The sequence below is a fragment of the Nelumbo nucifera genome, chromosome 1 (assembly GCF_055504915.1).
Source record: "Nelumbo nucifera cultivar China Antique chromosome 1, China Antique-T2T, whole genome shotgun sequence".
Lineage (NCBI taxonomy): Eukaryota > Viridiplantae > Streptophyta > Magnoliopsida > Proteales > Nelumbonaceae > Nelumbo > Nelumbo nucifera.
The window spans coordinates 78,325,846-78,397,934 of NC_142649.1; the positions used below are offsets into that span (position 1 = coordinate 78,325,846).

The window sequence follows — 72,089 nt, forward strand, 5'->3', positions numbered from 1 at the left end:
TCTCTTTTTATTTTTGTGATTCTTCGCATTTTGTATTTTTTTAAATTTTATTATTTGACTATGAATAATTTCATTTCTAGGTTGATTTTAAATTTGGAATTTCATTTTCATCATTAATAAAAATACTTCTTATGTTTTTACTTATTTTTGTTTAGTATAATGAATATACAATATTAGAGAGATGTCCAATTCTTTTTTTTGTATTATATATTTTAAAAAAGCATTTATTTTAATTTCTCATTGTTTAACTATGGCATTATTTATTAACCCATTTGACCCCAAATGGTTGAATTTCTTACCCACCACCAGGAGGTAAGAAAATGGTTTTGTTTTCAAATTATTTTTCAAAATATTTATTTTTATACTATTTAAATTAATGTTGTGGCTTTAATTAGTAGAATTTAATAATGAATTTAATGTTGTGGCTTTTATCATACTTATTATTGTCTAATATGTCAAATATGTGATGCTAAAATGTTCCTAATTTTTATATATTTTTTGCATTCTATCTATTTTTATTTTATTATTTAATTTGGAAACATGGGTTGGCCCATTTGACACAAAATGGTTTAATTTCTTACCACCACCTAAATGAAAACATTAATTTTCCATTAGATTTTAAAGGTATAAGTTTTTATGTTATTGAAATTATTAATTTTATTATGAATGGATTTATTTAATAGAACTTAATGATGAAAAGAAACAAAAATGTTTTAAATATATGATTCAATGAAGGTGAATGTAAGTTAATTCCTTAAATATTGGATTTAATGAGAGAATTAAATGCATTTAATGTCTTAACATTACCTCTTTTCAACTCATTTAATATCAATAACCGATTACCCTAGTTGCCCTCATTTTTATCAATAAATTTAAATATGGAGGGGTAACTTTTATCCTTAAAAAATTCTATGAAATATTCTTGAAGCTATTCATGCTTTTTAAAGTAGTATCTAACTATATTCTTATAACGACTAGGGTGCTTAGGAATGACTTCCTTTTCGACACATGTTGCGTTTGAATCACAATATGTGTCCCTTCCATTAGATTTTCCCCTTTTTGTCTTATCCCTGTCTTCCTTCTCTTTCTATTCACCTATCTCAAGGAGAAGCTTTATTTATAGATTGATTAGGATGGTGCAACGCATCTAGATAGACGGTGCATGGTGTATTTGAGTGAGGCTCGAAAGCCTAAAAAATATAGCCTGGCTCGATAGGTCTGACTTACTACGCACATCATGCCACATGTCGAATTGAGATGTTCTCCATTCTCAAGGTTCGTCTGAACTCCTCAATCCATTCTGCCATTGTAAAAATGACATGGCTTCTTCTTTCTCCTTTTTTTCTCCCCTCTCCTACAAATCTGGTGAGTCATTGCCCGTAGTTGGTCAAATGTGTCCATGACCAAGATGGAGCTTCTTCCTTTCTTTTATTTGCAACTCCCCCTTGTAAGCTTCGGTGCAGGTTTGTATAGAACCTGGTATAATGGAAGTTTAGTCTATTGGGCTGCGGGATTGAACCCCTATTTCCGTGGTGGTCAATGTCCCTTGTGTAGAGATCAAGTCCATCACCATCCCTACTTCCAATTCCCGACCAGGTGTACTATGACAGGTGGTTAGTACCTGTCTCCATTCCAATTTCAACTAGGTTTGGTACGAACTACTACGTGCATGACTTTTACCAGTGGTTTGTAGGCTAGTAGATATGTAAAATAAAATAACATTTATTATTATTGTCGAAAGGCAATTCAAATACATATTAAATATTTATGTTTAACAACTCCAACTAAGAAGTAAAAATAATAATATTCAAAATTAGAATTTTATAAAAAGATGGAATAAATAATATATCAAATCCATATTTGTTTCAAAAGATTATTTCAATTTCAAGAAATTTGTATAAATATAATATTAATAATAGAATAAATATTTTAATACTTAAAATTTATAAATTTGCACATGACTTAGTCTACTAATATACATCTGTATCAAAAAAAGATTTTTAACTTTATAAAAATTATAGAAATAAAAATATTAATAATAGAATAATTATTTTAGTACTTAAAATTTATAAATTTGCACAGAATATGTATTTTAAAACTTTATATAATTTTAAAATTATTAATTAATATTTTAATTTATATTAAATTACAATATATTTATTATTTACAAAAATAAAAATTGTTTACAAAATATTAAAGAATATAATATTAAATTGAATCCATCAAATCTACTAATCTACATTTATATAAAAAATATTTTTAATTTTAAAAATTTATAGAAATAAAAATATTAATAATGGAATAATCATTTTAGTAGTTAAAAATTGTGAATTTGCATATTATATGTATCTTAAAAATTTTAATATATTTGATATAATTTAGGTTGAGATTATATATTTTATAAATTATTAATTGATATTTTAATTTACATTTGATAATTTAATATTCAATTGACTTCTTTGTTAATGTAAAAATGTAAAAATAGTAAATTAGAGAATAATCGATATAATAATTAAAATATAATAGGAGCATATGTTTTGCATTTTGGATTTTTGGTTGATACATTATCAATAAAATTGTTTGGTATCTATGCATCCTATTATATTAATTGTAATATATTCTTTCATATATACATTATTTTGTTGTTATTTCACCTTAAATTTAATATTATTAATATATATATATATATATATGAAATTTGTTTTATGTTTTCCTATCGTATCCATGGTTTCCTATCGTATCCAAGTTGTCTGATATGATACCAAATACTAATACTTTAATCCTTGGGTACAATGAGCTAAAATGAATAACGACTTTGGAAATCTCCCCTCCTCCCCCCTCCCCCCCCCCCCCCCCCCCAAAAAAAAAAAGACGTCTTTATTAAGCTTTAAAGTAGGATTAAATTTAAACAATTCTAAACTGTTTATTAAGAATATTTTCTTGACACACTTAACAGTTCCTCTCAGCTCTACAAGTTTTAGCTCCAAATTCATTGAATTGAACATCCAATTGGCATGATTTGGTGACTAGCAGCTTTTGAACATCCAACTGGCATGATTTGGTGATTAGCAGCTTTTGAACATCCAACTGGCATGATTTGGTGACTAACAACTTTTATAAATTAGGTTCTTGGCTTTCTTTGTGCTTTTGAAGTGAGACAAAAAATAAACTAAATTGGTAAGACTGCATTTGGATGCGATGTAAAATTTACATAGGTTTGGTAAGACTGCGTTTGGAAACACAACCTAAATAGTAAAAAAGCACAAATATTTTGGATAGAGGGTGTAATTATTATCAATGTAAAATGATCACTTTCATGGTTTAGTGTAAAATGTCATCAGTGTATTTTTACATTGATGACATTTTACACTGATTCCAAACACAACCTAAATAGTAAAAAAACATGAAATGATGGAAATAATGACCCTTGGAGTTTTGAGCTTCTCAAAAAATATTTTGGATAATGAAAATTTCAAAACTGAAGTGAATTCAAGAGTTACATCAACTAAGGATGACAAGTTCATTAGATCAATAAATTCTCTACACCTAGAGATGTTCAATGACATAATCCATAAGCAAGGTTTTTTTTTATCAACAATCCACAAGTGAGATATTTGCAACCCTAACTTCAATCAATTATGGGCACATACAAAGATGTTTATTGGAAGAATGGGATTATTATTACATGACTAGAGGCTCTTGGGAAATTAAACAAAGGAAATATTTAGTCAATACCAGTAGGGGTGGCAATTTTTCACCCAACCCGTTGAACCCACCCAACCCACCCATTTATTTGGTGGGTTGTGTGATCAACCCGTCACCCAACCCGCCCATTTAAATGGGTTGGGTTAGGTTGGGTTGTGGATAACCGTTGGGTTAACCATTACAGATGTTAGTATTAATTCCTTAGCCCTTTTTTTATTTTCTTCATTTGAATTAAACAATTTATAATTAATGCATTAATTTTCTATTAATACACACTTCACCCAACATAAATCCAAATCAATTTGACCCAAGTCTGGACCAATTCAATGCGGTTTGACCTGATCCGGGTCGACCCGAATCTGAAATAGACCTAGGGTGGGATGGCTCGGTACCACTTGCTTGGCTCAGTTTGGGTCGCCCGGTCCAACTAGTTTCCACACAGCCCGGCTCGACCTAGTACAAGCCGATCTGGGTTGACCTGAATCCGAAACGGATCGGACTGGGTGGGGTCTGAACCCTAAACCACCCCGCTTGCTTTGCCCGGTGTGGATTGTCCAGTTTGGTCCATATCCATGCAACCCAACCCGAATCCGATCGGGTCCAATTTACTTCTTTTGACCCACTTCGAGCCAATTGGTTTGGCCCCAAACCTGTGCACAAACCTGATATGAGCCAACCCAAGTCAATCCATCATTGACTGAACTGGTTGGATTGGGGTCTGGTCCAATTGGACTGAATCCGATCCAATCGAGTTTTGTCCGACTGGATTGAACCGGTTTGGGTGGGGTATTGTCCAACCAAACTGATCTGGATCTAAACGGTTCAACCACTCTTGAACTTGATGTAATTACCTCGAAGACAATCCAATTAGATAGTTCAAATTGGTCTAACCGGTTTGAACCTATGTGGTTTGTCAAATCCGAAACCCGAACATAGTTAAATGGCTTTGCTACTTGTATAAAAATAACATGTATGTAATGTGATTTGAACCTTCACCACTTCTGTAAATAGCAACAACTATTACCACTAAGCTATGACTAATTTATTTGTTAAAAAGAATTAGTTTTTTGTTTTAAGTACATAAATATAAGATTAATGGGTTTGGGCGGGTTGGATTGGGTTAAAGTGAGTTTGGGTTGAACCCAACCCATTTAATTTTATATAACTGGGTCATTAACAGGTTGACGGGTTAAATGGATTGAATTAAAACTCAACCCAAACCCAACCCAACCCAACCCAACCCGCCCAATTGCCACCACTAAATACCAGCAAATTATCTGATATTCTGATTGCAAATGATCTAACTAGATTGTTTATTCACTTGAATGGATATGGACCTAACCTTTGCCATTTTTTTTCACAAAGTGGTCACTCTTTAAACTCAAATCTGCATTCTCACACTTGTCAGCCCGAGATAGTACCATTGCACCAATCAATAGCCTCTAACCAATCTTCTCTATTATAATAATAAACTTACTCTCTCTACGGGGTTGAAATCAAGTAGTCCACTCTCCTAAATCATTTAATCCAAGTCAATGTCCATCCATCTGAAGTCCAAATATTCATTATTACATATCACACCAGATAATCTAATGGCTAAAAGAAACCTAGGAACAGATGCGATATCATGGATTTTACAAACCCATGTTAGATGCAATCTATGAAGTCAAGGCATTGCCTAGTTGTTTTTTTAAACCCTCAACTATGCCATGAGCTAGGAGAACAATGCACCAAGACAGTTTCCCTGGGATGATTAGCTGCGACCTAACAACAAGGCAAATAGGTCATCAAGGCAGCCTGGACTTATCGAGAAGTGGTGAAGAAGATCAAATGGTTATTAAGGAGAATGACAGTAACCTTTGCAGTGGGTTCCAAGGGATGCTAATGGGCTTGCAGATACTTTAGCAAGGCAAGAGGTAAATAGGGAGCAGTTTTATACTTGTATTGGGTTCATTTGTAATGTCTGTATTTTAGGCTCAGTTAGTTTGAAAGGAGTACAAATACAAATATGTAAAGTGTAAATTCTTATATTTTGTATTATTTTGTATATATTTGTATTGCACATATTTGTATTTGTATTCCTTCCAAACTAAGCCTTAGGGTATTTTTATCCCTTTTTTATCCTTGTTGTAAATTATTGTTTATATTAATGAAATGATTCCCTGTTAATTATCCAAAAAAAAAACAATAGGTCATCGGAACAGAACACCTGTTTGGTTATGCTTTACTTTTTCTTTTTGTGTTAAACACACACTATTACACTTGTAAATTAAATTAATAATAGATTACTGCAATAAAATAATTGTTTTCCAGGAACAAGATGTAACAGGGGATTAGCTAGTGTTAAAAAAAGAGAAAAGGAAAGGAAAAGCAAATAGCATTTAGGTGGCAAAGGCTTTAAGAAGATAAAAGATAGACTAGAAAAGAGAAAGCAATTATCATTATCATGCATGGTAAAGTGATACTTCGTGCATCTTATTAGATGCCTCTCTCATGTCCTGAATATTCTTTTTATATAGGTATTAGGATATGGATTATCTTTCAAATCTAGATTTCTCATCCCCTAGATATGGCCTAAGCAGTCCAAGATGCCTAGTTGTTCCTATCCCTTAGGCTATGTTTGGTTTGAGGGAAAATGAAGGGAAAGGTAGAAAAACCTTTACAACCCTTATATTGGTTTTCTTGTCTTTCCCTACCTTTTCCTTCAAACTAAACATAACCTTAGTCACCATTACCACACTAGGACATCTATATGCATATGGTCGCAGAAGCTTGTAGTGTTCCTGGGGAAGACATGTGACCACCATCATCTTGAGTATTGCACCCTCCCAGTTGGATGATGGATAATGTCAAATTTCAACTCCCCTACAATGAATACCTTAGAAAATTTGGAGGGGAGGGGCGGGGGGAATGACAAGAAGGAAAATGAGATTGTCCTGTTACAGTCTCACCATAGACCAAAGAACACCCAATTGATACTTTGATGCGACTCTGTTACTTAGATGGGCTAACCAAGTGAAAAGTTGAATTGGCAAGTAAATGATGGAATTTGGCACCTAGTTAACATTGTCTTGGTATCTCTTCCATCACTCTGTTCCTTAAACCTCAACTTCTATTTTTTATCTATACTAAGACATACATTTCCCTCAACAATATCCAACTTCCATCTCTATTCCTAATTGACCAAATTCCTGAACTGTTTTCATTGGTCAAGAGAGCAGCCATAATTTGCAGTCCCTAAACTCTGTACCATTTAGCCACTTTCCTTTCTGTTGCATAGTTTGCCCTATGTATGTGGGTTGAAAATTGTAAAAACTTCCAATCTACAAAGGGCACAAGGTATTGACAATAACACTAAGGCAATAGAAGAAAGAGAAAGCAAAGTGAACAGGACAATGCTTGGTTCAATTTTCTTTCTTTCTCATTCTTACCCAAGATGAGATTTTAAAATGGACAAAAATAGATAAAAATAGGCAAAATGAGAAAATGTTGCTATGAACCAAACACTTCTTTTTAAAAATTAATTCTTTCCAAATTGACATGTGTCCTATGTTGCTCATTTTTATTCTTCAAAAAAAAAAAAATTGTGCCGGTATTTATAAACCGCCAACCTAGGTCTCCAATAGCCAATGTTTACTAGTTGACGTAGATGTTTTGTAAAAGTGCTTTTATAATAAATTGCTTTCATAAAAGTACTTCCATAAAAGTGCTTTTATAAAAGTACTTTCTGATACAGTTTAGAGGCAACAGCTCATGCCACTTTATGGGTTTTGTAACATGTATCCTGTGTTTCTTAATTAAATTCTTTATTTCCTATAAAAAAAAAGTACTTTCATATAAGTGTTTTTTATAAAAGTACTTCCATAAAAGTGCTTTTATAAAAGTACATTCACAAATGTGCTTTTATAAAAATACTTTTGTAAAAGTGCTTTCGTAAAATCACTTTTGTAAAAGTGCTTTCGTAAAAGAACTTTTGTAAATGTACTTTTGTATAAGTGCTTTTATAAAAGTGCTTTCATAAAAGTACTTTCGTAAAAGTAATTTAGTAAAGTACTTTTGTAAAAGTATTTTTATGTAAAAGTACTTTTATAAAAAATGTTTTCATAAAAGTACTTTTGTAAAAGTTCTTTCGCAAAAATAAATATCTATGGCAACAATTTTGTAGGTGGAGTTTCCTCAAAGAATGAAAATAAGCAAGATGGCAACAGTTTTGTAAAAGTGCTACTCAACTTTTGTGCTATGGGGCTGATTTTTTATTCTAAAAAGAATGTGGCCTATGGCAAGAATTTTGTAACCAAACACTCTAATGCCATTCATTCTTGCTCATTCTTGCATAGAATGAGCAAAAATTAAAAGAACGAAGCCTAGAACAATGAACCAAACATGGCCTGAATGTATCAAGTGCATCATGTAAAATTGTAAAGTTTTTCAAGAAGCATTCTAAACCAAGGTTCAAAATATCGATACGCCGGTAGGGGCATATCGGGCGAATTGATACCTTTTTTTCTTACTTTTTTTTTCAAACCGATTCAAGGAGGCCGGTTTAGACCTCCCTCACCCCCTGAACCGGTCAGACCCCCGATACCCCCACTGTAAGGGCGTATTGGAGGGGTCCCGGAAGGAAGAGTTCTAGAAATAAAATGCCCATCAAACACATTCTTGCAACCATCTGATCAATCTTTTACCTGATAAAATCTTAATGTGGGGTTCCATGAAAAATGTGGGTATTAATCACTAGATGTCCATGAACATATATACCCATAGACAATAAGTGAAACTCATACAAAATATAGAAGAGCCAAAGACTGATACAACTACTACATTACAAAAACAATTTGTTGAAGAGCCAACCATTGCTTTTAATTGTGAGAATGAAACAACTAAAATAGAGAGGAAATTATAACAAAGCATCAAAGAAATTAACCAAATATAGCAATAATACTGTTTAACCAAATCTCTTGGAAACTTGCAATTTTTTAGTAAATTGCATCAATAATTTACTGAAAAAAAGACCTGGCTTCAGTTGTCATTAGCTGTGGCTATAGAAAAAAGCTCTCGAGTCTTTGATGAAGCAAAAGTTTCTTTCAATCAAGAAGCAAGAAAGGAAAACACAAAGCCATTAAATCTGCAACAGAACACCGTGGTGTTGCAGTAATGCTTTCAGTGGAATCTTTTTTTTTGTTAATTAAGTTTGTATTTAGTTGCAATGCAAATATACTCTCTTTTCGGTTCAAAAATGCAAAGTATAACCCATTTTTTGTATTCTTTCTATTTATTTGAAATCGGTGCAAAACGTGGACCCCATGATTAAATGTTTTAAATTTTTATTCAGCTTTTATATCACAAATAAACGCAATCTAAGGCACAGTATTGAATTTAAAGGGAACTGCGATGGCGCGTGTGGGTGGGATAAAGCTGGTCTGTGCGTAATTATCAGAGATGGGAGAGGTTCATATATTTCCTCCCGAGCAAAGGCCGTTACCTATCTGCTCTCCAATCGAAGCTGAACAGATGGCCTTCAGATAAAGGACTTCTCTTTGCACTTACTTGAATCTCAGAAAAGTTACTCTCGAAGGAAACTCTCTGAACGTTGTTCAATGACTTCAATCTCTGTTGATGACCTCTCAATCTTCAGTCTTCACATTGAAGTATTGCTTCAATTCTAGCCAATTGCAGGGAACTCCTTCCAAGTTTTGAATATTTCTCTATTTGCTACGTATTCTATTGGAGTTGGAGGAGAGTTTATTATAACTTGACCCAATTGATCAGTCACTTAAATAATAAATTATAAAAAAATATATATTTTTTTTCTAAAAAATGTATATATTTCTAACATTATATATTCATCATATATAATAAAATTTAATGTAACAAATAAGAGTTGTTTTTATTAATGATAAGAATAGTTAAAATTATTAAAAAAATTCAACAATTTTATTAATAATAAAAATAGTTACATTTCAACTAACCGGATTATGGGTCATTGACTACTTAAACAATTTTTTTTGCAAGTGGTTCAATGGTAAAATGGACCCAAAATTTTGGCTAGATGATCGATGGATCAAGCAGTCCAACCAACTGGTTTGACTGGAAGTTAAAAATAGTGAAACAAACAGGATTTTTTCTTTTTTCTTTTTTTTTTTTTTTGCTTTTAATTTCATCTCAAATGCTGGCATAAAACTTCATAAAATGGCAAGAACAAATTATGGAGGGTGGCCATATTAATATATTATGTATTGTACGGGCCAAAAATCAGCTCCCAGATTTCCTGCAAATATGTTTCCCAAATGTACAATTTGATTCCAATGCTTTTACAGCATGCACAGGAACTACCATCGCAAAAAAAAAAAAAAAAAGTCTGAGTTGTCCTAAGTTATTCATCGGAAGTCAATTCCTATTCTTATTTTTTTTTTACTCCAAGGGACTATACAACGGGGATAGCCCAATCCAACCCAGGTACAGACGGGATTCGGTCCAAATCTGCCTATTCTAAAGAGTAAAACTTGCATTAAACTCTTTCCATGTCTTTTTAAGCTTTAGGTGGGTGAGAGACATATGCTCGTACTTGTATCCACCTACCAGCGGGTTGGGATGAGCTGAAGACAAGTTACAATGTGCGGGATGGGCACCCAATCGCCTTGTAACACGTATTAGTTTTTTTAATTCATTTAAAAATAATGGGAAATGGTATCATTGTATGAATAATCACATTACACAAGAGAATTATTTCAATCAGAAAAAATAAATGTGTGGGATTAATCATTGATGTCTTAGGTAAAAGCAGGCAGTTTTTATTGATCAAAATAATTCAAACTTTTTACGTAGAAAAATTATTTCTGCATAAATCAACCCAAACGTTTCGAGTAAAAACCACAATGGTAACAAGCCCAGATCCGAGAGTTCAATTCACTCCACTCCATGCCACATTTATCCGGTTTTGATCATTTGGAACAATCCAATTCTTAAACAAGAAGAACCATAAGGACCACAACAGTCTTATTAGTTTGTTTTGGGGGAAAAAAATTTTAAAACTCTCGTGATGATTTTGATAAATACTAAATCACCCCCTTTCTTTTTCAAAAAGGACCAATGCCTCCCTTGTTAAAGTTATGTCTAATGGAATCATCAAAAATCTTTTTTTACCCTTGCTAATTCTTTCTAAACAGTGAATCTCCCTCGTCAGAAAAGCGACTTATACACTTCATAATTAATTCCACCAAAATATTTTCATTTATTTCATATTATTATTTTTTTTTTGGGATAGACCTCTTTCTATTTATAGTCTTATATACTTGACTGAGATAGATAAAAAAAAAAAAAAAAAAATCAAATGCTTTGTTAAAAAAACTTATCGTCGCATGACCATCACAAATTCACATCTGCGCCCCACAATACATTACAACCATCTATTGAGAGAATGTCCCAATGGCAACTATGAAAAATGTTTCCAATACATATTTGGGATGTGCTGTGGGGGCACTTGTGGGACACCCTCTGTGGGGTGCAGATCTGAATTCGATCATCACTGCCCACACTATTTATGTCTCGACGGACTTGGTTTCAATAATAAAAAGAAAAGTATGGATATACATATTCTTTTCATGCTTGCCAAAGGGACCATACAAAGGGCAAAATTTCTTTTTTGAATTTCTAAAAAGCAACAGCCATATGAAATATCACATGCAAAGGAATCTTGACAAATTAATAATGGAGTGAAGTTCAATAACTCATACAAAGGCAATTCGGATTTCTGCTAACTTTATCTGCCCCTCTACTAACCCAATTAAACTATACCACCTATTCCAAACCATGTGCCATAACATTCTAATAACCCAACAAATGTTAGTCTCCGTTACCTATTATTTTTTCAAAATAAAATTACTTTTTATGCAAAAGGTGATGTTCAGTGGTGTGGAAGCACCATGAGATATTGCGTTTTTAAATACGCTACCCCAAAATTATTAATTCGGTTGCATCATGATATAGATCAAACATACTATATCATGGATTGGTCTACACCACAAGGTAAAAATATCATCCACGGTTATTTCTCATGAACAGTCTATTGCTACCGTAGACATTTACTCCAATTTATTCTATACTTTTTGCACTACTCTATTGTGTTTCTTTCGATACTTCGCACTATTCTCAACAGATTACCATTGCATTTAGGTTCATCAATATGAAACCCGTGTCTACTACCTCTCTATCTCATGTCAGGCACTATTGCTACTTCGAACACCACCGCATCATTGGACCATCAGATATAAGCATGGTTTCCAAAACTAAACTGGACCGGCCAGTCAAACCGGAAAATCAGGAACCGGTCAAGTGATCGGTTTCGTTTTTCCCCAAAAAAACATTGATTTGGTTAGCAAACCGCTAACCCGGGTGGTTGAACCATTCGAACTGTTCAACAGTTTTGACCGTTTTTATTTTTTTTTATTTTTTATTTTTTTGTCAAAATGGTCAGAACGTTCGACCTGGGAACTGGATCCCTAACCAGTTCGTTATTTGGGTTGATTTTAAAAACCTTGGATGTAAGTAATTCAACTCTATTTTCCACTGTTATTTTGTTTTTATTTTTTTTTGTGCAATATTTCCCTCTTACCATTTGGTTTCATTGGTCATTACAAGGCTTGCTATTGCTAATCCGTTGCTACGTAGAAGCTCGCCATTGTTCACAATTTCCATCGTTAAGGGTGTAAACGAATCAAATCGAATTCGAATCAAGGTATATCCGAATCCGATACGAAATTGTTCATTGCAAATTCAATCCGATCGAATATGATAGGCAAGGATTTGAATTCAAATATGATCAGGAAGTCGAATATTCAGATCTAATCTGATCCAATTTGTTTTCTTTAAAAAATAATAAATTATTAAAAAAATAAAATATTCCAATTTAAATAAAGAAAAACAAAAAATACAAGTATTTTTTAATTATTTTCATCATATATATATATACATTTTTTGTAAAAAATAAATATTATAAAAATTTTACAAAAATACAACATAAATACTATATTTATAAATAAATAAATAACATATATGTATGTATTATATATTTATATAAAAAATATATAACATATATATTGACCGGATCTTCTCGGATTAGATAGGGGTGATCCGAATCCGATCCGATTTCTGATCAGATCCTATTATTCGACTTGAAGATCCAAACAAGGGTGATCCAAATTCGACCAAATATGACCAGATCTCGAATCAAATCAGATTATGATATCCGATCCATTTGCACCCCTACCCTCATTATCTGTCGCTACAACAACTATCGTCACCACTGATAAGAATTTATGCACCTGCTATTGTAAAATTAGCTAAATTTTGCGAGAAGCATTCTTAATTTCCCATGTCATATTGTGTGTTAACCCATGTTGTAACTGAGATGTATGGAATCATGACACAAAGTGTGGACTGAAATGCAACAAACCTTGTAGAACTCTGGTGTGATTCAACTCACACATTTTTTTCTCACGGTGTGGAACAACTACCTACGGTGTGGATGAAAACACTCCACCCAATTTGTCATCTATCCTATAGAACACCCCTTAAATCTTTTGTGAAAAATCAACCCCTATTTTTTAGTTTCCACCATTAATTTTCATTACCACCATTGTCAAGACAAGAGTTTCACCACAAAAATCAAAGGCTTCGTTTACCCCGCCAATATTCAACCAAACCAGATCCAATACTATCACAATGAAGGAGCTTTGATAAATAAAATATCCAATTTAAAGCAAAACAAAAGAATAATACCAGTAGCAAATCAGGGAAATGGAAGAAGAAGCTTAGTGTCTTGATATACACCTCAAATTTAGATCATAATAACAGAAAAACAGAACCAATAATCATTAATGGTGGCGAACGAAGGTTTTTGTATAAAAAATTTTAAACCAGATGAATTCAATAAACAAGAACAAGAAAGCAGATCTAACAAAGCATGTTTTCTCTATAGAGGGATTACATCCACCTCTGAATGACAAAGATTAATCCTGATTTGATAGGCCACCCACTTTGAACCGGCGTTATTTGATTCACTGTTCAGAGTCAGCGGTACATGTGTGTGTAGTAGGGTTCTCACTTTTGGGAATCAGGTTGGCATGAGAATAACCCACAACCATTTTCTTGGGCAGAATTGTAGATTTTTTGGTATCATATCTTTCCATTCTTCCCTAGCTAGGGTTTCACCAATAACAATTAAGGATTCTAACACATGAAAAAATGGAAAGGATAAATTGATGAAACCTCTCCTAAAGTTGTTTTTTTATTATTTTCAGTAATAAAATCTTTTCTAAAGTTTGGTGATAACAATTACATATCACCTCCCCTAAACTTTGTAACACACTTGCAAGTAGATTTCCTTTATTAAAATCCTCTAACAAGAGGCATGAAAATGTTTAAAATATAGTTACTATTGAGGTTGGTTAATATAGATGTGTAAATTGGGTCGTGTCACCCACAGCCATATATATATTTTATATATAATTTTATTTTCAATTTTATTATATTATTCATTTTATTATTGCATATATAAACAATTGTATACATTAAAATTCATAAAATAAAATTTTAAGATCTTTTTTTTTTAATTTTTTTCTATTTTTCTAATTTATGTGAAAATTTTCATTACTTTTTTAAATTTTTAAAAAACATGGCTTGGTCCGGCCCAGCCCAGGACTCGGCTAGTGGACCAGCCTGTCCTATGCGGGCTCAAGCCGTGGATCATGCTGGGCCAACCCCTCAAAGTATCCCAAGGGAGGGAAGCACAGCCTGACTCAGCTTGCAGGCTGGCATGAAACAACCCGCATTTTACACAAACCGCATACGGGGCCGTATTATGCCAGCCCAACATGACCCGATTTACACCTCTAGTTAGTTTTAAAAAATTGACCCAAAAACAAAACTGCTTTAGCTACCAGTTTTCGAGTTAAATGGTTCAAACGTCCAGTCTGAACCCCAATCAAACGGTTTAAGGGTTCAAAGCTAAATTCGAAATCGTGATTGATCCCGGGTCAACCAGTCTAACCATTTGTTCCGGTCTGCTTTTCATAACCTTGGTTTAAAGTTGCAACTTTACATTTAAGAGATTGATACGATATGAAAAGCGATTTTGAAAAGTAGATCAATTTCGAAAAAGTGATTAAAAGGATTTGAAGTAGCCATAGATATAAAAAGAGAAAATGTGAAAACATAAACATTTTGGTAAAAAAAATTAACTTCATAAATATTTTGGACATCTTGATGCCGAGAGAGAGAGAGAGAGAGGAAGAACTTGCAGTCCAGGAGAGCTGATAGCTGATTGCAATTTATTCAAAAGGAAAAAGGAAATAATGGAGAGCGAAGTGAGTGATTTATCACGTGCTTATTTTATCCATCCCACGTACATCGCGTGATAGAAAGAGAATCTTGGAACCCTAACTCAACCCTATTTTTTCTTTTTCTTTGGTATTACATTTTTCTTCTTTTTTTAAATTAAAGAGTCAAAGACGAGACAAACTCCTCGTGGGAACTTGGAATGATATTATAAAGTAGGAGGGGAGGTGGTGGGTAAGTAGTCGGCTCGTCCCCCGTAACCCCGTTGGTTTTTGTATGGAGTAGTAGGTAGATGGAAGAAAACTAATCAAGAAGATGACGAGTCCATCTGGTTCAATGGCAAAGTGGCAGCAGCTGGTGGATGAGAAATCAGACGACAGTTGGGTGCTGGACGTCTCGAACAAACTCACCTTCGGCTTTACTCCTCCCACCATCGCCTTTGTCCTTGTGTCTGTCGTTGTTTGCATATTCATCATGGCAACAACAAGGCGGCAGCCAAGCCCAAGCGAGGTGGGAGTTGAGCGAAAGCCGTCTACGATGGTGATGAAGCTTTGGAAGCATCGGAAATCGCACCTTCTCACTCACTTGCATATCTTCCGTTCCCGCCTCTTGAATAGCATTTTGGGTTTTCAGAAGTGACCAATAATATTATTATAATAGTATTCTACGTATAAACCTCCTTTGTTGCCTCCGAATTTCCTTTTTCTCTCTCTCTCTCCATGTTCTTGCTTTTCAATAGTCCTAGAGCACTCATCAAGACAAGCACTTTCAGAGACGAGCCGGAGAGCTGTGTATGTGACGTTCGGGTTATCTGAATGGCTCTAAAAGATTTCTAACAAGGAAGTACATTTATATATCTTGGCCTGTAAATATAGCTAATTAATATATCTGCATCAAAGCATATATGCATTTGTGTGAGAGAGAGAGAGAGTGTGTGGTAACGCCATTGTTATTAATTAGTTATAAATCAAAATGGGGTATCGGAACACTAGTTAGGCACATTTAAATTATGAGCTAATTCTTATATATAAATTCCTTACTTCTTATAATTATTTTACTATATGCCATTATTTTCATTCCATACATGAATCTCAATACACGTAAAGATAACCTATACCGATTTTAATCCATCAAACTAATCAACTGATCAGTTAGTCGGGTTGTTGAGGTTGGACCTTTGGCTGAGTTTAGAAGGAGTATAAATGCAAATATGTAGTATATAAAACCTTATATTTTGTATTATTTTATATGTATTTACGCTCTACATATTTGCATTTATACTCTTTCTAAACTGAGCCTTTATGATTATAAACAAAACAATAAATTTGAATTTGTTGATATAATAAATTTTAATCGCATTGCAACAACATATTTTGTGAAATGAGATTTCAGCTGCATGCCAAATCTTGTGGCGAATCTCCTGATTTGATGATTTCTCTGTAACGGGATTTTCGGCCCACTCTCTATCCGTCCTAAATTGCAACCACACATTATATCACTGTCATAAATATTAGCAACAAATGATTCAGACCTTGCTAATTAAGGTTGTGTTTAAAGATTTAAGGTTGTATTTGATATCATTGCAATTTCTGTTTTAGGGTTGATCAATAGAAAATAATGAAAAATATGAATTGTCATGTTGCACAAGGGAGTCGCATAAACTGAAAAATTGCATGTGGTGATTGATGATTTATGTAACATCAAATTTGATGTTTTGAATAACAACCAACAATTTGTATTGATCAATGATGTGACATGACAATTCATATTAATTTTAATATTAATTTCTATTGATCAACCCCAAATGGTTTATAAAGAAACAATAATGATATCAAATGCAACCTAAGTCTTCCCTAAAATTAGTTAGATATCTAATTATTATTGGGGCTTACTAGGATTGTGTTAGTTACTATTGCAATTTCTACTTACAACATTTTACGTTGGTCAATATAATATTTTTAAAATTTATCTTGTCACATCACACCAAATTACCATTTTCACTAAATAAACATCAATAGGGATGCAAATGGATCGAATCGAATTCGAATCATAATATATCTAAATTAGATATAAAGAAAATATAATAAATTAAATAAAAAACAAAAAATTAAAGTATTATTTCAACTGTTTTCATCATATATATACATGTTTCTTATACAAAAATAAACAATATAAAAATTTATAAAAATGCAATATAAATAACATATTTATATCAGATTGGGTCCTTCCGAATTGGATAAAGGTGATTCAATTATCTGATCCGATCTGAAAATCCAAAATAGGATACTTGAATCTAACAAAACTCGGACTTCAGATCGGATAAGATCATGATGTGATCTATTAGCACCCTTAAATATATGCATTGGATTAGGTGTTGGCATTTATAATAGAAAAACCAAATTTGGCTTAAGAAATATCAATGGTACCAAATATTGTATTTATAACTCAAATCATTTGTGGTAGAAAAAAATATATATTTTCTTAAAATCTCTATTTACTAACCTAAAATATTGCAAGTAGAAGTGGCAATGGCATCAAACACAACCTAGGGCCATTAGAAACGTAAATTGATTAGTGATTGGGATGGTCATTTTCAGCCTGACCTAGGCTATATAGGTGCTAAGCTAGAGGTGTAAATCGAGCCATGTCACCCATAGCCCAGCATGACGAAACGTGGGTCGTACAGGGCCTGAGATATTGTATACATCAAAATTCATATAAAATAAAATTTTAAGACTTTTTTTTATTTTTTTGTCTATTGTGTTAATTTACTTTAAATTTTTATTTTTTCATTTTTTAAAAAAATATATTTCTCATGGCTTGGCCGATCCACAACCCGGCCTGGCCCAAGACTCGACCTGTAGCACAACATGGGCCCACATGAGCTCGAACCATGGGCCATGCTGGACTGACTCCCAAAAATTCCCAAAGGAAAGAAAGCACGGCCCAACTCGGCCCACGGACCAGCACGACACAACCCACCAAAAGTATGGGCCACCAATGAGTCATGCCGTGCCGGCCCAGCAAGTCCCTATTTACACCTCTATGCTCCGGATCTGGCGTATGATCAATTGATTAGCCCTAACTTTACAAGTCGCAAATGGCCTTAATTTGGCTGGTGAGAAAGGAAAATAAAACCATGGAGCAGATTTATAAACCACTAGACTACTGACTTTCAGTTTCAGGTGCTGCAAACGATTTCCCAGGGAAATGGAATGACAGAAATAGATTAACTTTGTTCTTTCTATAAAATAATTCTTTTACAGGAAAAATCTACTGTTAGTTTCCTAATGGAAGTAGAACAAAGCAAAAAAAAAAAAAAAAAATGCAGGACCGACCATTGAGTCTTGGTACGAATGAAAGAACAAAAGAAAAAGAAAGTACAAATTAACAGATGTATAGATAAAAAACAGACTTCTCGTGGGCTAAACATCTGTTAATTTGTACAAATTAATATCTTAGTATTTATCATTAATTTATGAATATTTTATTAATATATCATTATTTTATTATTATTATTATTATATAAATAATATCTTTGTTTTTACTATTAATATATTATATGTTATTATGGTATTATTATTTTATGAATATTTACTAATATTTTGTTATTATTTCAATTATTCATATACTCTTATATTATTATTATTATTATTATTATTATTATTATTATTATTATTATTATTATTATCTTACTATTAGTTTCATAATATTTTATTGTTTAATTATTAATGTCTTATTATTATTATTTATATTAATTTAATTATTTTCTAGTAATATTTATTTATTATTTATTATTATTAAATTTAATAACTAATATTGTTTGTTATTATTAATTTATTAATATTTTATTATAGTACTATTGTTTTATTACTATTTTGCTAATATTTTTTAATAATTTAATATTTTATTATTAATATATTATTTTTTTATTATTAAGATAAATCTCTTAAACTACCCCTACTATTCACAAAATTTCCAAATTGTACCCTTACTATTTACCTATTGTCTTAAGCTACCCTTAAGTTTTCTAACAATTGACACACCGGTAAACACTAACAAAAAAAATGAAATATCTAATTTTCACCTTCACTATTCATCAAATTTTCAAAATAAAACCCAACTGGTGAACAAATAAACCCAAAATCATATCATGGGGGCAGCAATATTTCCCGACCAAAAGTGGATTCCCTTTGCTGTGGACTTCATGCATCTCCAGTTCACAGCATCATCAGCACTGAAGTCATACCCGATTGGAGGATAAAATCAATGTTCAGACGACAGCACAACTGCAAGAATGTAGAGCTAGAAGTGAAAGTGAGGCAAGTGATGATCAAGAATCAGATCTGGTTCATTCTTGCTAGGATAGAGCCAAAACATGTACTTTCTAAACTGGTTGGCAATAGACCTTCGTCTGTTCAAGAGTAACAGGCCTGGCCATTAGTCTGGACAAAGGATCGAATACAGAGGACGGTTTGGTTCACAGAAGTAGAATATCTGAATCCAAGGTGGTTTCAAGGTTTGGTTCGCGGATTCAATCTCCAAGTCTCACTTCACGATGGGGATACCACGTCTTAGATAATCAACGATGTATAGCAGCGATGTACGGCTGACAACGAAGTAGCTATGGAAGCCTGGGAGAATACAAACATTTGCAGAGATCCAATAGCCACTTTCTTGCTCATGGTGCTTTGTTTGATTGCTGCCATTGGGTTCTACACCGTGCCATTTCATGTGGTGTTGGCTTTGTGGGGTTGTATGCTTTGATGCAACCCAAGTTCAGGAGTAAGCTGCCCTCTCTAGCACTCTATCCTTCCCCGACCCTCCTTCAAAACCCAAAATGGTGTGTGATTTAATTTCTTATCATAGTACCCTGTATTTTTTTCAAATGGAATTCTCCACCAATTCACGGTGATACAAAAGAACAATGGCACTCCTTGCGTCTCTAAATTATGTTGCCCTGTTTTGTTTTGCAACAAAATTTATTCGAGGCTTGATCTAAAGGTGGAGATGATGGCTTCATTGTTCTCAGTGAGATTGAACCAGATTCACAAGATAAAGCCAAAACATGTACTTTCTGAACTGGTTGGCAAAAGACAAATCTTGTAAAGGCATTCTTGCTCTGTACGACCTTTGTCTTGTAAAGGAATTCTTGCTCTAGTTCTTGCCCTCGCTCCTCACTACACATGGACAACCTTCAAACACGATGGACAAGGGTCCTTGAATCCGTCCGATTTGTTGTGGTGAATGGGTGGGTATTGATCAATGTTGTGTGATCACCAAACTTTTGTTGTTCGTAAGTTGTAGTGGTCGCCGTCACTTGCGACAATGATACCAAAATCATCGCCACCACTGCAACTTTCGACAATGGCGGTGAACAATAAGGGTATTTTAGGAATTTTAAAATAATTACCACTCATGTGATGTCACATGTGAACGGAGTGTGACGAAAAGTTAACGGCAAGGGAGGTTTTAGACAATTGTCAAAAAACTTAAGGGTACTTTAAGACAATATGTAAACAGTAAGGGTATAGTTTGTCAATTTCGTGAACAGTAGGGGTAGTTTAAGAGATTTACCCTTATTTTTAACTTATTGTTAATTTAATAAGATTTTATTATTTTTATTAATATTAGGATTTGGGGGCTTTTTGTCATGAGTTATTTAGGCCCCATTTGGTTCGTGGGAATAGGGTGTCTGGAATCAGAATCTGAATGGGCTATTTCGATTCCAATTGTTTGGTTGGGCGAAATCGGAATCCCATTTTCATTCTTGGTGGAATGGCATTCCCCCTCCCTTGGGAATGAAATCTTCATTCCTGTTGATTCCAATTTTCATTTTTATTCCTGTCTAAGCCAAACAGATTATGGGAATAGACCATTCCGATTCGAAGTCAGAAAGATTTCGATTATAATTCCAATTCTGACTGTAAACCAAACGGATCCTTAATTCCAGACACTTATTCCTAGAATTAATTTAGATTTATTCTAATCCAAACCTGATCCATTGAACACTTGTATATCTTACCGGATATTGGTTCAGTCTGACCCAATCCAATATAAATATATTATAGATGGACGGACCAGATCCTTTCCAATCCAATAAAGACTTGGGACATTAAATCTGAACCGATCCAATTCAATATGTCTTATTGGTCCGTCCATTCCATCCAAATTGATTTTGGACCCAAAATCGGTCCATTGACAGCATTAGTCACAAGTTCATATCACACATACATATCATATAGAAGATCAGTACTCCACATGCTAGCATTTGTCTTTTATTTATTTATTTATTTATTTATTTTATCTATTCGTTGAAAGTTGATTGTGGCACCTCTTTGAGGCTCAATCCTCGGAACTCAGTTCGTTAATGGACTCCATCTCTAAAAAAAGGCAATTTCTGTGGTACCAGAAATTTAGTGTCGTCGACCTATTGATCAAACATTCAATTATGGTCAAGGTCATGTTCACGATGGAACAGTTTATCTATGAAGTATGAACCCATTTGCTAGATGTTTTAATCACTGTAACTCTGTAAGTTATTAAACAATGACAATTTCTGGTTCTAGAGACAGGACAAAACGTGTGGATAGAAGGATGTGAGTTGGAGATACTTCAAATCCTTCAAAGCCTTGCTATTGGCTGATTGAAACCTCGAAAACCCCCTAATATTACTAGCCACCCGTTCTGATTCTCCCTCTCTACACAATACATGCTTCTTCCTTCACTCTCTCAGACTGCAATTAAATTCTCAGAGCTATCACAACCCCTCGTACAGTCCCATCTGAAATAACTGCTTCCCAGAAACTTTCCGGTCTCTTTCCGGCAACCCATACAACCCGAAAGGTGATAGAGATGGTGGCCACACTCATGGCAGCATCCGCCAGCTCCACGACTGTCCTTAGACCAACCCCGTTCTTGGGTCAGAGAGGATCCAACGCAAACCCACTTAGAAATGTTGTTTCTATGGGAACCGGCAAGTTCACTATGGTAAGGCCGCGTTAGGTAACATTCCAAATGAACGTTTCTGGTTTTGCAGGGAACTCGGGAATATCAGAAACATTCCAGAGGAGTGCTACCAAACCTAAGCTCCCAAGTTTTATTAATGGCTTCCACATCTTCTGTATATCTTCCTTTTATACCTTCTTGATTTATTGGAGTATTACTAAGCAAAAATTTTTTTCTCTTCACTTCGGCTTTATAATTTGAACAGGGGAACGAATTATGGTATGGACCGGACCGTGTTAAGTACCTGGGGCCCTTCTCTGCTCAAACACCTTCGTATCTCACCGGAGAATTTCCCGGAGACTACGGCTGGGACACTGCCGGTTTATCAGCTGACCCAGAGGCCTTCGCTAGGAACAGGGCTCTTGAGGTAATCGGTAATCCATCAGCTTCCATTTACTAGTGCCTAGTGGTCGATTAAATCGAGTTGGCTCGAGAGAGAGAGATGGCAGTGTTTTCTGGTTATATTTTCTGGTTTTTTGAAATAAATATGACAGCTTTATCAGAACAATAATTACAGTAATGGTTTTATGCTTGAAATATGTCAGGTGATCCACGGCCGATGGGCTATGCTGGGCGCACTCGGGTGCATCACCCCCGAAGTTCTTGAGAAGTGGGTTAGAGTGGACTTCAAGGAACCAGTTTGGTTCAAAGCTGGAGCTCAGATCTTTTCTGAAGGAGGGCTTGACTATCTGGGCAACCCAAACCTCGTCCATGCTCAGAGCATTCTGGCAGTTCTAGGCTTCCAAGTCATCCTTATGGGACTGGTAGAAGGATTCCGCATCAATGGCCTCCCAGGAGTGGGCGAGGGGAACAACCTCTACCCTGGTGGAACCTACTTTGACCCCCTGGGCCTTGCTGATGACCCTGTAACCTTTGCTGAGCTCAAGGTGAAGGAGATCAAGAATGGCCGCCTCGCCATGTTCTCCATGTTCGGATTCTTCGTCCAGGCTATTGTCACCGGCAAGGGCCCTCTCGAGAATCTCTTGGACCACCTTGACAACCCTGTCGCCAACAATGCTTGGGTCTATGCCACCAAATTCGTGCCAGGATCTTAAAATTCATGTACTTGTTCCCATATTTTATATTTGTGAAAATGTATTGAAATGGCAAATGTTTCTGTAGATTATCTTAGTACAGTAATAGGATTTGGAGAGTGGAACTCATTTATATCAGTCAGATAGAATGAATATCCTTTGATAATGCTGGTGTTAATGCTATTCACAATTCTAAAAATTATAAGGAATTAAAGAGTTGAACGAAGGTTAATGGAGGGGAGAATCATAATTTACTCGTTTTCTTTCAGTTCCTAGCAATTAAAAATTATAAAAACAATTGTGTATTTATTTTCTTCCATTATAGTAACAAACTAAAGTCTTGGAGTCATGGACTGTAAATATCAGATGACTTTCTTTTTTTTTTTTTGAAAAAAATATCAGATGACTGATCCATTACCCTTTTACTTCCCTCGTATGTGTATCATCATTTCTCCTCACAAAGGAAGTGATTACACTTTGAAGCTTATGGTTAATGGACCTAGTGGCCCTGATGCCTCGCTCCATGACTTGATCTTTTCTAACATTGGGTTAAAAGTAGAATGATGGTAAAACGGAATTAGATGGATCAAAATGAGCTGTATTAATCCATTGAATAGTTCCATGAAGCAGTTAGAGACATGGAAGATAGCATCTTCCCTGACATTCTTCGTTCCAGATGCTATGAACTGTGTTTACATCAATGACAACAGAATATACATAAATATTCCCTACCTGCTTGAGGGGAAAATCCATTCGCATGCTTCTTAGCCATTATCCAATTCCTCCAGCACGTAACAAAAATGAGACATACAACTTGCGTCTCCTTTCCCTCTGCCTCTCCTTTCTCCAACCCAACCACACTCAGACCATAAATACTGGCAGACGCACAGCCAGGAATGGGGAGGACGGGAACTGCACCATAGATGCTGAGAAATTCGCCTTTCCTTTGCTTAAAGTTCTCTTCAGTTGTTGCAGTACACAATCCCGCTCTCTATGCTTGCTATATGTACCCCCGCTCTGTAAGCATGTGAAGCAATGGCAACCTCAAGGCCAAATAGCTTAGAAAGAGCCAGTAAAATAGGAGAATAAGTTTAAAAATCCATATTGCTACGTTCCTCTTGTACTCTTCTTCCCCCACCATCTTCTACGAGTCTTCTCTACTTCTGAGTTACCAAGTCTATGGAGTGTGGACTTTGTCTCCCGTAATTTTAGCTTGTATTCTTTCTTCCAAGTCTCGAATCTTAGCTTTAGCTTCCGGAGTTCATCTCGAGGGTTCGCACTAGAAGCAGAATGTCCTGATTTGACCTCAACAAGAAATCCAGCATCTTCTTCAAAGACCTGTTTCCGCTTCTCAAATTCCTTTACCAGGTGACTAACTGCATTAAGACCAGCATCAGATGCTTGTCCAAATCCATTATCAGGTGTAAGATTAGATAATTTCTCTGGGGTGGTAACATCAGGGGTGTGGGCTCCTGGAGACGTGATATCCTCAGAATCATAACAGTGAAGCACTGGCAAAGCATCAGGCCTTCCAGGTTCGCCTGCATTGTCATCAGCAGCAAGACTCCTCTTTACTATAGCTAGGCTCCTCTGCATCATTCCAAACTTAGAAATGATTAGCATCTATAAATGATCAGATGCATTAGACAACAAATATATCAAAATAATAATGTTTATTTTAACACAACCAGAAATTTTCATCTTATATGCAGGGGCAGGGTGGATCCAAAATTTTGCTTCATAAAGAGGTTTCTTGAAATTAATCAGAGGCCAAAAGCACCAACAAAAAATATCAGCATTCAAGCTAAACAGAAAGTAAAAAAACAAAAAAAAGAAAAAAAAAGCTTTTGCCTACAGAAAATCAATTAGTTTCATCCCATTTCCTCGGAACTAAATGGTGCATCTGAAACAATAGATGCTTCCATCTTTCCTCTATCAAAACCGAAAGAAAGGGCAAACATCAAAAAATTACCTGCAATGACGTCATTTCCTTTTGCCACATCTCCTCCATGGATTTCATCTTTGCCTCATAATCTGACCATCTTTTCTCAAATTGCTGAAGTTGTTCCTGAAGTGCAGCATTTTCCTCTTCCTTTCGCACCAATGCTGCTTCTGCCATCAGAACCCTTCGCTGGAGCTCTTCCAAAACAGAAGATTGAACCTGTGTATGCTCCTGTTCCAAATCCTAACAGAGTTAAATTTCTTCACCTTTCCAATTGTAAATTCATAAATGAATCCCTTAAAAAGTAGAACTTGTAAATATTTTCCTTTTCATTGCAATATAGGCAATTTCTATGATGCCAGATGGGTTTCATGCCAGAAGAACTTTGACAAATCAGACCACCCCCCTGGTGAAGTTTGATGAATACCAGTTAATTTGTTTCCACTTTTATGAAACCAGTTGGTTGGTTATCAGTTTTTTCCAATATCAAAGATGGACTCTTGCATATAATATCCTTCTATCTTTTATCAAAATAAAAGGTACAATCCAGGTTTCATTTTAATTCATCTCGCAATTAATGTTGGAAAACATAACAGAAGAATACATGGAATTCCTGAAGATTTCAAGGATTTGGCCTTATAGATCAACAAACTGATCATTTGTTCATGGAAGTAATAAATACAGATCTTCACAAATATGAAGAAATGCCAAGTCATGACAAATGCAACATGTTGAGAGATAGGCCATCTAATTGTTTATAGAACTTATTTTCTTTTCTTTTCTTTTTTTTTTTTTTTGGTATTGCATAGATCACATTTAGAGAGGGCAGAGCAAGGTACATGTGGGGCCTACTGATCATACCACAGAGAGCATGCAGTTCCACGGGTTTAATATCACAACTCCTATTTTGCAGGAATGCTGACTGACCATCTCAACTACTGAGTCATCAGCTTCTTTAGTTGGTAATGCAAAATCTTTATTGGGCTTTTACTGTTAGTGGACCTTCACGAATATTTTATTTTTTCTTGCTGCCACATAAACAGGCTTAGCTTTGTAACTATTCCTGATAATACACAGTGATTAGTATAAAAGATAATGGGAAAACAGTAATGCCCCACAAATTGTTGTTTTCTCCCCATATTTTCTTCTTCTCTTATCTCCTCTCTTTTTCTCTAATTCACATCTGTTTTCTTTTCCTTTTTTTTTTGCATTAGATTAATCAAATTAATTAACATTTGATTGCTGAATTGATTACTACTCAAGAAAGTCAAGTGTATCTGGAATAGGGGTGCAAGTCAGGCCAGGTCAGATCTGGTTGAGATCAACCCTAATGCAACCTGAGTTGTTGAGCCCCCAACCCAATGATCTTCGGTTGGGTTGGTACCAGATTGTGCTCAGGTTGGTTTAGGTTAGCCCAATTTCTTAAACTTAGGATTGTCCAATAAAGGTTACTACATAGTACATACAGGAACAAAGTCATTGTACTTTAGGTGTACCATATTTATATTACACTAAAAAATTTTCGCCTTTAAACTTAAAACTGTTGACACAAATGCATGTATGCATGCATACTATATGCACCAATACATATTTATATGATATTATATATGAAAATATGAAAACATTTTGGGTTCAGGTTGGATCAGGTTACCCAGACCTCAACCCTAATCTTAAACCAAACCTAACTCAACACTACTTTTTTCAGGTTGGTTCAGATTGGGATAGGGTTAACCCAGCCCAGTAGGTAAAGATTTTCTCTCATAATGAAAGTAGGAAGAAAGAAACATTTTCTCTCATAATGAAAGGTGAAACACAATGAAATACCTTTCTTTCTAGAATCTTTGCAGCTTGCTTCGCTATAGGTTTTGTGTTACTGAAATTCGATTTTACCAAATTCTCCATATCATTTAAGTGCCTTCTAACCAACCAACCACGGGTTACTGCAGCAAAGTACGAAACTTTAAAACATAACCAAAATAAGATTATAAGAAAGTGAAACAAGTACACAGGATATTAGGTCATTTAAAAGCCTACCAGACTGCAGAAGTATGACAGCCCTCTTCCTATCATTTTGTGTTCTCCAAGTAATTTGTTTCCTCATATGCCTTTGTATGAGAGCAACTGCTTTCTGCCTCTTTACCAAATCCTGATATTCCTTTCTTGCATTTTCACCCCTAATATCTGAATGGGAATGTAACTTCTAATTAGAGACCCCTCATTACTACCAAAAAAAGGAAAAAGAAAAAAAAAATGAAAAAAAAAGAAAGATAGAAGTACATATGCAGCGAAGGAGGAAAAGTAAAATGGAAGCCATTGCATTAGAATGGGTGAAAATACATTACATGATTGCAAATTAGTGATTCCTTTCTTGATTTTCTGGAAATAGCAACGAGCTTGATGACCACGGAACCATTTTTGAACACAAAGTATCCCTTGCAGTGTTTTCTTTCTTGCATCTTCCAATATACCAATCTAGAAACCACCAAACATATAGCAGAATGATGAAGACATGATAAAAGAAATACAAATTTGAAACAAAATAGTATATTGTTAAATTTTTGGTGAAGCCAATTACGGAAGCAAAAATACATTCACATAGTTGGCCATAACCAGCAGCAGAAATATTTTCGCATCCATTTAGCAATGTTTTGTGTACCACCAACCACATCAATATATAAAATGTAGAAAAACACATAAAACTAATAATTTATAGCTTGTTCTCCCTTCTGTCTCACAATATTCCAGTATATAGCTAGAGGTGTAAATCGGGCTGTGCCGCCCGCGGCCCTGCACGACGGTACACTGGCCATGCCAAGCACGGCACGATTGTGCGGGCCGTGCTTAGATAGATAGATAGATAGATAGATAGATAGATAGATAGATAGATAGATAGATAGGATTGTGCGGGCCGTGCTAGACCAGGGGTTTCAGGTCTGTGGGCCAACACGGCATGGCACGACTGTGCCGCCCACGGCCTAGCCCACACACACACACACACACACACACACATATATATATATATAGAGATAGATAGACAGACAGACAGACAGACAGACAGACAGATAGACAGATAGACAGATAGATAGATAGATAGATAGATATATAGATAGATAGATAGATAGATAGATAGATAGATAGACAATTGTTTTCAATTTCATTATACTATTTTATTTAATTATTGTATATATAAACAATTACAAATATATCAAAATTCATATAAAATAAAAATTTTAAGATTTTTTTTCAATTTTTTTAAATTAACCTTTCATAGCTTTGGCCCGGTCCATAGCACAGCATGGCACGGGCCCGTGTAGGCTTGGGCCGACTCCCCAAAATATCCCAGGGGAGGGAGGCATGGCTCCAGATGGCCCATGGGCTGGCATGCTGGCCCAACATAGCCCGTTTTACAGCTCTCTATATATAGCACAAGTCTACTACTGAAATCGCCAAGGAAAGAAAGAAAATGATAAAAGCATATAGTTGATATGGAAAAATGTTCCATATTCTCCTCACACACACACACGCACACACACACACACACACATACAATCAATGCCATTTTTGGAGAACTTTCTGAGCTGAAAAATTGAAACCATCGATAGCTAATGTTATTGAGGGAAACCTCCAATAAATGATGTTAGGGAAAATGAGTTCTGGAGGACACAATATTATGGCCAATCCATATGTTTCCCTTACCTGACGGATGATCCATACCAATGTTTTAAATCCTTTGTTAACCCAAACAGTTGGATCAGTCAACCCGCCACAAGGACAAGATTCCAGTTCCGTTTAGCCTATAAACTGCTATGTCCTAAAATCCTGATAGTTCAATGACCGATAGACCTTTAAACAGTATCCAAAACTCTGAATTTGAATTTGGGATTCAATGTAATCGAATCAAATTCGAATATAACATGATTAATCCAATATTTATCTGAACCATTTATTTATTTATATCATATATTAATATACACTACTATATAATATGAGAACTTATATTCTTCTTCAAGCTCTTCAAGGTGGCTGGATGGGAGCCAATGGACACTTCTGAAATTTTTGGTTGCTGACCAAGAGTTCATGGAAGCTCTAAAGCTAGAATTATCTGGAGCTGTATTCCCTTTGCTATCTGCTGGGAAGTATGGAAGGAGAGAAACAAGAGAGGATCTTTGAGGCGAAGATGAAAAGCATGGAAGAAGTTGGGGCAGCAATCAGTTTGTTGATTGTTGGCTGGTTGCTGGTTCTTCCAAAATTTGAAGGCCTCAAGAAAGAAGATTTTGGAGCTGACTTTTGGCACACTTCGAATGACTAATTAGGATTTCTTTCTTGGTTATGTTTTCTTTCTTGTATTAGTAAGACTATCTTTTTAATCTTATATGCTGTTTGTTGGGGTGACTCCTTGTCACCTGTGTTAGTTCTATTTACTTTTATTTAGTAATAAAACTTTCTTCTTTATTTATCTTCAAAAAGAATAATAATAATAACTTATAGAATGAAATTACATGAATGATTCTCTTATTTCCATTAATATTGTTATGTAACATAGGGTATAATAGTAAAATAACTATTAACCCTAAATCCCCAATCAATTCAATCATTTAATTTTCCATTCCATTCCAAGAGCACTGACATAACCCTAAGGCTGTGTTTGGTTTGAAAGAAAAGGTAGGGAAAGGAAGGAAAGATATTGATCAAAAAAAGAAAGGGAAAGATAGGGAAACCCGTACAGGTTTCCCAACCTTTCCCCACCATTTCTTTAGACCAAACACAACCTAAAGGACTCATTCCCACTTCTCAGACCCCAATCCCTTTGGCATTTGATTGGTTGAGCATCAACATTGATTCAGCTATACCTTCGAGCATTGACATGCAACCATAAATGGTAAGTCCCCATCTTGTTCTCAATCTTCAACCTGATAGCCCTAAGTCAATTCACATCCACAGATGTGCATCTTCTGCTTTTCGGTTTTGGTGGCCTTTCCCTTATGCATTTGCATTTCTATGCAATTAGCAAGGAATAGGAGCTCAGAATCGGATATTCACATCAGTGGTTAGGTGGAACCTGGGACTTCAAATCTCCAACAAGAAACAGATATGCATCTCCACTATGCCACTGGTTAGGCAACTAGCAAGGAGCTTGGATATTCACTAGTAGGACTTGGAATCTACGATTCTCCATGAAAGACAATTTCAAATTCAAATCAAATCTGATATTCAATTATTTAAACAAAATCATATTCAGTTATTGATTTTGTATATTCGGCGGATATTGAATCGAATCCGAATGAGTATTTATCTAATCAAATTCAAATTCAAATATGCACTGATTTGATTTGAATTCACTCCATTTACAGGCCCAATAACAGGTCACAATGACCAGAGCCACTTGACCTCTGGCAGTTGGACACATCGGTGGTTAGCAATGAAGATTGAAGCACAACCCAGCAATAACAATCAAAGTTTAATCTCAAATCTTGGTCTCAACTTTGAATGACTCAGTCTCATTCTCACATTGAGGATGAGTGTTAACAGTGGCCAGCAGCAACTATACAAGAATGACTGGTGACCAAAACTTAGACAAGGTTGCAACCAGTAGTGGTTGGCAACAAGATTCAGGTTCAACATAGTGTATACAGAGGATTTGCTTGAAATGCCTGTCAGCATTGACAGCAGCGAAAACTGATGATTAGGCAACAAGTTAATAGAGGATGTGTGGTATACAAAGGATTTGAAGCTTAGGCACCAACTATTAGTTTGCTAGAATTGACTGCAGTAGCAAAGCCTAGGTGAAACCTATACTTTTAATGTCACCAAACCGAACAGAAGCTTTAAGGTATTAAAAAGAAAAGTTAAATCTAAAAGCAAGTGAAGTATATAATTATTTATCATTGTTATTTTTTCTGCATTTTCTGTATTCCTTTAGCCATTTTATCATTGATGGCAACAAATTCTCATCAATAACATTTTTTTGTTTCATAGAATATTCATATTTTCTGTAGTTTTCCATATGTTTCTACATTTTACCTATTTATTTATAGTTTTTACATTTTTTATTATCTGATTTATGATGCCACAAGTTGACCCATTTATTTATATTTATATTTTTTCATTTACGATGCCACGGTTGAACTGCTGACCCACAACCCAGACCTAGGAGTAGCTCCAATAGGTGATAAAATGAGAAACTAAGATGGTTTGGGCACATCCATAGAAAATCACCAACTGCACCAGTTAGAAGAAGTGGTTTATTACACATTGAAGGGGCTAGAAGAGCTTAGGGTAGACCAAAAACAACATGGGTAGAAGTAGTAGGAAATTATTTAAGCACTTATAATTTAACAATGGATATGGCTTTAAATAGAACAGATTCGCGAAACAGGATTCATGTAGCTGACCCCATATAGTTGTGATTAAGGCATGGATGATGATGATATAGCTCAGACATTTCAGAGAAAGGGAAAATAGGCATTCACAACTAAAGATCTCCTTCACCCAACTCTCCCCTGACCCCCCCCCCCCCCACCACACACACACACACACAAATTATTTGGGGATAACTTGGCCAATCCAGAACACTGTTCCTTTTAATAGAAGATATGGCATCCAAAGGAAACTATTTTGCTAGATCATCCAGAACATTGGTCCTTTTCAAAGAAATGCAGTAATGCTTAACCTAATTTAGACATCTTGCAAGGGCACTGTTTTATATTCTTCTCACAAAAAAAAAGGATAAAAGATTATAGGGTTTCAAAAGATCTTGAAATTTTAACTATGAAATTTGTTAATAGCTTCTTCCTTCTTTTTTCTTTTTTTTCTGGATGTTCCTACATATTGAGTCAGCACTAATAATAATGAAAGAAGAAAATAAAAGAAAACCAAACACTTGTCTCCTTTTCAGTTTTTACCAGCACTTCCCAATATAACGCAAACAGGGAACAACATTCTGAAGCCAACTATCATTAAATGATGGCAATGGTCAAAATCAGAGAAGTCAATGGATCCCTCTCTACTTCTTTGATTTCAAATATTCACGGAAGAACAATTGTGATTATTATAAATAGAATCCATAATTACATGGAAAATTTGCTAAATAGGAGGAATAAATGAAAAGAAAACTACCATGAATGGCTTTGAAGGAAAAGAACTAACCTGCCCTGTTCGAAGAAATAACTTTGTATACCCAACTTGATACATATCAGGAAGGATATTAAACTGCTGAAGAATGGCAGCTGATATACTCAATGGATCCTGAGATACAACATTCACCGAAAGAAGAAACCCATACCTGAAAAAATTAAGAAAGAATGTCAATATTCATCACAAAAGAGTTGATGAACTAATGACAATTTTTTTTTCACTACCTTTTGGCAAAGTGCTTATGTGTTATCCGTGTTGGGTACCCAGATCTTGAAATCCTGACTACCTCCAGCACTCCACAGCATCTCAGCTGCTGCAATACCAGGTCCTTTTCATACACACCAGGAAGCTGCTTACTGTTTGGCTTTATGCAACGAATGAAGTGGGGAGTGGTATTTTCCAACTGCTTCATCAGTTTGAAGAGTTGACCCTACAAGAATGTTCAAAACATTTTCAAACCTTAGGATTTGTAAGTGTCAATATAACATGAACTTTAAGCATCACAATGAAAAATTGAAAATTTCCACACAAGGGTGAAGTTGCAGAGAAGATGGCATCTTTTGAGCTGCCACTTAGCTTGCAACCTGTAAAGAGTGGATAGCTAGGAACTCCTCATGTAAAACATGCAAGCCCACATCATATGAAATAACTATTAACTAGATAATATAGATATTGACGCAATGCCTTCTTCCCAACAATGCTTCTGACCTGATGGTCTTGAGCTCACCAATTACAAATAATATAATGCTGTCAAGAAAATCAACCTAAACCTGAACAAACTCAAGTAGTTTGAGATCAGGTTGGATAAAGATTACATAACAGGTTGAATCATGAATATTCAGTTCTATGATTTCAGTCTAGCTTTGACATTAGGCCCAGCCCAATCCAACTAAGCTAAATTAAGTCAATAAGTAAAGCTCATAAACCCATCTTTGCAACAAAAGCCACCATCTGTCATCTGTGTCAGGAAAATAGGCAAGCTCCACGACCCAAATTTATATGATACTTTTTTTTGATAAAAAAATTTATATGATATTTCTAACAAAGATATCATCTACAACTAACATTTGATATACTAGTAAGATAGGGATATATAACATATATGCTCCCAGAGTTTCTCACAGTTGCTAAATTGATATTTACTTATGTTGCACAAATATTGCAGAGAACTAAATTCTACTTTCATTTTTTTTTTGTTTTTTTTTACATGTATTATACTTATGGTTTACAAGGAAAATAAGTTGAAAATGCACCAGGTAGGTATTGTATTCTACTTTCACAAATATGTAAATAGGCACCTTTACCTTGAACTTTGTTCCGACACTTTGCTTCTGGGATTTACTAAGCATATTGGAAGCAAATAATTGAGGTAGTTGGCAACTACATGATGAGAGAAGTTGGATAGAATCAGAGGGCAATGGATCTCTATTCTTCTCCAAGAAGCCACTTGTATCATATAAAACCTGATAAACCTCCTCATGTTAGCACAACTTTTCTTAAGAAACAAACTGATAATAACTAAAACAGCAATAGTTAATTAAAAAAGTTCACAAACTTATGCAAGGCTTGACTTCCCCCTGAATTTTAACTGTGCAACTGCAAATATGAAATTGGAAATCTAAAAGAAGGTACCATTAGATTTGAAGGTTCACTCATATAATATGAATGTCCTTAAGAAGCTGCTACTAGACTTCAAAGTTCCAGTGGACTTTCTTGAAGCAAAAATATGAATTTTTTAAATCTTTCAATTTTTAATATCTTCTTCAGTAATTATATATCATTGGACTTAACTTACACGGTTACACCATTAATTAATTCCAATTAATTGCTCTTTTTACTGTCTTTATCATATCATTATTTATATATGAACATTAACAAACTCTGTTCAATTCAAGAAAAAAACAGACGAAAGTTATCACCAAGCTGACTTCTTAAAATTCGATATCTACAAAGTTGAACCACCCTAAGGCTCAAAACAAGGTAAACCTCTGAACTGTTATCATCACTGACCTCTCCAGCATAATGGCGAACACTGAAAGCCCCACCCCTTTCACCTTTAAAGCAAGGATTAGCATTCAAATGCTGATTAAGCTTATCAGCAAAGGTCAAATCACTAGCTTTGGGGAAAGTTGATTCTTCATCCAATAATGACAGTAGCCCCAATGGTTTCTGCACCACATATCATAGTAATGTCATAAGCTCACACAACACAACCCTACCACAAAGTAAATACAAATAAACAAAATAGAATTGGCAATCTTCTCTGGAAACAATTTCTTGGAAAGGACTACCATGAAAATAATATACCAATAACACTTTCAGGTAACCCACCCATATATTTTGGGTTTTTTAAGTGTAAAACTTTTAAATAGAAGAGGGCTGCTATACATCATTAGATTCTAAGCTGGGAAGCATATATGCACATTGAAAAGTATCTGATTCAAGGACGTTGTACAAGATTCACCTTCTCAAAGAGATTAAGGCACTCTTTGTTATCCTCAAAATCAACCTTCGTCCAATCAATACCATCTTGTGTGTATTCCTGTAATAGATATCCAGGATAACAAGGTCAAATTATTATAATTTACAAGAACAAGCTACAGAAATCAAGCAAACTATCAGTCAAATGAAAGATGGTAATTAAAGGGGTAATATCCAGCAGAGCACATAGTGATAACAGATTTGACACAAAACCCATACATGCATTTAAAAAAATGGCTGTATATACATTAACAGGAAAAACAAGTTTATCCTTGTTGTATGCAACAAGAAGGAAAGGAAAAGAGGTATTTAGAAGAGAAAGAGATTACATCTTATAATGCCGAAATACAGATAATATGTAGACACATTTTTAAGAGATAAAAGTATAGTGGCATTATAAAACACAGTAGGATAAGTTGGCAATGAATTAGTTATTGAAAAAAAAGTCACAAGTCATGCCCATAAGTATGAAAGAAAGCTTAAACATGGAGACCAAGACAAGCCACATGCACCTGGCATAAATGCATCCAACTGAACTGCACAATCTTCAAGTCTAATTACACAGTTAACCTAATAAAATAAAGCCATCCCAATTGGCAAGGCACAGCCTGAAAAATAAGGCAATCAGTGGGTAGCCATTGGTCTACCTTTGCTTCAGTATGATAACTGTGTCAGAGATATAAGTATCAAGGACATAGAAGATAGGGTATTCTAGGCAGCAAAATAATAAATTCTGAACTTCTGAGCTCAAACAGTCTGTAAAGTTGACTGCATGAGTAGCAGTAAATTCCTTACAATTAGTAATTCTGCTCAGTTGCTCAGTTGCTCATTTGTAATTAGGAGTGGACACGAAAAGAGCTTTTCACGAGCTATTTGAGCTCGACTCATGAAAAGCCAAATCAGTTTGATAAACCGAGCTTCAAGCCAAGCCCGAGCCCAATATATAGGTTCATTTGCTAATCAAGTCAAGCTCGAGCGAAAATGAAGCTCAGTTTGTGAAGCTCATGAGCCTAATTGAGCTTATATTATATATAATATTTTAAACTTGTTATATGTATAATAATAAATAATTATTATATGTATACTTTTTAATTTCTGCTTGTATAATAAGAACTAATTTTTATATGCATAATTACATATAATTTTTATATGTAAACTTTTTTTTATTTTTATATGAAGCTTGCCCCATTGTCAAGCTCAAGCTGAGCCAAGCTCAAACATATAAGTTTTTGAGTTGAGCCAAATTCAAGCCTCCTTTTTTTCTTTTTGCTGAGCTGAGCTTGGCTCCGCTCGCATACACCCTTATTTGCACTGAAAAGAAAGGGTGTAAAACTTCAGAGCTTTTCTTACTGATTTAAGAGATTTAGATATTTAAATTTCATGTTTTATAATTTTACTAAGTTCATTCTCAATGTATTTAGAGATGAATTCTTTATTAGTAGAAATATTATCAGTAGACAATTAAATACAAAATAAGAGAAGCATAAAAGCCTCTTTATACAGATTTTAATAGAGAAAAACAACCCCCCAAAGTAGATATGAAAACCCTTCCAAAGTAGACCTATTTTAGGTGAATAGAATCCTTAAAATCTTTCAAGACAAGAAATCAGACCAAGATGTGCAGATACTCGAAGACATATACCTGTTTGTCAGGAGAGTAGGTTCCTTACATAGAAGATACAAGAAAAACAAATGACAATTCATTTCCAATGACCATACAAGCAATTACAACTATATGTGTTAATTTCTTTAGTTACAAGAGACTAAGCAAGAAACATGGAAGATTCTTTAAACTCATGCTTAATAAGATACATCATCTATGCCCTACAATCTTGATGCTAAAATAGATATGGGATGCTCACCTCCTGTTCTAGTTTGAAAAGATGCCGGTTGAAATGTTGCTGCAGCCTCTCATTTGCATAATTTATACAAAACTGTTCAAAGCTATTCTCCTGCAAAATGTACGAATGAAGTCAACAGAAAACAAAACCATTTTGCAACTAAAAAAACTACTTAATCATGCACCAATACAAAATGCATACCTCAAAAGACTCAAACCCATAAATATCTAGGATATTTATGGATCTTCCTGTACGACATTTACCAACTTCAAGTGACTTGTTTATCTGTTCTACAAGCCAGTCAAACAAGCTTTCATAGATGAATTTTGCTAATGCATCCCTTGCATCAATGGACTGAACAAAATTGAAAAACAAAAAAATTACAGGAGTTTGAGTTGTTAGGGGAGAGAGAGAAAGAGAGATAAATCAGATAAGTATTTATTAGACCTGTCGCAATGTTAGCTTCTGAACAATATTATCATTTCCAGCCTGGATCTTACAAGTAGATAAAGCAAATATCAAGTCCTCAGCTTTGCAACCCATCAAAATGGCAGCATAGGTTACCGCTGTAAAATATATAGCACAAGAATTAAGTATAGATGAAGAATGATAGAGGTGGTTAACCCCTCCCCCCTTCAAAAAAAAAAAAAAAAGAAAGAAAGAAAAATTGATGAATGAAGATGCACAAAATCACATTTATGCATGTGCCTATACAAGTATATGCAGTATGAGAAAGATGTGCCAGTTGAGTCATCGAATGAGTAGTGTAGATACCCAGGAACTTTCTATATGCCTCTTACTTGATTAGGAATGACACTTTTTTACTAAGGAACATAGAAAGAAATCAAAACAAGATGTAAATTAAGCAAAATATGAGCATGTATAGAACTGAAGCACCTAATCAGCAATCCAAAGATCACCTAATACACCATAATTACAGTTATATTAAAACATTGTTCAACTGTTTTATTATAAGTAAAAGAAATTTTATTAATTTGTTCAATAACAGAGAAATATTCAATCAAGAGTTCCCAACCAAAGGTGTGAGATGCAGTGTCATTTTTTTTATAAGATATGAATTTTATTGAAATTAAAGAGAAGCAAAAGAAAGGTACAAGACGGACACTATAATCACAGAGAAGCGAGATGCAAACTCAAAGAGTAAAAACAAATTACAACTGTGCCCAGAACAAATGATTCTTGTGTACCCCTTGCTTAGCTAAACAACCAGCGACCCCATTGGCCAATTTTCTTTCCCAATGAAACCTTACTTCAATGCTTGTGGTTAGCCATTTAATTCTTCACAAAGCCCCCCTAAATGACCAAGGCACTTTCTCTGGTTCCCTTATCCACCTGATTACCAGTTTAGAGTCACCTTCAACTAGTAAACCGCCAAAGCCCAACTCTCTAGCATGCTCCACTCCTTGTAAGACTGCAAGGAGTTCTGCATTCACAGCATTCCCTACTTCAATGGGACCTGAGAATAAAGCTAAAATGTGAGCATCTGCATTTCTGAACACCCCCCCCCCCAAATCCTAGTTTAGAGATGCAGTCTCAATTGCAAAAGATATATTGCAATTGAGCTCAATACAGATGATCCCTAGTCACCCCTTGCTTAGCCAAATAGTCTGCCATCCCATTTGGCGATCTCCTTTCCCATTGGGCCTTAGTGTCTTTCCCATTGAGTCCTTACACCATGTTCTTTTGTTTTATTATTTCTTTAGTGTTGGCTGCCTCATTAAGGGCATCCAAGGAATTGTACTCAGTTTAGAATTAAGAGAATAAAAGACATCTTGGGGGGGCTAGAGAGAAAGGACCGAACTCTTCTCTTCTCTCTTCCCTTCTCTTCTTCTTCCACAAACCTCTGCTGAAACCTTTCTTTCTTCTTCCTTTTCTTTTCTTTTTCTACATTTTCTGAGTTACAAGTCCTAGAGGCACTTTGAAGCTAGCGCTTATGGATCAAAGGGGATCTTTTGATTTCTATTAAGGGCGCTTTGGGTTGGACTGAGTTCTGGAATCTCTGGTATGAGGGGTTGAAGTTTCTCTCCTTCTCTCATCCTACCGGGTCCTATGAAACCCTAGTTTTGGGTGGTTGAAGAGTTGTTCTTTGATTAGAATAGCAAATCTAGCTTAGTAAAACCCTAATTTGATTTTCATTTGCATATATTCGCCCAATGGAGCAAACTAAAAGAGAAACCAAAAATCCCACAGATTCCGAGTTTGGACATGGAGGGCTAGTGGAGACTCTATTGGGGGCAGTGACCACTGTCAAGTTGGATGAAACCAATTATTTAGCTTGGTTTCAATCAATTAAAATACGTGTAGTAGAGGGAAATGGGGTTACATTACCGGGAGCAAGGAAGAAACTAGCAAAGGATGACCATACCTATGAAAGTTGGATGCAGGAGAACTACACAATAGTGGGTTGGTCAGTGAATTTTATGCAGCCACATATTAGTTAGCACTATCTATGGATGGAAACTGCAAAGGAAATGTGGGATAGTGTAACGAAGACCTACTCCCAAAAGCTAAATGTTGCCCAGGCTTACAAATTGGAGAATGATGTGAATAATCTAAGATAGGGGGAGAAGCCCTTGGCCGTCTACTTCTTCGTGCTGAAATCTCTTTAGTAGGAGATTGATTTGATGGAGACTATTGTTTGGGGTTGTACAAAGGAAGTAAAAACACATAGGAAGTTGGTGGAGAGAAATCAAGTATTTGAATTCCTCACCGGACTCAACCCGAAGCATGGTATTGTGAAGTAGAATGTTTTGGCAAAGAATGAGGTGACATTGCCTCAAGCTTATGCTATGGTGAGTAGTGAGGAGAGCAGAAGACAGGTTCAATCTGTAGAGCTACAGGTTGATCACTATGCTAATGTCGGGATGAAGTTGAAGGTCAACACTAGGAAGAAAGATGTTATCTGTGAATATTTCAAAAAGCTTAAACATACTAAAGACACATGTTGGAAGCTGCACCCAGAGCTCATTCCTACCAAACCCAAGAATGGAAACAGTGGAAAGAGGATTGAGAATGGAAAAGGTGGAAATGCAAATGTAGCCACCTCCTCACAAAATGAATAGGGGCAAAGTGGTGAGAAATCAGTGGGTGAGCAACTTGCAACCACCAGGGTTGAGTATGAGAAGTACGGCCGAAAAATTAGTCATCTAGAGTCTACTGCTATAGCATCTACTTCTTCAAAGACGGTTCCTTCCTCTACGTATGCACACTCAAGTATTTGTGCCATTGCAAATCATGCTACTATTTCAGGTACTCATAAAATCTCTTGGATAATTGATTTTGGTGTCTCTGACCATATGACCAGTGTTTCACATTTATTCACCTCTTACCAACTCCTTTCTAGTCAGAACAAGATATCCCTTGCCCCTATCACGAGAAAGGGAGACATTCAGACCTCACATGCCCTGACCTTATCATATGTTCCACGTACCTAAACTTAATACCAATTTGCTTTCAGTTAGTAATTTAACTAAATCCCAGAATTGCAATGTGATCGTTTTCCCTTCATATTGTGATTTTCAAGACATGAAATCTAAAAAGGTGATTAGGAATGACCATGAGGCGAATGGGGTCTATCTATTAGACATGCCTAAGTAGAGACAAGTACAACCTAAGAGAATTGTGTTTGTTTCATAGTCCACTAGTCGTATTATGTTATGTCATAGTCATTTGGGTCATTTGTCTTTCTCTTCATTGAGTTAGTTGTTTCCAGAACTGTTTAAAGGAATAAGTCTATCGACTCTATATTGCGAGTCTTGTGAGTTCTCAAAGCATTGTAAGAATACTTATCCTTTAAGTATTAAAAGATCGGTCATTCCTTTTAATATTGTTGACTATGATGTGTAGGGACTTTACCATTTACCTTGTATGAGTAGTTATAGACATTTCATCCTGTTTATTGATGACCTTTCATGATATACCTAGATTTACCTTATGCGCTCTCGTGCTGAAGTGCCTAAACTTGTGCAATAGTTCCATGAATATATACTCTCTCAGTTTAATACTTGCATAAAATATTCCAATCAAACAATGTTAAGGAATATTTTGAGGACCTTACATCCTATCTTGAGAAATTTGGGGTTGTCCATCATAGTTCTTGTGCCCGTACTCCACAACAAAATGGAGTAGCGAAGAGGAAAAGCCGACATATTGTGGAAATTGCAAGGAGAATTCTTTTTGCTACCCATGTTCTTGTGAAGTTTTGGGGTAATGTAGTTTTAACAACCACTTATCTTATTAACCTTATGCCTTCCCAAGGTTTGGGGTTAAAGTCTCCTTTTGGAGTCCTCTTTCCTAATGTTGAGGTTTTCTCCATTCCTCTACTTGTCTTTGGTTGCACTTGCTATGTCCACATTCCCAGTTCCAAGAGACATAAGTTCGAACCTAAGGCTCATAAGTGTATCTTCCTTGGTTATGCCTAGTACTTTAAAAGCACAAAGCGCAAAAAAGGTGCAAGGCGCAAGGCGAGGCGTGCGCCTTTTTGAGGCAAGGCGCACAATTTAAAAAAAAAAAAAGCTAAAAAACCAAAAAAAAAAACTATAAAGCATAATATTAATAAAAATATAAACTTAAGTTTTAAAATAAATGTTTTAAAAAACCTATTATCTAAAATTAAAATACATAAATATAATATGTAAAGCATATTCAAATGAGAATTTAAAAATGAAATCAAACATATAAAACATTTTCAAGCATATAAAACCCACAATCTCTTTTTCTCTCAATTGCATCAAGTAGGTAATGTGACATATTATTACATTCTTAATTCTACAAGCCACCTTTGTGCCACGCCCCTTGAGACAAACCCAAATAAGTCCATGTTAGGGACTTAAATTCTTAAATTTCACACAAAAAATAATAATTTTATAGTTTTAATTGCTTTTAAGAAGATATTTTATTAGGATGAATGAATGGACAACATTACTAAATAGGGGATTCTCGAAGCTTCGGTGAGAAAGAGAAAGCAATTAAAACTATAAAATTATTATTTTTTATGTGAAAACTAAGAATTTAAGACCCTAACATGGACTTGTTTGGGCTGGCTTCGAGGGGCATGGCACAGGGGTCTGGGGTGGAGCCCCCAGCCCAGCCACCAAACTCAAAAAAAAAGGAAAAAGCGACAAATTTTCAAAAGGTGCACGCCTTTTGAATGGGCTACGCCTAGGACCTGGGCGAGGTGCCTACCCTAAAACGCGCCTCGCCTATGCGCCTAAGCACGCCTTTTAAATCACTGGTCATGCCTCCACACAGAAAGGTATTGTTGTTTTGATCCCATTAGTGGCACCCAATTTGTTTCCATGGATGTCACCTTTGCAAAGCCTGTCCCTTTTTATAGTCATCCTTCTAAGGAGGAGAGATCTCTTGAATTGTTTTCTCCATCCCTTCCTTTGCCAATTCCTATTGAGTTTTGTGGCAAGGCCTCCACAATTACCCTCATTCCCATGAAGGGGTCTTCTCCTTCGAGGTCTTCCATTCCTGCTCCTCCCCCTCTTGCCAATACTCTAGTTTTTACCACTCATCCTATTCTCAAAAGGTGGTACCAACAGCAAAGGCTAAGGCAAACACAAGTTGATCCCACACATCCAATTAAGTCTCAAGTGCTTCCAATCACCAAAAAGATGGCAAGTTCGACATCTCCACCACCAGCACCTTCATTTCTAGACCTTGACATACCCATTGCTTTGAGAAAGGGTAAGAGGAAATGTACATCTCATTGCATTGCCAAACACCTTTGCTATAGCTTGTTGTCCCCATCCTACTATTCCTCTTTAGCCTCTATTTCATCTCAATCCATCCCAAAGTCGGTAACTGAAGCCTTAACCAAACCAAAGTGGTGGGATGCTATGAGCAAGGTTCTAAATATCGACACAGGGTGTATCAGCCTCTGTCGGTGCTTTTTCTTATGTTTTATTTATTTTTTGCAAAACCGATTAAAAAGGCTCGGTTTAAGTCCCGACTACCCTCTGAACCATGGTCTAACCCGACACAACCCTTGTAAGGGCGTATCGGGAAGCCATCAGCATGATACGTATCGGACGATATTGGCCGATACGTGTCGATACTTTTAACCTTGGCTATGAGGACTGAAAGAGAAGCACTTCATAAAAATAATACCTAGGATAGTGTTGATTTCCCAACTGGGAAGGAACCTGTTGGGTGCAAGTGGGTTTACACTATCAAGTATCATGCAAATGGGTCAATTGAGAAATACAAGGCACATCTTGTTGCTAAGGGATATACCCAGGTGTATGGGATATATTACATTGAGACCTTTTCTCCAATTGCTAAAATGATTTACGTGGGAGTTCTTTTATCCTTAGCAGTGAGCTATGATTGACCTCTTTATCAGTTTGATATTAAGAATGCATTCTTGAATGGTGATCTCATTGAAGAAATATATATGCCCCTTCCTCCTAGTATATATGGTAAGGAGATGCAAGGTAAGGCGTGCAGATCTTCAATAGTTGCTAGCTCTTCAACTGAAGCAGAGTACAGGACTATGGCCCATGAGGTTTCTAAGTTGTTATGGCTTAGATTCTCCTTGATGAAATGAGTGTCTCATGTATCAAGCCACTGATGTTAAATTGTGATAACCAAGCTGCTATTAACATTGCTCACAACCCGGTTCAGCATGCTAGAACTAAGCACATTGAGGTAAACAAACACTTTATATGGGGAGAGTGGCTTCAAAAGAGGTGTGCCTTCATTTCATTGCATCAACAGAGCAACTAGCAGATTTTCTGACTAAGGGAGTTCTAAAAGCAAAGCTTCAACAGTATATAAGCAAGCTAGGCATGATTGACATCTATGCTTAGCTTAAGGGGGAGTGTGGTGAGAATGGGCCGAATGGGCCTTAATGTCTTTACTTCCTTTAAGTTATGTTTTAAGCTTATGTTCTTTTAGTTAAGGGCCTTTTTTTGTTTTGTTTTATTAATTCTTTAGACCACCCCATTAAGGGCATCCAGGGAATTGTAATCAGTTTAGAATTAAAGGAATAAAAGAACATCTTTGGGGGGGGAGGGGGGGCTAGAGATTTCTCTCTTCCCTTCTCTTCTTCTTCCACAAATCTCTATTGAAACCTCTCTTTCTTTTTCTATATTTTTGAATTATTGCAGGTGCATTTCACAATTGTAACATTATTCAACTGTTTGACATAAGGCCTACTTATAATCCAAACCTATGATACCCAGATACAAATACAGAAGCAAATACTAATAAAAGAAGCAAGGAATACATATACAGAAGTGAATACTGATACAAGAAACAGGAAGATGATCCTGAATTTCTTAAAATTCTGGACACATATACAGTACAGGTATCCCTAGTAATATGTTCATATTCATGTCATGCATTTATATCTAGTTTTCTAGGCTAACTATAATTTCTCAAGACTTATGTCTTGCCAAATTTAATTAACAAGTGAAGATAATGCAGTCTAATTTGTTAAAACATCATGTAATATGCTTACATCATGCATTTATATCAGGTTTTTTAGGCTAACTGTCAATTCTCATGACTTATATCTTTCCAAATTTAATTAAATTTCTAAAATGTGCAGATATTTTTGTAGTCTAATTTGTTAAAACATACCACCAATGTTTTAAAACGCGTAGGCGTGACGCGAGGCATTCCACTACCTAGAGGCGTGAGGCGTAGTTCAGAACGCAAGAAGCGTAAACCTCCTTAAGAGGAGGAGGGTTAGGAGGAGGAAGGGGGGATTTTTATTTTTAATAAAAATCTTTTATATTAAGAAGAATAAAGATGCATAGCATTAGTTGAACGGGGGGGTCTTGTGGAAGCAGAGGCAAGCGAGCAAAGCAAGCTCACCTAACTCAAAAATCAAATTGGGCTGCATTGAAAAGGGGGCGGGGGGGTTTGGGGGGCGAAGCCCCCCAACTGAAGGGGCAAGGGGCAACCACTTTCTTTCCCCTTATCTTTTCTTTTCTTTCCTTTTCTCTTTTTTTCCTCTCTTTCTTTTTCTTTCCCTTCCCTTTCTTTTCTTTTCCTTTCCTTTCCTTTCCTTTCCTTTCCTTTCCTTTTTTTCTTTTTTCTTTTTTTTTGTCTTTTTATGTAAGATGTGCAAGAGGCGCATGAGGCATACGCCTCTTGCACCGGAGGAGTACGCCTCAGAGGTGTCAGTGCCTCTTGCATACACCTCAGGGCATTTTGGGAGCGCCTCTCCTGGAGGCACGCCTTTTAAAATATTGCATACCACTTTACATATTTTAAAAGTGATAATTCTACAGCATACATCTAAAACTATATGTGCAGCATCCAGTATAACATCCAATAAGTATCTGTATCTGATACTTAACAAATGCATGCACAAGTATCTAGTTATCACAGATCCAAATGAGTGCCCGATTCTCAATATTACAAGAACCAGTATCCAGATATACTCTTACATGGGTGGTGTTGGGTATGCCTTCTGTTTATCAAATAAACGGTACCATGTCATCACCAAATCAGCATTTGTCCCATCATAAGGTTTCGTACGCATAATTATGGATACCTTTTGGTCTTGATTTACGTGTGCATCAACCGTTGGGGGAAGCTTCATTTTAACGCTTCCCCCAACAGTTAAGCATTTATTTACTGTTTCGCTGAGGTGGCCCCTAATGGCATCTAGTTGTCAACAAATTATGGCAAAACATTTATCCAGTACTGTTTCTCAGTTTTGAAGACAAATCAAGTACAAACGTTTACTTAATAAACAGAAGCCATTCCAAACATACACATGGTTGTTTTCTTCCACTTTGGGCGAAGACTCCAAAGGAAAGAAGTATTACCAATTTGCCATATCCACCATGGTGCAGTTTTGGCATGCCAAAAGTTACTAAAGGAGAACCTTTTGTTGGGTCATTTTGCCAAGAAGCATCACCATATCCAAGGAAATGAAGAGACAATCAAATAACCACTAACCTGAACCTAACATAAGCTTAACACGTTACCAAATCAGGTTATGGCAGGTTGACACAGATCTGAATTCCTTAACCACCAAGATAAGCACCTTAGCTTCTTATAATGTACATAAACTAATATAATAAATATGCACTACACATTTCAGGCTTTGGTAAGATTGAATTGGTCAGGCTACCAGACATCAAGGAGTTCTAACATGCACTATCTATACCAAGGTTGAGTTCACACATAAATCGCCCTCTAACAAATTATGAAAGAGCCCATTAATAAAATTAGAGACAAAAAGGAAGGTTCCTCCAAAAGAACATCAACCTGTTAACTTATATTTGAAAAATTAAACAAAAATAAAGACCCATTTAAAAAAACAAATTATATCCACATTACCATCATCTGCCACCACATCCACATGATTTTCATTATCAATTTTCTGAAAGGAAATGTCTCCTAGCCATAATACTGCAGCAAGCATTGCAAATATATTCTCTTGATCATCTTTGGGAAGTTTAACGATATCTAAGGCTTCCTGATCAAACAAAGAAATATGAAAATAGAATTGTAGCATTATGAAACTTAGATAGCACAAGTTAAATTGGAAATTTGGTATTCAGAATGTGTAGTGACAGATAACAGAAACATGTTATTCTTCACGTTACCATCAACATGTGAAATTTCTTTGCATCATCCACATCATCAATTGTCAAGCAACCACTCTGCTTAAGATAGTTGTATTCACTAGCAGCTTTCAGGTTCAACCTTTCTGCCAAGTAATAAAAGATTTTGAAACTAAGCATGGCATATTAAACCACTAAAGTCCAAAAACAAAAAGAACACAGACATAAAAGTCATGCATGTATCTTACTTTATCACTACAGGTTAACAATAATAGCAGTTTCTCTAACATTATCAAAATAGTTGGGATTGGGAGAAATCAGGTCAAGGAGATTGAATCAAGCCATTCTCCTTGGCTCTGCTTTACTCATGCATCAAAGTAGTCAGGAACAAAGGATCAACATCCAAATGGATACCAGTGAGATAAAACAGTTAAAACCTGATTGAATGACATGACTTATGCAATTGAACACGGAAAACTATCTACTAAAAGGCCAACATATTGTATTCCTAAACTAGAAAACCCCTGAAGGACCATTTAAAGTGACAGGTCCCAACCTGTCTGGCCATGTAATACATGTGTTGCAGAAAATAAAGACAACAACAAAGAACTCATGACTATCATAATTTGTTTAACTTTTGAAGAACTTCTGAAACCATAAAATACCTAAGTAAGAAGACCATGAACACAGAAAATATAGAAAGGCAGCATCCAAGATAATTAAGTATAAAGAAGATAGAAACAAGAAGCAATAAGATTGAACAACCACCTTTAAGAGATGCTGGGGCTCCAGCACATAGTTGATAGAAGATATGATATGACCGTTCTCCCTTAGCTATCTGAACCACTCTTGACTGCTTATAAAAGACAGGACACTCAAATTGGTAGAAGATGGTGATAAATGGAACTCAAGCTACAATTCAGAATACCAGATGAGATCATGAAATAGTGGATTACCTTCTCAAGCAGAACTAACAACAATTTTTTTTGGTAAGTTGAAGTTTGATGACCATAGACACAGTTGAAGAAGTAAAGTTAGTTATTACAGATACAGGACTAACCCAAAAAAAAAAAAAAAAAAAAATTGAAATTTGGTTGCAAAAAAAAAGCAGAACAAATCAATATGAGCATGCTTACAAGTTTGAATCTTAGCACCACAAATTTTCCCAGTTGTGCTGAAATGAATTTCAATCAACTTCCCCTATACCACATCATGAGAAACATGTTCAACTGTGAATCCTTCAAATAATCTCAACCCATTGGTTTTACATACAGGATGCAGAAAAAAAAAGCATATATCTTGAAGAACTATTTATCATAAAAAGTTCAGTATTATTTTGAAATTGAAAAAGAAAATGATCTCAAACTTCAAATGATAATATGCATGAAGACACCTTCCACAGAAGATAAAAAGCACTTACAAATCGGCTAGAGTTGACATTCCGCAATGTTTTTGCATTCCCAAATGCTTCCAATATACAATTTGTTTGAAGGACTCCATATTCTATTCCACTGCCACCTCCAAGAGCAGCCAAGTATTGCATTGCAATTTTTGCTGTTTCAGTTTTCCCAGCTCCACTTTCCCCACTACAGCAAGTCCAAGCTCATATTTAGACCAAGAAAGGAAAAAAGCTCATGTAACATAACTAAAAAGAGGATGAAAATTCAAAGCCTCACTATAAAGGAAGGCAACTTGAAAAAGAATTCAATGTGTATGAAGACAAAGGTCACTGCTTTGCATATAATTATCACACAGATGACTTACCTAATGATGATGGATTGGTTAACTTCATCTGCAATATCCAACAGCACCAGAAAACAAGAATATGTGTCTTCAGAAAAAAGCAATGCATAATCAATTAAGGCAATAGAATTTCTCCAAACAAGTAAACCATGTTCACCTCTCATCATCTCATTGAAGGCAGTATCTGCTATAGCATAAACATGAGGGTTATCCATAACCTTATCCCTATAACCTGTGATAAATTCATTTCCATATAGTTGAACATCTTTAAAGGGATTGATTGCAACCAAAACAGGACCTGCTTTACTCTACACACACACAGAGATTAGAATTGTTAAAATGAGTTTGGTACCAGAAACACCATGAGATCCAAAAAAAAAATAACATGTATGGATGATACTCACATAAACCATATCCCGAGAATATCTGTATTGAAGATTGTGAAGAACTGATGGCTCATTCAGGTAGCTTAGTTGTATAAGGTCATCTACCCCCTCAAGGATATCTGGGTTAGCAGGTAAGATATTCCCTGTGGGCACTGTCACAACCTGAGGGACAATGAAAAGTATAAGTGCGTGCAAGTTCCACTGGTTGAATTGTGGAAGTGCCTGAAGTTGAATACTGATGTAGCTTTAAAATGATAGCAATGACTCATGAACTCACGCTGCCACCAGATAGCAAAACAACAGCATCCTTGCCAGAAGTTGATTGAATTTTTCCCAACTCCCACTGACCATTTGAAAGACAACACCATACCCGAAGTTTCTGGAAGCAAAAAACTCTTTAACTTTTATGAATGTTTATTAAAAGAGTCAACTGATGAGAAACATAACAAATAGCAAATTACCTTCTTTATGATAAAAATTAACAAAGACAAAAATAAACAAAAGAAGAACCCAGATAACCCAGCATCCTAGAACAAGCCCTTGACTCCAACTGGGCAATCCTGTAAACCACACCCACTAGGTCCCTCACAGACCTTTAACTAACATCATTTGATGAAAGAAATTACTTAGAAGTGTCCAAAGGAAATATTTTGTCATTATGATGGTTGCAAAATTCTCTTCAAAGTGCAGTCATGGGCACCCAGATAAAATGTTCTAGAAATATTTTGGCTTAATTGTTGAATGAGAGAACAACAGGAAATGCATGTCTGAATGGTAAAATATAAAGATAGCAACCCTTGGTTTGCAACAGAAGAGTGGACAAAATACATATACTAAGAATCATAAGAAAAATACTTCCATTGCTAAATAATCAGAGAATTAGCTCCCCCACAACCATGACATCCAAAGTTCTTGAACGCAGTTTCAATTAGGGCTCTGCTTCAGTACAGAGCCTAAGTTCAATATGTATTATCCCATCTTAAATGTATCTGTGAGCTGCCTTAGTAAACAGGTACAAACATTCTTCCTCAGCTATGGTCATATTTTTAAGGTTATTCTTAGAGTAAGAACTTAAGTATCAAATTTAGTGATACACTTATAGCGAAGAATGGTCTAGTGAACCCTGCTCTTCCGTGAGTATGGACTATGGAATTAAATTCTGATTCCAGCAAGTGCGGAAACCTGAATTTTCGTGTTTGGCAGAGGTAAGAAGAAGAAATCTGGCGTAAAAGAACATGCTTACCTTTTTTTCTTTCTTTTAGTTTCCTCTAAACTCAATGCATACGGCTAAGTTTAAATATTTGCAATTATTTTCAGGAGCAGAGCACTGCATACCTTCTTCAAAACATAGCCGATGTTGTACCCACGCTCAGACTCCTCAGTTGACGGTAACGAGGTGGAAGGCTCTGCTTCTGAAGGATCCATGTTATCAGATTCATAATTTTCCTCTTCTTGTGACCTCCTACCATAGGGTGTCTCTGCAGGCGAGTCGACTTTCATCTTTTTGCTCCCAAAACTGCCACTTTCGGTTCCTAATTCCTTGACTTCCTCTGTGAAAATCCCGTCCCTCTTTCTCTCTTCCTTCTGTGCTCGGCCCTTTTTCTCCCCCTTGTCCACTTTGCCACCATTTGGCAAGTTCACTGTAACGCCATCCCCAATCTTGAAATTATGAAGCAAAGACCTTCTATTCGAGGGCAGCCGAGCCTTGGAGTTCGGACGTGTAGGCAATGCCGGAGGTACATCTTTAGGCTGCTCGTCCCTTCGCCGGATGGAATCCAGCATTTCTTCCAGCGAGCTACGGGCAGTGGTGGAAGGCATCACCGTCGTTAACATGATTCCAGGACCCCTAATCCAACCCCAAAATGGACCTACAAGGAGAACTTCTCAGACAAGAGAGTGATGAAACAAACCGCCGAAAGCGAACCAAAACTCAGTTTTCTCGACCTCGTTCGCCGAATTCAAACACAGTTCCAGAAGCCTTCATTCAAAGACCCATTTTTTCTCAGAAAAAAATTCGTCCAACACGGAGTGTTCATGTTCATACTTCCGTCACAAAAGAAACGAAAAAAAAAAACGAGGTCTGGGCCTCTGGCAATATCGAGGAACTTTGCAAATAAGATCTTGCGGAAGAGGATTAATGGCAGCAATAGAGCTTCGATTTCTTCAGATTTTTCGCGTTACAGCTCCGGAAAGCTGTCGCTTTTGTTCTCCAAACCTAACTTACATTCCATTAAAAGCATCAAAAACACCCCCTTCCAAGGAAGCTTAAAGCTTTGCTTTAGCAGAAATTCAAAATTTCCAGATAGGTCCCATTTTTGCACATTCGACTTCGTCTCTAAAGTCCAAACCTATGGACCTGATTATATGATCTGAGAAGTGAGAAACAAGGAAAAGAAAAAAGTGAAATTAAATTAAAACAAAACACACACACAGAGACCTGATCGAACTTCGAAGTAACACTTGGGGTCTGAAACTTGCTTTAAAATCAGGATTGGAAGTACAGATTGGCTCCCATGTTTAGAGGAAATTACGACTTTTACCCTATATTTGAATTCCATTAGTTACCAATATGCCCCTCTCGTTAATTCTTAACTCTACCGTACCAACGACAAATTGGTTACAGACTGACAGGCTTACAGCTAGAGTTGATAATTGATACCTAAATCATGCAAAAGAAAGAAAATTACGAGTAACGGAAAAATTTGAAAAAACAGAAGACAGCTTCGATTTCTTATATGTAGTACCATCTCCTCTCCTCATCTGACACAACTTTCATATTTGTGGCATATGATGCATCTGTATCGACAAGTTGGGTTTGGAACCGTTTGCACGATTACCCGATAACCCTGTTATATCTGGCTTTGATAATAGTAAAAATCTATGAAAGAGTATAATCCGAATATTAGAAGAAATAAGGGATTAAGGGGTATAGTCGTGAATTCGTTGAAAATAGGGGGTAGTTGGAGTCTGGGAGACTTGGAGCGCGCTTGACGCATACGGCGAAGAGGGAACCACGAGCATTTGTTTCTTTTAATTTAGACCGTCAGATTCGGTAGATGCTTTTGACTCGTTGATTACTTGATTATGCATCCAAAATCTTTTTCAGTTGTGTCCAAAGTCCAAATAAGCCGAAGACCAGCAGCAAGAAATAAATTTGAATTTATCCATAATTGAATTTGAATAAGTAACGATTTCATTTGCAAGCGGGAAACTCTGTGACGTCAGATTGGAATTTAGTTATTTAAGGCTCGTCCCCAACCACGCAGTATCAATTTGTCTTGTCAGTTGTCACGTGTCTTAATTGCCCACCTATCCACTTGCTTGTGAAAACTACCTCCTGTGTAATTTACCGAATAGCCCTCCCACTAATTGCCACGTGGCGCAGGGCACTCCCTTAGTTAATCAATGAATCCAAAGTAGACGGACCACGTTGCCACGTGGTAAACGGTTTGAAAAATAAAGCCGTGACCGGACGTCGTTTTATGAGAAAACTGATTTCTTTGCGAAGATAATATTTCTTAAATCATCTTTATGTTGTTTTTAATTATATATTATAAAACGTCTTACGTCCGATCTTATTATGAAATCAAAAATTATGATAGCAGCGAAAGAGAAAGGTTAGAGCATAAAAGGTAGTATGTCTTGTCTTCGTACTTTGATTTGAGATGGGTTGTTCAATGATAACGGTAACGTGCCCCCGCAAATTAGGGAGAGAAGGCACTCAATTAGTTGCATGGGATGGGCCAGGCCGGCCACCGAATTCCGGTTTAATTTGTGATGTAAGCCCACCCATTTCAGCCTCTTTAGTGATTTAGTTTGAATGGATTCATCTATAAATTGTTAGACCAAGGTCCACTGAAGACCTTAGCAACTTGGATATTGTCCTCCATTGTTGTCATATTGAGAAGTTGCACAAGTGTTTGGTCCAAAGCCCAGAACCATACAACTCTAAAGGTGACAAGCATTAATAATGCACACAAGAATAGCCAGGGCACAGAGTTGATCACTAAATGACTCCACCACTGATCACTGATCAGTGTCCCTACCCTACCTTAGTATATAATATTGTAAATTTGTAAAGGGGATAGAAAGGGCATTAATTAATGTGTTCTCTGAAAAGAGTAGGACCAGAATTGGTATGACAAATCAGCTAAAGACTCGTTCGTTTACACTGAATGAACATTTATTTTATGTTTGAAAAGATGTCCCAAACTGTTTGATGTAATATTTATAACCTTTTGTTCTAAAACACACCTCTCACTCTGTGGCAAAAATACCCATGTATCTTATTCTTAACTAAAACCAAAATTCTTTTTGCTTTATGGAGCCAATACTACTAAACCATTTTATTCACATATTTTCAATTTTTTCTCTTCATCTAGAAAAACACAAGTTCATAAGGCTCAGTTTGGAAGGAGTATAAATACAAATAGGTGCAGTACAAATACATACAAAATAATAAAAAATACAAGGTTTTGCAATCTACATATTTGTATTTATACACCTTCCAAACATAGCCTAAGGCTGTGTTTGGTTGCAGTGCAAATAAATTTGTACTGCTGCAAAATTATGGCAGTGCAAATTCTGACCTATTTTTTTTTGTTTCAAATTTTAGTTTATTTTGTATGATTGCAGTATAAATGAAGTAAATAAAGACATGAAACAGAATAAAGTAAAACCCAAAACAAAATTAAATGAGAATTTACATTTTTTTTCATTTGCACTCCTATGCATATGTACTAGTGCAAATAATTTGCATAAGGAGCAAATTTTGGCCATTTAGAGATGTTACAACATGTATATATTCAAACAGTTTAATTACATCTACAGTACGGAAAAGCAAAAGGTGCAAACTTTGGCCAATTAGAGCCACATAGATCATTTTTGCCTTCTTAATAATCAGAGCTCATTTTTACCAAATGCTACCCAAACCAAAACATTCAGTAATTAGGAAAAATGTCCAAATCAAAATTTAATCAAATTAACCGGTTAACCAGATTTTTTTTGTATTTTATTGTACTTTTCATGTAAACTAAAAAAACTATTTTCTTTCCCTATATTAAATATACAATTAATAAAAACATATATTATATATTATGTGATTATAATTAATATATAAATCTATACTACCATAAAAAGTACGAATATAGTCTAAGATTTCTAGATTTTTTTTCTGGACTAAAATACCCCTTTTCTGAAGTACTGTCCCTATCTATTATGAGGCCAGAAAATGTAATTTGAATACTATTCATTGCATTCAATTCTCTCTCATTAAATTCCATTTAAGATATTAACTCTCATTCACCCTCATTTAATCATACATTTAAGGCATTTTTGTTTCTTTTAATTACTAAATTTCACTAATTAAATCCATACATAAATAATTCTAATAACATAAAAACTTGTACTTTTGAAACTAACTTGGAAAAGCAGTATTTTTATGTGGTGGTAAGAAATTAAACAATTTTGGGTCAAATAGGCCAACCCATGTTGCATTGTTGCCACAATTAAATAATAAAAAATTAAAGCTTGATAAAATGCAAAAAAAAATATATGTAGAAATTAAAGTACAAATAGGGTCTAAGATTTTTGGATTTTTTGGACTAAAATACCCTTTTTGAAATAGGGTCCCTATCTATTATGAGGCCAGAAAAAGTAATTTGAATACTATTAAGCATTGCATTCAATTTCCTCTCATTAAATTCCATTTAAGGTATTAACTATCATTCACCCTCATTTAGCCATACATTTAAGCCATTTTTGTTTTTTTTAATTACTAAATTCCACTAACTAAATCTATACATAAATATTTCTAGTAACATAAAAATTTGTACTTTTGAAATTGACTTAGAAAAGTAGTATTCTTATATGGTGGTAAGAAATTAAACAATTTTGGGTCAAATAGGCCAACCCATGTTGTATTGTTGCCACAGTTAAATAAAAAAATTAAAATTTTATAAAATGCAAAAAATATAAAAATTAAAGAAAATTTTGGGAACATCTTTAATATCATATATTCATCATATTAGACAAGAGTAAGTATGATAAATAAGAAACACTTTAATTAATGATGGAAATGGAATATTAAATTTAAAACCAATTGGAAATAAAATTATTTTCCTATTCTCTCTCATTAAGTCTCATATTTCAGGTATATATTTAAGATATGTTTTTCTCATCATTAAATTCTATTAATTAAACACACAACATTGATTTTAATAATATAAAAATAAATATTTTGAAAAATAACTTAAAAATAAAACCATTTTCTTCCCTCCCGGTGGTGGGTAAGCAATTCAACAATTTGGGTCAAATGGGTTGACCAATAATGCCATAATCAAATAATAAAAAATCAAAATAAATAATATATAAAAATACAAAAAAAAAGAATTGAGCATATCTCTAATATTATATATCCATTATACTAAATAAAATTAAATATGAAATGTAATAAATATTTTTATTAATGATGAATAATAAATATTTAAAAAAGATAAAACACAAAAATAAAAAGTATACAATTTTGTCAAAAACATTTGGGGACATTTCTAATGTTATATATGCACTATATTAAATAAAAAATTGTTAAAATAAAAACTATTTTTATTTTATGATGAAAATAGAATACAAAATTAAATAATAATAATAACAGTGGTGATTATAATAATTGTCATTGTAATTTAAAATTTCAACGTTCAAAGCACGCTCACATTTACTAGTATATATAAAGTGTAAAACCTTATATTTTGTATATATTTGCACTTTACATACTCTTTCCAAACTGAACCTAATTAGTAAAATAATAAAATGTCATCATGGCATCGCCTCCTTAATTTGATTGAGTAATCCCTGCCAAAAGTGTTATGCTCTTAAAAGCAGAATATGTAGTATCCATATCAGCAAATTAATGTTGTGATGGGAATAGAAGTAAAACGATAATGTAGGGAGAAAACAAAAGAAAAAGAAAAACTTTGTTAGTGCATGGAAGGAATTGAATTGTACGTTAATGCTGTGGAGACAGAAACAAAAGAGTGAGTTTGACAGTTGACACCCATTGCGAGTACAAAGGGTCCCAACTCCCAACCCAAGCAATAGGTTCAGGGCAATTCAATGATCATGACGCGGACGGAATGAATATTACATAATGGCCACAATTGACAATAATGTAGGGCAGTCTGGCTGGAAAAAGATTCCAATGCATATTCATTAGTGTATAGAAGATCTGCTTAAAAAGGCGAGAAAACATAAATAGAAATAGGTGATGAGGCAATTACTTTGCACAAGCAACAATTGCAACCGGACAAAGTATGAAGTTGGACGACAAATTCAAACAATAAGGCGTCTAGATGTCTAGCATATAGTGGCAACATGCAAATATGCGATGCCAACTCTAGCTCTATTTTAAATTTAGATTGGTTTTCACTGCCATTTTTCAATATATTAAATATCTAAGCGTCCGTTAGATTTGTAGTCAAAATTCCTTCGAATGTGATGGCTTATTCTCATAGTTTCTGGGAATTGGAATAAGATGGATTGGATTTCTAAATTTACACTGTATCGAGTTTGGGAGTTCGTGCCAGGCACATTTATATTTTGATAAAAGGCAATGCCATTTCAAAAGAAAGAATGGGAATGAGGTTCTGATTCTGTTCATCAAACAGTTGGTCCAAATTTAAACCCCTGTTTCCATGAACCAAATAGATCCTAAATTGCAAATTAGCAAATTCAGAAATAAGGAAAGCGATTGGCAAGTTAACATAACAGAAAGAAAACTTAAAACAAATCAGCTCCAAAAACAAGGAGAGATTTATGTGATTCAGTTTATAGCTTATATCCACGGCCACGGGTGTTCAAAGGAGAAGAATCTACTAAAGAATAGTGGAGATTTCAAACTTACAATCACAATGTTCAAAGCTAGCTTTCTTCACAAATCCCTTCCTCCCAATTCACCTGATGATCAAAGCTCCCTGTTTCTATATCTCACATTCCTTCTTAGCGCAATTACTTTCTGGTGCAAAAAAAGAGGTATTTCAAGAGTTCACATCTGCACTCCACAATGTCCCACAGCACATCACCGCTGTGTATTGAGAACATTTTCCGAAGATAATACCAGAACTAATGATATCATCGTCGGGAGATATTTCCAATACATGTCTTAGAAATCTAAAAGGTGTGGTTTAGAGTAATGCCGAACTTAATGTTTTCTTAGATTGGAACTTGTTGATGCCAATGAGATCATAATACGGCTGTAACGTGGACTTCCTATAATAGGTACTAGTGACGAAAACAGATTTGGAACATTGATACCAAACAGAAGATGTTGTTGTTGCTCCAAGAAACGTTCTACCTGACAACAATGTTTCCAAACAAAAAAAAATACAATTTTCTTAGAAAAATGTACTTCCAACCTACATGATGTAGCGCGATCTGACTACTCCCTGCTGGAGGATGATCTACCTTCTAGTCGGGCAGCGAGCTAGGTGAATCTGTAAGACAATGAATCAGAGAACCCGGGGTGGATAACCCAGCGAGGTCACTCCGATGCTTAATTCAGTAAACTGTGTTGCGAGCAGAGAAGCTTTGAGAGCTAGAGAGCTAGAGAGCTAGAGAGTAGAAAAATCACGCGTACCTTGTGTCATTGGGGTTGGTGCCTTTATATAGTTGAGCCCTCACGGGTTTTGCGGATCGGTTCTGGGATCTTCGTCCTGATGGAATTCGTTTCTGCTTTAATTGGGGGGTAACGTTATCAACTAATAAAGATTATCAATTCCACCCGATCCGGGCGGGGAGAAGATTAGGCTTGCCATTACGCGGCATGATCCCGTGAGGTTCGGAGTCTATTGGAGAGACTTCTGGGATCGTTACGTGGTGATCCGGGTCGGTATCCCCGAGCTGATACTTCAGTCTTTTAGTTCCAAACTGGATTGAATGTCGAGGTGCCTTGATGTCGAGGTGACCCTGTACCGAGATGACCCTGTGCCAAGGTGACCCTGTGTCGAGGTGACCCTATGCCGAGGTGACATTGTGCCGAGGTGACCCTGTGTCGAGGTGACACTGTGCCGAGGTGATTGAATACCCGAGCTCAACTGTTGCGAACTAGTCATGCTAGACTGAGCTGTCATCTCTTAGTCAATTCATGTCCACGTATCCCCTTTTTGCTAGGTCGGGCCAAATCACCCTTCATCAATTGCCCCCCACTCCCCGAGCCAGGGGTCTCGACCCGGTGCGGGGAGTTCATGATGAGCCTAGGTGGATTTGGCACGAGGTCTAGGAGGATTAACGGTCAAATCATTGGTCGGACCTATTTGGCCGCTCGGCAAAACCAAGAATAACCCAGGTGGCATCTAATGTACGCGCAGACGTCACGCATTTATAAACTTCTTGGACGTCAAAACATGCGCTAAACCGATTTCAACCTCAGGGGTCGTGCAATCGGTTTTCCTAGGAGCCATTGGATCGTGACAATCTCGACCGTTGATCCCCAGACACACCGGCTATAAATAGGGGGTAAGGGACTCATTTTCTTTGCCACAAGTCCGATAATCCGCAATCTGAGGTCGCGCTCGTGTCCTTCAGTTCGGTGTCTTTCCGAAGTTGTCTTCCTTTCTCCAATCTTTCTTTTGGTGAGTCTTCCCTACCTCTCTTTTTCAATTCCGCGTCTTTCCATTATGTCTAGTTTTAGTTTCGATAGCCTCTTAGATGGGAGCGGTGAATTTTGTGGAGCCGAGGTGGGTACCTCAACTCAGGTCATAGATCTTCGTCCTACCGAGGAGGTTACTTCGGGTCAGGATGCGGTCCGCGGTCCTCCTGAGGTGGACTCATCCCGGGGGGAGCGAGAGGCCTCTGGTGACCAGGCTTCCACCTCGCATCGAGGTCGGCTTCCAGATAACTTTGGCCCGTCGACAATGACGGCGAATAGGCTCCTATCCCTAGTAGCTCGGTACAGACTTCCTAACGATCTCGTCTACGGTATCCCCTTAGGTAATTTTCCTTGGGAGCACGGTCATGACGAGATCATGATCTTTGAGGAACAACTCATAGCTGGTCTTCGTCTTCCACTTCACACTCTGATAGTCGAAATCATAAAGTTGTTCAACATCACCATAGACCAGTTGCACCCAAACTCCATCCGTAACGCCGTATGTACCATTTCTCTTTTCCACGACTACAACCTTCCTCTCGATCTCGACATCTTTTCTTCCATTCTTTCCATTAAAAAGAACTCATCCTATGTTCTACCCGAGCATAGGCGAACTTATTACCTGTCACCTTGTCCTGGCTTCAAACTCTTGCATGAGCTCCCGAACAAGGTCTCGGCCTGGAAGAGGCGCTACTTTGTAGTCCGCAACACTGAGGGGTGGCCTTTCCCGACCCATCGGAGGGCAGCCGTCCAGGACCCCAGTGTCTAGTTGGACCTGAAGACAAGGGAGACGCTCCGATCTTGGGCGGAGCTCGGCTTGAAGTTCATAGACTTTGTGACCAAGGAGAAGCTTATGCAGGCCAGTTTGAGTCCTGGTAGGTCACTTGTTGTATTCCCTTTGCTTTATTTCGGTACTGTTTCTGACAGTTTGTTTTTGTTGCAACTATCATGGACATCCCCACGAACAAACTCTTTGGGAGTATGAAGAAGGGGAAAAAGAAGAGAGCTTCAAAAAGAGCTCGTGTCGAGTCCCCGCCAGCTACCGTTCCAGAGCCCAAGCATCCATCAATCGCCGAGGAACCTCCTGTGATAGACCTGATCATGGAGAAATCGGGCAAGCTCTCCCCGCCCCGGCAACTGCCACTTCTTCAAGTAGCGACAACGCAGCTTGGAGCATTCTGACTCCGAAATTCGGCCTCCTCAAGAGCAAAGGCACAGTGTATGCCGAGGAGGTTTCTAGCTGGGCCGAACTTCCAGTTGCTCAGCTTAGAGCCCGAGCGGCTACTCATTGCATGGTGATAAGTTTCCGGACTTGTCTTCTTCGATTTGTCTTGTACTTGGCTTTTTATATGCTGACACTTGTTTTCTTCCCTTGGTAGATGAATTCCTCCATCCACGCCTTGGCTTATCAGTCCGAGGTGAACTCAAAGCGGGTCCTCGTAGTCAAGGAGTTTTCCCGCAAGGCCTAGAACGAGTTGAACTTAGCCCGCAATGAAAATAACCAACTGAAGAAGGATGTGCAGGTTAAGAAAGAGCTTATCACGTTGCTAATGTCCGAGAAGAAGGAGCTCGAAGAGCGTGAGGCGACCTTGAAAAAGGAGCTCGCGGAGTAGGAGGCAGCGCGAAGGGGGAGGTGGAGAACCTCGAGGCACATGTGAAGGAGCGAACTGAGATTCCTTCAAGCAGTGGAGGCAGCCAAGGTTAAGGCCATTGAGGAGTACAAGACTTCGGCGGAGCACCGGAGGGAGATGGTTGAGGTGGGGACGGCGAGCTACCGCAAAGGTTTTAAACTTAGCAGGTGGCTGACTCGACGTGAGTTCCCCCAGCTCGATCTTAGTGTCATAAATACATTGCGAGTCACAGAGGAGATGGCCGTCGAAGCTGCCCAAGATCCGAACTCCGAAGCAGAAATTGATGGCGACCTGTTCGATGATGAGGAGACCGGTGCTGGCGAAGCCTCTACCAAGGACGAGGAGCCCCGAAGTGACTAGAAGCCTCTTTTCTTTGTCCTTTATGATGTATACCCTAAGCCTCTTTTCTTTGTCCTTTGTGTTGGTTACCCTGAACTGTCAAGCTAACGAGCTGGACTACGAGTAGGGATAATCGGAGTAGATTTTTTTTCTAAGTGTTGGTTACCCCAAACTATCGAGCTAATCGAGTTGGATTCCGAGTAGGGGTAACTTCGCATCATTGTACGCTGAGGTGAGCGGACACTGTAGGGTATATACCCTACCTGTCTGCACACGGTCTACTCGCTTAGGTGTCGGTTATCCCTTAGTGTCGAGCCATCGGGCCCCGCTCCAAATGGGATCAGCCCGTTGTTAAATGCTGAGGTGGGCTAGACATAGTAGGGTTTGTACCCGAACTGTCTATGCCTTAGGCATGAGAACTGATTTGCCTATGCCGAAGAGACAACTCAGACTTGTCTACCTATGCCGAAGAGGTGACTAGGACTTGTCTGCATATGACGAAGAGGCGATTAGGCCTTATTTGCCAATGCCGAAGAGGTGTTTAGGATTTATCCGCCCATGCCGTAGAGGCAACTGGGACTTATCGTAGTGCTGAGGTCTTATGTCAGCTCGGCATCATGGCCCTTGGGCTTCTGGGAGTGAATCGCAGTCCTCTCTCCAGTTCGGTGATCACAAGTAATATCTTCTTAGGTTGCCGATGTTCCACGCTCAAGGTACTTGCTTTCCTTCCAAAGTCTCGATCTCGTATGTACCTTCCCCGAATACCCATCTTACTCGATACGGACCTTCCCAATTCGGTCCGAGCTTATCGACACCGGGCTTAGGTACCATAACCTTCCGAAGAACCAGGTCACCGACGCGGAAGTGTCGCTTTTTGACCTAGGAATTATAATACCGAGCTACTCTTTGTTGATAAGCTGCAGTCCGGATGTATGCCAAGTCTCGTACTTCTTCCACCAGGTCTAGGTTGGTACAGAGCTCATCATCATTTGTCTCTTCATCATAAGCCTCCAAGCGTAGTGTAGGCACCTCGATATCTGCTGGGATCACCACTATTGTGCCGTAAGTGAGGTTAAAAGGAGTCTCACCTGTGGCAGTCTTGATGGTAGTCCGGTAGGCCTAGAGTACACTGGGTAGTTCGTCTACCCACAACCCTTTGGTTCGAGCTAAGCGAGCTTTCAGTCCGTGAAGTATGGCTCTGTTGGTGACTTTCGCTTGCCCGTTCGCCTGGGGGTATGCCACCAAGGTGAAATTTTATTGAATTCCCTTCGACACACCAATTCTGAAACTTAATATCCTCAAATTGCTTTCCGTTATCAAAGATGAGTACCCAAGGTAGCCCGAAGCGACATACTATGTTCTTCCAAAAGAAATTTTGTATGTTGCGAGTTGTGATTGTTGCTAGAGGTTTAGCTTCCACCCACTTCATAAAATAGTCTACTACTATGACCAGAAACTTCCTCTGTCCTGTCACTGGCGGGAATGGGCAAAGTATGTCAATTCCCCATTGTGCAAAGGGCCATGGGCTAGTGAGGTATTTCAGATCGGCAGTAGGTCGGTGGTGGATGTTAGTGTGCCTTTGACACTTGTTGCACTTCTTGACGAGCTCGAGTGCATCTGCCTTCATCGTGGGCCAGTAGTATCCTTGTTGTAACGCCTTCTGTGCGAGAGCCTTGCCCCCTAAGTGTCTGTCGTACAAGCCTTAATGGGTGTCGCGGAGTACGTACTCGGCCTCTGAGAGTCGCAAGCAGCGCAAGTAAGGGAGCACGAACGACCTCCTATACAGATGTCCGTCTATAATGATGTACTTAGCCGAATGACGCTCTACCCTTCAGGCTGCATTGTGTCCTATAGGGAGGGTCCCGTGAAGTAGGTAACTCACGAGTGGGTCGATCCAGCTCGGTTCTGCTTGTACTACAGGAGTGACCTCTCCTACCCCCCCCCCCCCCCCCCCCGAGAATGCTAGGCCGAGGTAAGTCCTCTATATACACGGTCCTCATAGTGTTGCTGCTTGTGCTGGCTAATCGAGACAAGGCGTTGGCCTCAGCATTCTCGGACCTCGGGATTTTCCTAATGAAGTAGGATCTCCCTAACTTTGGCTAAGCAGCCATGGTGGGGTTGTGGGCTTCATACTCACCGCTGACTTGGTTGACCACGAGCTAAGAGTTGCTGCACATGATGAGGTGCTTTGCCTTCATTTCCCTTGCTTGGGTGAGCCCGACGACCAATGCTTCGTACTCTACTTCATTGTTCGATGCCGCGAACCCAAACCGGAGTGCGTATTCTAGCTTCACCTCGCTTGGGCCGTACAGAATTATTCCTGCACCGCTTCCTTATTGGTTGGACGAGCCGTCAACGTGGAGAATCAAGGGCTCCTCATCCCAAGTTGGACCTGCTCTGACCGGGACCGGTGCTGCACTGGTTGATGCTTCCATCGTGTGTTCGAGCTCAGTCAACTCGGGAGTTGCATTACTAAAGGTACATTTTGCCACAAAATCGGCCAAGGCTTGGGCTTTGATTGTCGTTCGAGGTTCATACCGGATGTCATTCTCACTTAGATCGATAGCCCACTTCGTCAATCTGCCGGATACCTTGGGCTTGAGCAGGATCTGTCTCAGAGGCTTGTTGGTGAGGACGACGATGGTGTGGGCTTGAAAGTATGGGCGAAGCTTGCGAGCTGCTGTGATTAGCGCGTATGCTAGTTTCTTGATCTCCGGGTACCTGGTTTTTGCTTCCTGCAAAACTTTGCTAACATAGTAGATGGTTCGTTGGACCCGATCTACCTCTTTAATTAGTACCGAGCTGACCACCTCATCACTCGCGGAGAGGTACAGCTTTAATACATCCCCTTCCTCGAGTCGGGTTAGAACCGGTGTGCTAGCTAAGTATCTTTTTAGCTCATCGAAGGCGAGCTGACACTCTACAGTCCACTTGAAGTCTTTACTCTTTTTCATGGATTTAAAAAAGGGTAGGCAGCGATCTGCCGACTTGGACATAAAACGGCTCAAGGCGGCTATCCGGCCATTCAACCTCTGAACCTCTTTTATTTTGCGGGGTGGTCTCATATCTAAGATGACCTTTATTTTTTTTGGGTTGGCTTCAATGCCACGTCGATTGATTATATAACCCAAAAATTTACCCAACATGACCCCGAAGATGCACTTGTTGGGATTTAATTTCATATTACATTTTCGTAAAATTTGGAAAACACTTTGCAAATTGTCTAACAAAAAATTTGATTACTGGGTCTTCACGACCATGTCATCAACATAGCATTCGACTTTTTGTCGATTAACAGCTCAAAAATTTTGTTTACGAGTCCCTAAAAGGTTGCCCCAACATCTTTTAGTTCGAAGGGCATGACCTTGTAGCAATACAACCCAAGCTCAGTTATAAAGTTTTTTCTTCATCGGCAGGGTCCATCCTAATCTGGTTGTAACCGGAATAGGAGTCGAGGAAGCTCGGCAACTCATGCCCTGAGGTCGCATCCACTAGGCGATCGACGCACATGCACCACTTGCCGTTGGCCTTTTTTACCAGAACTAGGTTAGCTACCCAGCTTGGGTAATGGACTTCCCTGATGAAGTCTACTGCTAAGAGCTTTCCGACCTCTTCATCGACTATCCTCTAGCGTTCTGGGGCGAGGTTGCGCTTTTTTCTATCTAACTGGCTTGACTAAAAGATCGATATTTAACTTATGGGTTAGAATCTTGGAATTTATTCTAGGCATCTCTGCCACGGATCAAGCAAATATATCTAAATTTTGTAGTAAGAAGCTTACCAACTTAGAGCGAAGTGGCTCCTCGATCGAAGCACCGATCTGGAGAGTCTTGGATGGGTCATCGGCTGAGACTGGGATGTGGACCGTCTCTTCTGTTGGTGCAGCTCGCTCGTCGGCATACTCCGTTGGTCGCTCAAGCTCGATGTCAGCTGCTAGCTTTGTTTTCCCCTTGAGGGCGGCTACGTAGCACTTGCGAGATTCGAGCTGGTCACCTCGCACAACTCCTACCCCATAGTCCGTTGGGAACTTCATTGCCAAATAGTAGGTGGATACTATTGAACGTAGGGCATGCATAATGGGTCAACCTACTATGGCATTGTAAGGAGAGGAGGTTGCGACCACCAGAAACGTGTGTTCGAACCTCACGATATTCGGCCACGTGCCAACCTCTACGGGTACTGAGACTCGCCCGAGATGTCTGACCTCCTCGCCGCTAAAACCTACCAGGGGAGTACCTGTCGGCTTTAGGTCACTTTTCTGGAGTTGTAGCTTGTCGAAGGTGTCCTTGAACAATATGTCTGCCGAGTTACCTGAGTCCACTAGGATGCGCTTGACTTCGAAGTCATTGAGCCTCAGCTTTATCACCAGAGCGTCGTCATGAGGATACTTGATCCCGCGCACATCATCCTCCATGAAGTAGATTGGTTCTTCAAGTCGAGGTCGCTTTGGCGGGTTCTACTCCTCATTTTCTAGTTTGCGGACTGAGGTTCGTCCTGCTGCCGATGTACACCCCGCGATGATGGACCCACCAGTAATCATATTGATTACCCCGCAGATCGGTCTCTCCTCGGGCAACTGCCGTGGCGGCTGCTCGTTCTGCCTATTGCTGGTCTCGGGGGCATTCCTTCTCTGGTCCCCCTGCCGGTCTGTTTACCGGTCTGCCTGACTTCTTTCTTCTCACTGTACAAAGTTTTTCAAGTACCCGCGATGGATGAGCTCCTCTATCTCGTCGTAGAGGTTTCTATAGTTCTTCGTACTGTGCCCGTGGTCTCTGTGGAAATGACAGTAGACGTTTCCAGTTTCTTTTTGTAGGATCTCCCCTCAACTTAGGAGGCCACTTGACAAAGGAAGAGTCCTTGATGGCCATTAGGAATTCTCCTCGCTTAGCGTTGAGAGGTGTATAGTTCGTCCTTTCAACAGGTAGGGTCCTGGAGCGCCGATCTGATTTGCGAGATCGCGAAGGAGATCGACTCCCAAACTTGTTTCCTCCCCTGCTCGGGAACTTACTCTTTCTTCTTTTGTGCTCATCACTACCTGCGTTGTCATTGTCTCTTTTTCTTTTTTCTGTCGATTTGTCAGCCTTCTAGTTCATTTCCTCTTCGGTTCTGATGAACTGGTCGGCTAGCTTGAGGAATTTTGTGATGTCTTTTGGTTTATTGGCCACCACATGCCATTTGAACTCTCTGTGAGTTATTCCTTTCTTGGCTGCAGGCAGGTGTCGTTGAAGCGCTTGATGTAGCTTCTAATCGACTCCCCTTCTCTCTGAATCACGTTGAGGAGGCTCTCCTGCGACCTCGGACACTTTTTGCTGGTGATGAAATGGGAGGTAAACAACTCTGCGAACTGTGCCCAGCTCTTGATTGATTCCTGCGCGAGGTTCCGGTACCATGTTTGAACTACTCCCTTGAAAGTGGTGGAGAAAGCCATGCACATGCAAGACTCGTCAGCCCCTGCTAGGTGCATCTGAGACTAGAAGGAATCCACATGATCATTAGGATCAAAAGACCCGTCATACTTGTCCAGGGGAGGCATCTTGAAATCTTTGGGCATCGGGGTCGCCAAGAGCTCGGGAGACAAGGGAGACGACTCGAAAAGTAGGGGAGGAGCGGCCTTTGTATATGCCGAGCTCGCCTCCTCCTTACCTTTAGCCTGTTCTTGTTGATTCAGTCTCACTGGCTAGCTGTTCTGAGTTGAAATACGGCATGCCTTGCAACGCCTCTATTGTTGCTTCTTTATCGACTCGGCATTGGTGCTGCTAATCTCGGTATGCTCTGGTACTATTCTGCCGCGAGGTAACTCCTGGTTCCTCATGGGATTCTGGGGTTGGATATCATGGACAGAGAGGCCTTGCCTTGAGTTCGCACCCAGAACCCCAAACCGGTTACCTATGAGCAACCCACCTTCTGTTGCGAATGCCGAGAAAGATTGGCCCTGTTAGGTTGAGTATCCCCGGACCTGTTTCCGAGGTTCCCTTGTGAAGCAGGTGGAGTGATTTGGGCGTCTCTCCTCCCGCGGGGTGAGATTTGACTCCTAGGAGGAACTGGGAGTTGGGAAGTCTCTTCGCCTCGGTGAGGAGATCAAGCGATGTTCTGGTTCATGCGAGGTCGGTTCTGATTCTGTTGGGCCCCTAGGTGTTGATGTGGCACCGGCTGCTGGCTCTACGACAGTGGGGGGAACTGCTGTTGGTATTGCTAGTAGAATAGGTATTGTTGGTACTGTTGGAATTGTTGAACCTGCTGCATTTGGACCTGGATGGCCCACACACACTGCACCAGGTCGTCAAACTGGGACTGTCCAACTCCGGGGGGAACCACAGAAGGCTCAGAAAAGGTTACGCCTACCACTGGGGGAAGTGGGGTGTTCACCTGTGTGGTGCTTGGTGGCATGGTCAGTGTTGGAACCCCAGCCGCAGTAAGCGGGATGGTGAACTGGCCGATGCACACTGAAGGGAGTTGGGGTTGTCCCCCGAAGACGTTCATCTCATTGCTTTGTCCGGTGTGACTGGAAGATGCCATTAATTCAGAGGAAAGTTGATGACTGTAAAGAAGGCTTTTCGATCGTTTCCCATAGACGGTGCGAATTGATGTAGCGCGATCTGACTACTCCCTGCTGGAGGATGATCTGGCTTCCAGTCGGGCAGCGAGCTAGGTGAATCTGCAAGACAGCGAATCAGAGAACCCGGGGTGGCTAAACCGGCGAGGTCGCTCCGATACTTAAGTCAGTAAACTGTGTTGCGAGCTGAAAAGCTTTGAGAGCTAGAGAGTAGAAAAATCACGCATACCTTGTGTCATTGGGGTTGGTGCCTTTATATAGTTGAGCCCTCACAGATTTTGCGGATCAGTTTTGGGATCTCCGTCCTGATGGGATTCGTTTCCGCTTTAATTGGGGGGGGGGGGGTAACGTTATGAACTAATAAAGATTATCAATTTCGCCCAATTTGGGCGGGAGAAGATTAGGCCTGCCCTTACACGACATGATCTCGTGAGGTTCGAAGTCTGTTGGAGAGACTTCCATAATCGTTACGTGGTGATCCGGGTCGGTATCCCTGAGCTGATACTTCAGTCTTTTAGTTCCGAACTAGATTAAATGCCGATGTGCCTTGATACCGAGGTGACCCTGTGCCGAAGTGATTGAATACCCAAACTCAATTATTGCAAACTAGTTATACCAGACTGGATTATCATCTCTTAATAAGTTCGTATCCACGTGTCTCTTTTTTGCTAGATCGGCCCAAATCACGCTTTATCACTACACATCAGCAGCACCGTTTTATCGATGCATAACATTTACTCAGTCAACCGGGTAACTTGGTGAACATTGGAGCTTGCATTGGCCCACGGAAAAAAAAAAAAAAAAAAAAAAAAAAACTAGAATTTCTTTTGTATTAATTAACCTTGATCACGTCCTGGAGATATGAAAGAATTTATGCGGACTAAAGGAATAACTGGTGGGATTTAGGGGAAAACTAATGATGAACGTAACGATGACACCCAGTTGAGAGTTTGCGACTTGAATTATAAATACTCAAAAGCAAGACAATCCATGCAACTCTGTCCCCTATGATGGATCCAACCGCAACAATAGAGTGTAGAAAGTGCACTGCGCAGTCTACCACTCTACCTTGTTTAATCCAATAAAGTAATTGAATTTGAAGAAATAGATAGTCAGATACTACTATTCTTTTATTTATTTTTTCCTTTTCACCGATCTCCTCCACCTTTTCATGCACACATATATTACACTACCAACGCCAATCACGAGAGACCCATGACATGCTAATAATGCTACATGATAACCCAATAAGATTGAGTCAGTTAAGTGGTTCAGCAATGGTTGGTTACCAACATTACCAAATACAAGAGATTCATGGTTTCTTGTACAGAGGGTTCCTTACTTCCTTTCCTGCCATCGCTTTAAAGAAAAGGAAGTTTTTTGCTCGACACAAATACATCAACCCTTATGATTAAATGCTTCTAAAGCGCAGAACAACAACAACAACCATCATAGCCTAATTTTTAGGTGGGTGTTTGGCAATGAGTGTTTCTAGTGAATACATATATAGTGGTTTTCTTTTATGAGGCCCAATTTTTACTTGTTTCTAAAGAACACACCATGCTAAGTTGGTGCATTGATTTGCGTCAACTAACCACCATTCTTTCCTTCCACACCCCAGTCCCCACTTTCCCTTTGTTTACGTGCGGATTGCGGAGGAAACTAATTAACCACCATTCTGTTAAAAAGAATCAGTATGGGTAAACGTGTCATGCAGTTGAACTTAGAGAGCCAAAATTTTCCCACCATATACACAAGCTCAAATCCTAGCAATTAGCCACGTGGAAGTGGAAGGATGAAGTGGCCTATCCATGCCGGAAATCACAATTGGGGACTGTCCCAATTGATTTGGCTTTATTAATTACCCACACTCGGAAAATATTCATTACACTTGGTAGGTAGGAACTTGTATCAGGGCCCCAAAGAGCATGCCCCACAGCCCATCTCAGCCTTGTATTAGGAATATCGATCTCTTCATGATAATCAAGGGCAATGTTCCTAGTTAATGCACGCTGAGATGTGCTTGTGGGGCGCCCTCTGTGGGACACCAATCGGATACTCTGCTTAGAAGCATAAAGGAACTTGATGTGAGTGGTTGCCTTTACTTGTAAACCCAGGCCTGGCCTGGCCCCGCCCATGCCCAAGCAATGGAACACGGTGCCACCCCTCTCTAAAATCAAGTAAGAGTGATTGAGGAAAGGCCCAGCGGAGATGAGTATTTCACAATTTAGGTCTTGTCATCGTGTGCTTTGTTGTCATGCATTTCTTGTATAGAAAATCATAACTTGGTTGCCCTCTCTCTACACATGAATGACAGTTTCTCCTTGTGTCGCGCCAAACAACATAAAGACGAAAGGAATATAATCAATTAGTCTTGGGTAAGAAGAGGCCCAAGTCAATTCAAAGAATCATTTCCCCGACCTCCAACCAACAATTATAATGGAAGAGTTTGTAGGCCTTCTCCTAACACACCCTTGAATTTAGTAATCTTACAATCACATGTTTTAGCCGTTAAATTAACAGGGTGTTTTGTTCCGTTGGCATTTATTCAATAGGCGTTATTTAAGTAGTTCACCTTTTTTGCTCTTCTGTATGTATCGAAATGGCAAAAGTAAAATTCGGTTTTTGTGCATGTCTACCGTTTAGGAAAGATATTTTTTAAAGCTTTCACAAACAGTTAGGCGTTTTTTCACTATTACACTGATGTGGAGCCTAGTGGCGTCTATTTGTTATAAACGATTGTAATTATTACTTTTTTCGATTTTACAAGTAAATAAAGTACAAACGTCGTTAAATGAAAAACATAAACGGAACCAAATAGGGGCGGAGCCAGCCCCCCTATGGTTCAGAAAATCTCCACTTCCTATGTAAATTTCCCCTCCCCCCACTCTCTACCTCACTGGTTGCCCCCCTATGGGTCCATCCATACTTCATTTAGGTTTTGGCCTCCCTTATAAAAATGTCCTGACTCCGCCCTTGGAACCAAATACATACTAAATCATCAACAAAATGAGAGTTTCCTAAAGGGCTTTTTACAATATATATATATATATATATATATATATATATATATATATATATATATATAATAAAGTTTCATGAATTGGCAAAATCAGATATGTTTTCAAAAAAGTGCAAAAAAGTTAAGGAGGACAAAAATTAATCATTTTAGACCAAATTGTCCTTTCTTAAACCTTCAATGCCATTGTTCATCATCTCCCTCCTTCAAATAAAACTGCTCATTTGAATGTATCTAAGAATTTGCATAACCGAGCCCAACAAGGACCCCGAAGAGAGAGCATATGCCAGTCATGGTTTGTCGGCATCGAACTCGGCACTTCCCAGTCTCATGTAGAGGTGTAAAGTGGGTGCGGGCCGTGCTGCCCTCCCCAATGAAAAATTTGGGGGTCAGCCCAGGCCCGTGCCATGCCGCGGGCCGAGCCTTGGGCTAGGTTGGGCCATGCATCAGGCCAAAGCTATTTATTTAAAAAAAATTCACAAAAAACTTAAAGTTTTAATTTTATATGAATTTTGTGTATAAAATTGCTTATATATGTAATAATTAAACAAATTAGTATAATAAAATTAAAAAAAAATATTTATTTTATTAATATATTAATATAATTATAATTTATATAATATTATATAACTATATAATATATATATATATATATATATATATATATATATATATATATATGAGCCGTGTTGCAGGCTGGGCCGTGCCAGCATGCAGGCCACGGGTGGCGCGGACCTCCATGCTAGGCCTGGCACGGCCCGTGGGCCTTCATGCCATGCTGTGCCAGGCCGCCCCGGCCTGATTTACACCTCTAGTCTCATGTTATGCACTTGGGCCCTCAACTTCTGGTACAGTGGCAAGCTCATTTCCCAGGGCTACATCACAGCCAAGGCTCTCTTCCAGGCTTTCATGATCCTTGTTAGTACCGAACATGTCATCACCGATGCCGGAAGAATATATAGAGTTTACAAGTAAGGTATGAATAACAAGGAGAAATATAAAAAAAAAATTAACTATTGGAGAGTCCTCTCCTTATTCTTAGCAACTAAAAGACTTACGTATAGATTACATTAACTTTCTAACAAATAATCAAACTGAAATAAAAGGTCCTCTAAATTTCAATACTACCTTTGCACACACCATGCAAACGTGGCAACTTATGGGCTGACTATCCTATTGGGCTCGTGACAGCTCCCCCTTCCTTTGCAAGGCCCAAGTCCACTAGGCCAAAATTTGGAAACTGATAACGTATGACAGATTCATTTTCCCAAGTAGCTTCAGTAGGGGATTTGATCTTCCAATGAATAAGCAACTCATGTTGACTAATTCTCATACGAGTGTTTAGTATAGACTGTGGTTGGAGAAGAGGCTCCTCTGAGTAAGGCTGCAACTTGGGCTGGGTTAGCGCAAATCCAACCCATAAAAGTTTGGTTGGATTGATGTTCAGGTTAAGGTTAGGGTTGAAATTTATGAACCTGACTTTATTTCGGGTTAGGTTAGGGTTAATCCGTTGGGCAACCCGGTCCAACCTAAACCTGACTCTATAGTACATATCATATATAAATATATGGTCATACATTGATTTGTTTAGATGCATGATAGTTGTATAATCACTACCACATACTATCATTTATTTCATTTAAGATAATCACTTCACTTAATCCTAATTAGAAATAGTAAAACCTTGATAACATATTTATGTTTTCTGAATATTTTATTCTTTATCTCCTCTATGTTGTTTGCCACCCATAGCTTGCTCCCATAAAAGATCTATTATAAGTCATCATAATAAATTATAGTCATTTCAAACATTTTTTTCTGAATTTTGTACTTAAAGAACCAATAAAAACATCAACAAACAAATACTAATAAAACATAGGATTAATATATGTAATGAAAGTTGATTTAAGATCTAAGATTAAAAAGTTCTACAAGATTTTAAGGGATGGGAAGAAGGTTGGGTTGGGTTATGTTAGAGTTGAAGGAATTTAATTAGGGTTAGGGTTGGGCCGTTGGGGGTTTAGAACTTAGGATTGGACTAGGATTGGCCTCAATCCGACCTAACCCGGCCCGACTTGCAGCCCTAGGCTTTGAGTCATCCAATATGTTAACTGAGGTTGCATTTGAGTAGTGAGTCCTACTTGTCGCTTGAGAAGTGACACATGAAAAACTGGATGGATTTTGGATTCATGAGGCAAGTCCAATTTATAAGCTACAGGCCCAATTCACTGTAGGATCATGAATGGGCCATAATACTTGGGCGCCAGCTTCATATTTCTCCTAAGTGCCACTAATAATTGACGATAAGGCTGCAATTTGAGGTAAACCAACTCTCCTTCCTGGAATTGTAATTCCATGTGGCTTTTATCCTAAACCTATTGCATTCTTTGTTGGGCTTCTTGTAGTTGCAATAGAAAATCCTTCACTACCATGTCTTTGTCAACCAAGGCCCTTTCCACCGCTTCACTCTTAGCCGTTCCTGGTATGTAGGAAATAAGAGTAGGGGGTGTCCTTCCATAGACGACCTCGTATGGGGTTCGCTTGATAGAAGAATGCCAACTTGTATTATAACAAAACTCAACCCATGCTAGCCACTTGCACCAGGTTTTGGGCTTTGAACCCACAAAACATCTCAAGTACATTTCAAGAGTTTTATTAGTGGCTTTAGTTTGCCCATCTGTCTGAGGGTGACGGGTAGAGCTGAAGTTGATGTTGGTTCCTTGAAGCTAAAACAGTTATCGCCAA

The 72,089-nt window shown here is 37.6% G+C and overlaps 2 protein-coding genes across 2 annotated transcripts; one reads left to right on the forward strand and one right to left on the reverse strand.

Moving 5' to 3' along the window:
• Window positions 1–21,561: 21,561 nt before the first annotated feature.
• LOC104605680 (chlorophyll a-b binding protein 13, chloroplastic) lies at window positions 21,562–23,247 on the forward strand. The gene is made up of 3 exons (XM_010270531.3): window positions 21,562–22,029; window positions 22,253–22,414; window positions 22,593–23,247. Exons 1-3 carry the CDS (start codon window positions 21,895–21,897, stop codon window positions 23,100–23,102), a joined length of 807 nt encoding a protein of 268 aa, XP_010268833.1. The 5' UTR covers window positions 21,562–21,894; the 3' UTR covers window positions 23,103–23,247.
• Window positions 23,248–23,665: 418 nt separating this feature from the next.
• ATM2 (myosin 2) lies at window positions 23,666–50,612 on the reverse strand. Its single transcript, XM_010270530.3, has 24 exons — window positions 49,498–50,612; window positions 48,440–48,541; window positions 48,181–48,324; window positions 47,934–48,084; window positions 47,798–47,825; window positions 47,454–47,619; window positions 47,170–47,233; window positions 46,990–47,003; window positions 46,802–46,886; window positions 46,076–46,179; window positions 45,807–45,945; window positions 36,927–37,045; window positions 36,681–36,833; window positions 36,501–36,590; window positions 34,622–34,699; window positions 34,168–34,326; window positions 33,462–33,620; window positions 32,382–32,587; window positions 32,170–32,305; window positions 27,366–27,495; window positions 27,058–27,204; window positions 26,848–26,963; window positions 25,054–25,254; window positions 23,666–24,671 (listed from the first exon to the last, which is right to left on the reverse strand). Exons 1-24 carry the CDS (start codon window positions 49,993–49,995, stop codon window positions 24,189–24,191), a joined length of 3,672 nt encoding a protein of 1,223 aa, XP_010268832.1. The 5' UTR covers window positions 49,996–50,612; the 3' UTR covers window positions 23,666–24,188.
• Between the last annotated feature and the right edge of the window lie 21,477 nt (window positions 50,613–72,089).

Coding starts and splice junctions, on each gene's coding strand:
- LOC104605680 (XM_010270531.3), top strand. CDS start 21,895: ATGGTGGCCACACTCATGGCAGCATCCGCCAGCTCCACGACTGTCCTT. Junction 22,030..22,252: donor GAACCGGCAAGTTCACTATG/GTAAGGCCGCGT, acceptor TAATTTGAACAG/GGGAACGAATTATGGTATGG. Junction 22,415..22,592: donor CTAGGAACAGGGCTCTTGAG/GTAATCGGTAAT, acceptor GAAATATGTCAG/GTGATCCACGGCCGATGGGC.
- ATM2 (XM_010270530.3), bottom strand. CDS start 49,995: ATGTTAACGACGGTGATGCCTTCCACCACTGCCCGTAGCTCGCTGGAA. Junction 47,234..47,453: donor ATGTCAACTCTAGCCGATTT/GTAAGTGCTTTT, acceptor GATGTGGTATAG/GGGAAGTTGATTGAAATTCA. Junction 33,621..34,167: donor TTCGCCATTATGCTGGAGAG/GTCAGTGATGAT, acceptor GAGGTTTATCAG/GTTTTATATGATACAAGTGG.